Genomic DNA, 72,089 nt, shown 5'->3' with positions numbered 1-72,089 from the left:
AATGAGATGATTATCAAAAATTAGTAAAAGTAGCCAAGATATCTGGCTTAGAATCATACTCTGGTCTGGCTCCTCTTTCGATACCAAAAGCATGCTGCTCTTCAGTTACCTGTTGGGTCTGCTCCAAAGATGGCACGCGCTGCTGGAGACGCAGCTGCCATTGTTAATCCCGGAAATGAAGGTCAGAGATTGAGTTTGGTTAATAATAGGGCAATAAACTCTAGATTGTACATTATCTCAGGTAACTCACAGCCTCATCCCCCCTCTTCACAATACAAGAAAAAACACGAAGTTAATTTTTAAAGGACTCTGAGCTGCAAAAATAAATATTATATAAGAACCATGCATGGGAGTTGATGTGTTTTATACCTCATGTCTCAGAATTTATATACCCTTGCTTCACACTTTGTTCTAATAAGCCTATATATCTAATTTCCAAGTCACCATAAATTGAAAATAGACAAATATGGCCATACGTAAGTGCACTGTGACAGCTACTGGGGATGGAAAATACAGTAAAATGCAGAACCTCCCCCACTCCCACACACACCATAAGTAATATGAAACTATTTTATGTAGGGGCAAAAATCCATCCTTACATTTGTCTTCTAGCCCTGAAAGTATTATTGTATTACAACTCAATACTCCAATTAATATTATTAACAATAATGCTGTCATACAGAAAATGTGAAAACTTCTCCAGTAAACTGAAAAATAAAAAGACAGTTAAGCATAATGGTTTAACTGTAAAAACTGTGACCATAACATAAATGGAATTTAGACAAATCTCCACTAAAAATAGTTACAATAAAATTCTGTGGTGCTATTCAAGGATTCAGACTAGATAGAGCTTTATAGAACCTTATGTTTTGCATAATCCTTAAAGTTGTTCAAGAGGTTCTGATATACATTATTTTCTCTTATCCAAATGTGATTAACAAAAACTTGAGATGAGTTTGAGTAAACAACTGAAGAAAGATAAATGGATTTTACACGCAAGGCAGAAACCATCTCTATGGAGGCAAGATGATTTCTATGACTGAAATTACAGATAAAATGTTTTAGAGATACGGCAAAAGGAACAAATGTTTGTAGACTCATACTTTCCAGGCTAGGAGAAGCTTAGCGATTGCTTGGTCCAATTACCCATATAATACTCAAGACCCTCCTACATCTCTGATAAGTGATGCTTCAACCAGGATTTAAACATCTTAAGGAATGGAGAAATAATTACCTCTATTTCCACTTCTTTCATGTTTAAGTAACTCTGTTAGAACACTCCCTCTTGTACCAAGTCATAATCTACCGCCTTGCATCCTCTGCCAATAATCTCTAGCTGTATCTGTTTTGATCTTCTTTAGTTGGGAAATGATTCAGGAATAGAAATAAAGAGAGGTGAGAGTGCTTTTTTTTGAAAAACCTATTACGTGAAAGAGAAATTGAACTTGTATCCTAAGGTCATTGTGATCTGAGAGTAGAAATTATGGAAAGGCAAAAAGAATATTTAAGCAATTTTTCTGTCCACCAATGTAATAAACTGCTTTGAGAAACCCTGAGTTTCCCATTGATGGAAGCATTTTAATTGAGGCCTGATGACCCATTGTCAAGATATTACAGAAAATGCTTCTGTATTACTTGGGAGATTGTGTTTTACAAAACCTTAGTTTTATTCACTACACCATTGTGATTTCTGGGTTACAACTCAGTGCTCAACATTTAATCATCATCGTCACCATCATCACTAACAACATACTGTGCTCATATGTACCAGGCATAGTGCTAAGCATTGTATATATATTATCTTTAATTCTTTTAACAACCCCTGGAAATAGATTATTAATATTTCCACTGATGAATAAGAAAACCAAAGCTTACAAAGACTGAGAATTCTGTCTTTAAACTACAGGGACTGAGGGCTGGCCGGGTGGCTCAGGCAGTTGGAGCTCCATGCTCCTAACTCCGAAGGCTGCCGATTTGATTCCCACATGGGCCAGTGGGCTCTCAACCACAAGGTTACCAGTTCAATTCCTCAACTCCCGCAAGGGATGGTGGGCAGCGCCCCCTGCAACTAAGATTGAACACAGCACCTTGAGCTGAGCTGCCGCTGAGCTCCCAGTTGGCTCAGTTGGTTGGAGCGCATCCTCTCAACCATGACGTTGCCAGTTCAATTCCTCGACTCCTGCAAGGGATAGTGGGCTGTGCCCTCTGCAACTAGAAAACGGCAACTGGACCTGGAGCTGAGCTGCGCCCTCCACAACTAAGACTGAAAGGACAACAACTTGAAACTGAACGGCACCCTCCACAACTAAGATTGAAAGAACAACAACCTGACTTGGAAAAAAGGCCTGGAAGTACACACTGTTCCCCAATAAAGTCCTGTTCCCCTTCCCCAATAAAATCTTTAAAAAAAAAAAAAAAACTTAAAAAAAATAAACTATAGGGACTGAGAAAAGGTCAGCGGTTGCCAGGGACTAGCAGCTGGGGGAGGTGTTGATTATAAAAGGGCACATGGGACATTTTTGGGGCTGATGGAATTATTCTGTATTGTGATGGTGGTTACATAGCTGAATGCATTTGTCAAACCTCATAGAACTGTACACTAAAAAGGATAAATTGTACAGTGTAAATTGTATCTCATTAAATATGACTTTTAAAATCATGCCTTTGATCATGCAGCTAATTAGTGCTCTTCTATGAGCTGAGATATTTATAAGTTTGGATTCTGAGGTTATTTGCTCATTGCCTGAGGCCTATAATTTGGGTAAGATGCCACATTTACAACTGTGGTGCTTGGCCTAGGCCCAAAGTTTATGCAGATAGTATCTTATAGGGACATCTGTATCATAATAATTTCTATCACATTGTACTGTATTGATTATTGTGTTCACCTCTGTAATTCACTTTTCTATTCATGGCTTCCAAACATGCTACACTCTGATTAACTTGAAAGAGGAAACATTTTCTTTATCTCTAGAATTATAATTATGTCTATAATTCTAGTATTGGTCACAGTAGTTGATTCAGGCACACAGAGTCTTTTCCTCGATAAATAACACTAGGAAAGCTGAGATTTGGATTCAGTATAAGGAAACATTTCAGATTGTCACTGCTGCTCTGAGATGGGCCAGGTGCCCATTACAATAAGGGTGGCTTATATCAGAGGACAAAGTATGTCTAAAATCACTTTTAACTGAATTTATCCAAGTGCCCAAATAAAAAATGCTCAGTGATTTCTCCAAAGGCATGAACAAATTGACTTAAAGATTTATAAATACAGAGGGTGCCAAAAAAGTGTACATACGTTTTAAAAAAGGAAAAAAAACTGTATTAAAATTGTAATACTCTGTCATCCCCATAAACTTTAATTGGAAAAAAAATTGTAATACTTAACATATACCGATAACAAAAGATGAATACGAGTCATGTGTATACATTTTTTTGGCACCCGATACAGAGCGTTATGAGAGATAAGAGAGGCGAGCCTTGCTTTGCTTCTATTCCCACTCAGCTTTCCTTCTGTGCCCACTTTTCTTTTGTGAACATGGAGATTCCTGCTGAGGGCAACTTGAGGGCAGGATTTTGAGGCAACGAATGAATGAAGTCACTACGAGTAATTACTTTTATAGAGGAAGAATATTTTTGTAATTATCATGTCTAAAGATATTTCTCAGATCATTTGTTTTATGGTAACTGAAAATTGTTACCAGTCAAAATAATCTGAAGTGATGAGTGTTCTTTTAATAGTAATGATAAGAAAAAATGGGTAAGAGGTTAAATCGATCTAAATTGTAACTTTTAAAAAAAAGCAAATAGTATAATTCCTATTTTCTTCACATATATTTCAGATGTCCAAGTCAGATCTGCGCACACTGCAATAGTCTCTGAAATTGTCTTGATCCAACATGACAATAGACTGTATGTGGCCACGTATGCAGGACTGAAATTCCCACATCAAACCTCCTAAGAGGGAGCATGATTAGATACATATTCAAAGATGCAATCCAGCAGGAATTGAGGTTGTCAGCTCTCTGTAGCAAAAGGGGTGCAGAAGACTGCAAGGTAGGCAGTATGACGTAGGGAAAGTCAGACGAGCTCCCGAGCTCCCTTCCCATCTCAGTGCATGACTTTAAACAAGTCAGTATGTATTGGGCTTTTGTTTCTCACCTGCAACGCGAAAGGTACACAAATGCGTGCATAGGTTTCAGAAAGAAACGGATATTATCTCAATAACTAATGTATTCAACATTTTAAACAAAATTCTGACCCGATATTGGGAGTGTCTGGAAAATTCATGGTTTTCAATATCTGTACAAGTTTTGAAATGTCAAGTCATTGTGAAAATGTCTTTTACATGTTTTCCAATGTCCGGCCAATCAGGACAAACAGCAACCCATGTGAATTGAGTAAGATAAAGACTTATTTTTAAATAGAAAAACCTTGCCCCATAGAACTTGTGTCACTATGAAAACTGAGAAGTATTAAAGACCAATTTCTTATAGTTACTCAATAGTGTTAGAAAAGGTTAAATAAAAGGGACAAATTGCCTAATATGTACTCCTCCTCCAAAATGTAAAACAAAATTAGCAGTCACATGAAGCAACTGTATAAAACCAGGAAGTCCTTAAATAGGAAAGTAAAGAAGTAAATGTCTACTGCAGCAAAAATCTATAAAACATGAAAATATACAAATTAGTGTGTATAAGAGACAAGGAAATCGAGAATTGCCTAGCTCAGTGTGTAGCAAGACTTGATAGTACATACTTAATTCACAGCATAAAATCATAAGGATAAACTTACCTAACAATTTAGTTAGCATTATTAATAATATGTTATTTTCTGTAGTGTTCTACAATTTGAAAAAATGTTTACATACATTGTTTTATTTGAGATTCAGCAAAACTCTGAGGTAAATAGAGTGGCTTTATCCCATTTAGACACCTGTCCGTACCTCCCATCCCAGGTGTCAATGGAAATAGCCCACATAAATCAATGAGTAAATCCTAGAGGTCACATACCCTTGTGTGCATTATGAGGCCAGCTGGTAGCCACTCTTTCTACTTCCATTTCTGGACCTCAAAGAAGTGACACACAATCTCCAAATCAAAAGTTGTGTCACTTGCAGATAGCTAGAGGTAAATAGAAAAATTAGGTCTATGTCTTCAGAAAGCTGTACTTCTAAGCATGGGACATACCAGATCCTGACCATTTAAAGGCTGTTTGCACTTACGTGATGTATTGGTAAAGATTATACAGCCACCAAGGATTGTGGTAAGAACTGCATCTATTCATTCAATCAACATTTATCGAGGCCAAAGTGAAATCACCAAGAGGGCAGCAGGGAGACCTCTCAATGATCAACAATTAGGCAGCTATCCATAAACGAAAACAGCTCTGGGAGAGCTCAGGTACACGGTGGAATAAAAAAAAAAGCCTGAGAATAACTGCACAAGAAGAGAAGGAAGACAACTTTATTTTCCCTGCATCATCTTGTCCCCCAAACTGGCATTGCTCGTTGCCAAGAGGGAAGTCCCCAGCTATAAAGAACTCCCCTTACCAGGAAAGGAAGAGTGGGGTGAGTGACTGGCTTCCCTAGCCTGCCGGGTCATCACATGAAAGTCCCACTTCAGTTTCATCCTGCTCAGCTAGGCAAAACTGAGATGTATAGAGATGGCGAGAACAATGAAGAAAAACCAGGACTACCAATAGCAGCCATGCATGGAAGTGATTGAGATTCACCGTATCTGCTCTATAGGAAAAACCTAGCTGTTTTCAACAACAAGGAAGAAACAAATGGCCAGCTTAGTTGCTGCAAACTTCCTGCAGATTTTGCCAGCTTTCCCGATAGGTACATTCACTCACTTCAGCCACTTAAGTCACTTCCTGTACCCTTCCTCTATCCCGGGAGCCTGGGAAATTGCACCAGCAGCCAGCCCACGCCTCTGTGGTAGTTTGAATGTAAAATGCCAGTCTAGGCGCCCATGGATGACCCCCATAATTGTGCGTGTGCTTATGTCTAGCCCCTCTAGTTGTGCAACTGCACACCGCAAGCCTGACACTCGTCACCAACTTTCACTGTGTGTACATGCCCAGGAAAGACTATGTAGCCATGGGAGAGGACAGCTGGCAGCCATGGCTACCACAACTGCTCATGGGCCCAGATAAGGCCCTATCACCTGTCACTGGCTTGCATCACTGTGATCACCCGCAGCTGGCTTCCACACCTGCTTGCCACCAGTCCAAATCCCTCACCATGCTGTACCACCATGCACGCAGACCAAGACCCAACAGACAATGTAGTATGTGCCAACAGCCAAAGCCTCCTAACTACCTTGGCTCTAGCAGTTGTTTATCCTGACCCCAACAACTATGTGTGTGTCTGCAACTGGCCCCCACCACTACACAGGCATACAAAGCTGGCCCCCACAGCCAAATGTGTGCACACCACCAGCTTTGGCCACCACCACTGGATGTGGAGGCACAGCTAAGGAACCTGATCACTCTTATCATCACCATAGATGCTCAGTAGCACTTGCCAAGGACTACACAGTTCTCAATGCTATGGTTCCAGGGGCCTGAGTTGAAGAGATATCATGCCTCACACCCCAGCCCAATTACACCACAGATCTCTTACTTGGCACCCTGTAACGCTAGACCCAGGCACACACCACACTCCAATGTGCCCCCACCTGAAAGTGGATATCTTTCTTACCAAAGTCATTCCATAAAGTCTGGAAGAGATGACTGTTTCTTCAAAGGTGCAGCCACCTACACAAGTCTACAGGAATGAGAGAAAATTAGGGAAACATGACTCCACCAAAGGAATACTCTATCTTCCAGTTACTGGCCCCAAAGTGATAAAGAAATTGCTTGACAAATAACTCAACATAATTGTTCTCAGGATGCTCAGAGAGCTACAAGAGAACACAGATAAACAATGATATCAGGAAAGCAATATAAGTAAACTATGAGAAGTTTGACAAAAGGATAGAAAACAATAAAAAGAGCCAAAAAGAAATTTTGGACTCAAGTGTACAATGACTGAACTGAAGAATTCAATAGAGAACTTCAACAGTAGACTTGATCAAGCAGAAGAAAGACTCAGGAGGAATGAAGACAGATCGATTGACATTTTCCAATTGGAGAAACAAAAAGAAAAGAGAATGAAAAAGAGTGAAGACTACATGATCTATGGTATACCATCAAAACAACCAATTTGTGAATTATTGAAGTTTCAGAAGGAGAAGAGAGGGATAAAGGGCCAGAAAACTTATTTAAAGTAACAATGGTGAGAACTCCCCAGATCTGTGGAGATATTTGAATAGCTAAGTTCATGAAACTGACAGGTCACTAAACAAAATCAAAGAGATCTTTTCAAAGACACCTTAAAATAAAACTTCAAAAATCAAAGACAAGAGACAATCTTGGAAACAGCTTACTACAAGGTAACTACCATGAGACTATCAGTAGTTTTCTTAATAGAACCTTACAGGGTTGGAGAGAGTAGAATGATATATTCATAGTGCTGAGAGAAAAATATGCCAACCAAGACTATTTTATGGCAAAGATGTCCTTCAGAAATAAAGGGGAAATAAAGACTTTGCCAGACAAACAAAAACTGAGGAAATTTATCCTCACTAGATCCACCTAACAAGAAATGCTAAAAGGCGTGCTTCAGGCTGAAGAGAAAACACACTAATTAGGAGTATAAAAACATATTAAAATATACAACACACTGGTAAAGGTAAGTATATAGTCAGATTCAGAATACTCTAATACTCTTAATATGATGGTTATGTTAACCATTTAACTCTTGTATAAAGGTTAAAGGACAAGAATATTAAAAAATAACTATAGCTACAACAATTTGTTAATGTATACACAATATAAAAGGAGATACATCATGATATCAAACACATAGAAGAATAGAATTTTTATATGCAATGAAAGTTGAGTTGGTAACCCCAAAGCAAAAAGCTACAGTAGATTCACAACAGATAAAGAGAAGAGAATCAAAGCATATAACTACGAAAAATGATCAATTTGTCAAGGAAGGCAGCAAGAGAGGAGTAAAGAAACAAGGAAATTAAACATGTTAGAAAATGATTAATGAGAAGGCATTAGTAATTTCTTACCTATCAAAAATTACTCTAATAAAAATAGACTGAATTCTCCAACCAAAAGACATAAAGTAGATAAATGGATAAAATCAGATCCAAATATATGCTGCTTCCAAGAGATTCACTTCAGCTTTAAGGTCACACATAGGCTAAAAGTGAAGGGATGCAAGTGAAAACCAAAAGAGAGCAGGGATAGCTGTATTTATATCAGACAAAATGACTTTAAGCTAAAAATGATCAATAGAGACAAAGAAGGTCATTATATAATAATAAAAATGTCAATTTATCAAGAAGATGAACACTCATAAATATATATGCACTGAACTTGGGAACTTTGGTATTTGTCAAACCAAATACTACCAGATATGAAGGGAGTAATAGGCAGCAATGCAATAATAGTAGGGGACTTTAATACTCTACATTCAACAATGGAAAGATCACCCAGACAGCAAATCAACAAGAAAACATTGAATTTGAACCATACTTTAGCTCAAATTGACCTAACAGATATCCTTTCAACATTAGGAGGTGACACATTCTTCTCAAGCATACACAGAACATTCTCCAGGATAGACATATGATAGGTCACAATCAAGAATATTGAAATTATACCATATCTTTTCTGACCACAATAATATGAAACTAGAAATTAATGACAGAAGGAAAGCTGTAAAATTCACAAATATGCGGAAATTAAGCAACACATTTTGAAACAACCAATGGATCAAAGAAATCAAAGGGAAATAAAAATTTCTTGAAATAAATAAGAGTGGAAACACAACATACCAAAACCTATGGGATATTGCACAGGCAGTTTTAAGAGGTATGATGTTATTAATAAACACCTAAATTGAGAAAAATGAAAGTTCTCAAATAAACAAGCTATCATTATATTTCAAGGAACTAGTAAAAGAAGAACAATCGAAGTCCAAAGTTAGCAAAAAAAAAAAAAAAACCCTCAAAAAACAAAAAAAACCCAAAACAAAACAAAAAACAAAGATTAGAGCAAAATAAATAAAAGAGAGACCAGAAAAACATTAGAAAAGATTAACAAAACTCAGAGCTGTTTTTTGAAAAGATAAACAAAATTGACAAACTTTTAGATAAACAAAAAGAGAGAAGTCTTAAGTAAATAAAATCATAAATGAAAGAAAAGACATTATAACTGATACCACGATATATAAAGGTTCATAGAGACTACTATGAGCAATTAAAATGCTAACAAATTTGATAACCTAGAAAAAATGGATATATTTCTAGAAACACACAACTTACCAAGATTGAATCATGAAGAAATAGAAAATCTGAACAGACACATGAGTAAGGAAACTGAATCAGTACCCAAAACCTCTTAACAAAGAAAAGCCCAGGACCAGATTCACTGGTGAATTCTACCAAACATTTAAGTATTAATGTCAATCATTCTCAAGCTTTTCCAAATTGTTGAAGAGGAAGAAACACTTCCAAACTCATTTGATAAGGCCAGCATACCCTGATACCAGCGACAGATAAAGACACTACAAGAAAAAAAAAAAAAACACAACCCAAAACCTATAGACCAATATCCCTGATGAATATAAAGGCAAAAATTCCAACAAAATACTACAAAACCAAATTCAACAGCACGTTAAAAGGATCATGCACCATTATCAAGCAATATTTAACCCTGTAGAGCAAGGCTGATTTGACATATGAATATCAATAAATATTATACATCCCATTAATAGAATGAAGATAAAAATCATATGATCTCAGTAGATCCAGAAAAAGTATTTGATAAAATATAATACTCTTTCATGATAATAATAATAATAATAATAATAATAATAATAATAATAATAACAAACCGATCAACAAATTGGGTATAGATGGAACATACCTCAACACAATAAAGGTCGTATATGTCAAGTCCACAGCTGACATCATACGCAATGATGAAAAAAGGAAATCCTGCCATTTGGGACAATACAGGTTGATGTTGAGGGCATTATGCTATGTGAAATAAGTCAGACAAAGAAAGACATATATTGTATTCTATCATTCATATGGAATCTACAAAAGCCAAACTCTTTTAAAAAAAAGCGTAAAAAGTTGGTGATTAGGGCCTGGGAGGTGTGAGAAATAAGAACACGTTGATCAACATGTACAAACTTCCAGTTATGAGTAAGTTCTGGGGATCTAATAGCCCCAGATATAATCTCCTGGTGATTATAGTTAATAATACTCTATTATATACTTGAATGTTGCTAAGAGAGTAGATCTTAAATGTTCTTTCCAGAAAAAAGAAATTGTAATTATGTGACATGATGGGGGTGTTAGCTGGGGCTGTGGGAGGAATCATTTTGTAATCCTGGGGGCGCCAAACAAATGTATACACATGACTCGTGTATTCTTCTTTTGTTATCGGTATATATTGAGTATTATAATTTCAATACAGTTTTCTCCTTTCTTAAAATGTGTACACATTTTTTTTGGGCACCCTCTGTACATAAACGTATCAAACTGACACATTGCATGTGTTAAATTTACACAATATTATATGTCAATTATATCTCAATAAAGCTGAAAACTAATAAATGTTGTGCTTCAAAAAACAAAGAACATTTACTGAGCTCCTACTATGTGCAGGCATAGGCCCAGCAGTGAAGGTAAACAGAAGACTATGTTCCTTGGTCCTTACCCCAGGGCTTTGTAGTCTAGGAGAAGAGAAAGAAAAATAGGAAAGTTCTTTGCGAAAATAAGGGCAATTGCATGTATTTAAGGAGATGGAAAAGATGGACGTATTCCAAATGCCAAAAGAGAATAAAAAGGAAGTGGGACCCCAAAGGCTCCTATGTTGGGGCGCTGGCAAATCCTCCTGCATGTGGTGGCCCCTAGAGTCTTAACTAAGCCTCTTGACTGTAAAATGCTACAGAAATGGACGAATGGTTATATACATGTTATATAAGGAAGACTTTTATATTAGTGCAGCCAGAGTATTTTTACATTTCAGTCAGGTGAACTCTGGGGCAAGGCCCTCTGTGGTACACAAGGAATGAAGAAAGGCCAATTACTCACATCCATAACACCATCCTCTCAGCTTTCTACATAGGGTTTAGTTGAGATGAAAATATGGGAATTAAAAAACTTGCTGAAAATTGGGGCATGCTGAAATGAACACAAACCTGGTCTTTATTTTCCTTGAACATGTCAAGTTCTCACAACATTCACCACACACAATCAGACCTTTACAAATGTGTGGAGTGGAAATGGGCAAAGGGGAAAGAAGAATCGAAGGGGAAGGTGGTGGGGGTACGGTGTAAAGGTGGAAGCAGTAAAAAATAGAAGCGAACCCATTTAAAAGGCTGGAATGCTGGCTTCCTTCTGTCACAGAGGTAAATGCCACACGTCTGGATTCCAGGCCTGACCTCGAATGAGCAAATGCTGTTTTACTTGGCTCGTCGCGGCATCAGGTAGCTGTACAGTTTCTCCACAACCCGCTATGATAGAGTGAAAAGAGTAATAGGATGAGAATCAGGAGACCTGATTTTTAGCACAACACACTCATCACTTAGGCAAGTATGTGTCGAATTTGGGCTTCATTTCCAGATCTGTAAAATACAGGGATGGGGAACAAGCAATATTCAAAAGCCCCTTTGGCCATATAAGTTATGATTGTATCAGGATGGCATAATTCAATTACCATAGACTGTTGTAATGAATAAACACCACCATTTCCCAGTTGTGTGAACTTGGACAAGTTACTGAACTTTTCGGAGTGCTAGTTTCTTCAGAGGTAAAATATGGATAATGGTTCCTGTCAGGGTGTTGAAAAGATGAAATGAAACAATGCATATAACGCACCAGCGCAGCACTTGTAGCTTAATGGAGGATAGCTGCCGTCCCCTCATTGGAGTCCCTTGGTGGATGCCCCCTATGAGAGTCTTGATTCAAGTTCTATCAGAACTTGCACAGGGGGACTTGCACAGAGAAGCCACAGTGAGAGAAAGTCCAGGGGCCCAGCATGAACTCAAGCAAGCCCTAAGCGTCAGTGAGCTTCCCTTTTTTCTCCTGTAAGATGAAGGTGTGATTTCTTGTCTTGTCTACCTCTTAAGGCTACTGTGAAAGCAACGAGGATGAATGTGGAATGTTTTATGATCTTGGACGCACTCTCCAAATGTCAGTGTGAGAGGAGCGCAGGGTATCTGCACCACCACATGGCCTCTTGCTCCCTCCTGGACAGTGGCTATGGCTACTCAGTTCTCCTAGGTTATCATTCACTCCCAGGTGGCATTGAAGCAAACTCAGGGCTCAAGTGTCCTCTAATCCGTTTAAGAATTTGGATACTGAGCTTTACTCTTTAATGCTCAGCACATGAGAATTCTAAGAGGGGACATTCTCTCACAGCATTAACTATGGGGGGAATTTACATCAAAGCTGTCTTACTTCGGTCCAAGCAAGTAGGATAGTTAAGTATAATGTATTACCTTAATAGCGTGTCTTTAGCAGACCATGTCCCTCTGTACAGAAATTTTCAATAGTTGTTATAGAAAGTAGGGGTACATATTTATAACTGTAGTGCCAAAGGCTAAAGAAGATAATTTTACATAATTTTGTTTCTCTGCTCCCTTGGTTTTCTGAAACACGAATTGACTGTGCTTCTAACATGAAAAGTGTGTTCTAAGAAAACACACAGGAAGAGTCCCAAGTCTGTCCCATCATAATCTCCAGACCTTAATTCTACCCATTGTTAATTTTCCTCACCAGTCTCAACTCCATGCCTTCCTGGTAATGTACCAATGTGTTTTCCAAGCATGACCCTTGGAAAAAGTTACTCACTACTTCTAAATGACAGATCACAAAGAAAGTGCAAAGAAAGCCACTACATGTACTTTCTATCATTAGTTCGAACTTTTAAAAATTTCTTTTAGGTACCCAAAACAAGGAGGTTTTCAGTTAAGCAGTGGGAATATAAACAGATGGTCAAAAGGCTTTTGAACCTTCAAAAAGGGTGACTGTCTCCTCATATATGTCTTTGAGTAATACATTGTAGGAAGGCACCTGGTAAAGTAATTGGATCTCTGGGATGGCATAAAGAGGACTACTGATAAAAATGAATCTAGAGCTCAGAATTGATTCATTTACTTGATTGTCTACTGGCTATTTTGAAACTTCCTCCAGATTTCTATTTATTTGTCATCTATCTATCTATCTATCTATCTATCTATCTATCTATCTATCTATCTATCTATCTATTATCTATCTGTCTATCTATCTATCTATCTATCTATCTATCTATCTATCTATCTATCTACCTAATCTATCATCCCTAAGTGGCAATTACAACATGATGTAAATAGTGGCAACGTATATAAAGAAAACATAATATCCAGAATTGCAGTCATGCGAAATTTAAGATGTATAAAGACATGTCTGTGTTATGCACTGACTCGCCATCACACAGCAGCACTCCTATACTGGGTTCATACACAGTACTACATGTCTAGACTAAAAACTGGAAAAAAATTACCAAGCTATTGGTAGGTTTTCAAGTGCCCATACATTTGATGGTATGTAGACAACTCACCTGAATAACTTCTTTATACTCTTGGTGTAAAGAAGACAAACTGAAAATTATGAGGTGCTATGCAACTGTAGAATTCTTTTAACTCCCAACCACAAAACCAAACCAATGCCACAAAAATAACGTCTCTGCTTACTAATACCTGGGCAGTAAAATATATTATATACAAGAGCAGGTACTGTTTTCTTCTTTCTATAGCATATCTTCCCAAAACATGGGCTGGTATTCACTGAGATATAGCAAATTATAGAGACTTTACAAGATAATTTATCCAACCCCATCTTAAGTCAAAACATGACAGATTGTTAGCAGATTTTTAGACAAAAAGATTTCAACCATTAAAAGAAATCAATCCAAATTTGTAGCCTTTGGGGAAAGAAAACCCTATTTGATTACCTCTCGAAGGGCAAGTATTTTCACAATGAAATATTTCAAAACACAGAATGATTCCATAGGCATGGCAAAAACAGCGGCCAAATGTGAATGCTCTTTGGAAAGTTCAAAGAACAGAATATCAAAACCAAACCCCCAAATAGCAACCAAGAAAATCTTACTGCCTCTCTAAACAAATCTATAAATCTACATTCAATGCAAACTCTGCTTTATAAAAACAAGAAAACCTGAGAATACATTGTTTCCATCTAATACAGATATTGTTCCCCTTTTAAAAATGATGTGACATGAAATGAAGACAAACATTAAAAGAGAAAAAAAATAATTTTTTCTTCTCCAACCATGTTCTCTCTCTTGTTTGAAATGGAGATATTTATTGTGGAAGGTATAGAAGCACCCAGCAAAAATCTATGAGATAGAGAAATAAAAGATTCGATTTGGGAATAGAGTGTAGTCCTGCTCTCTAGGAAAAACCTCGCAGCTGTGCTCTCCTGGTTGAGTTCATTCTAGGAATTCAGGGTTTGGATTATTTGTTTTTACTAGTTAGTTTGCAAGGTAAAGCCAAGGGGGGAGGAGGAGCAATGTTGGGACATGTCCAGCTACAGCCTTAATGCCCAGTGTCCGGGTACAAGGTTTAATCCAGGGAATGCCACCTCTCACCTAGATCCAGACCATTGGCCATTAGAAGTTGAGCTGCCAAAAAATGAAGAGGCAAGGGTTAGTGGTCACCAAATGGCTACCAATCCTTCTGACGTCTTCACGTGGTCAAATACCATCCAAGCAGATGCCTTCAGAACATCTTAAAGAAAATATAAACAGGAAGCTAAGGCATGGATCAGTCTTGTCTCCTGAGTGACTCTTCTAAGATGACACAAAAGTATCAGAGCACGAGAGACAGCTCTCCTATAAAACTTCAGCCTCCAGGAAATGCACAAGCACAGAAATCACTCCATTTAAGGGCCCTGGGGTGGTTGACGCTAAACACACACAATGCATTGTCTCCCTTGCTTTCACTGGTAAATTCCCACACAGAGAAGTGGCCCTGGGCTCTGGATTCCAAAGCCATTTCCTGGTGCACTTCTTAGAACTGTGACTTTTTGAAGGGTGAAATTCTGAGCATTAGGAAAAGCTTTTAGTTGCCATAGTACAAACTGAGCCAGAACAATTCTAAGTGGAATTCACTTTCCACTCAGACGTCAGTACAGTTTCAGAAACACCATCAACTTGAGCAAGTATGATGTGCAATCTAGTTCTTGTTATTGTTTTCCATCATTAGCCTTGAAAGTTTACTTCTGGGGAGCAACATAACATTTCAAAATACTACTGGGTCAAACCTTAGAAGGAAGCAACATCAAGAAGTTACAAGTAATCCCTAAACCCCAACGCGTGTATAGATGGCTCTCTTCACTTCACAAAGTCCTTTAAAACTCGGCCCCATCTGATTTCATAGCACCCTTATAAGGGAGGCCGAGCGGGTATTATTATCTCATTTTTACAGGTGAAGAAATTGAAAAGTTCAGCCTGGGTAAGTAAATTACCAACACCCAGCCCACATTATAAATAGAAAAACAAAGACTTGGACCTTACACTCTCAGCAGCATGGAATAGTGATGGTTCACTGCATCTCATTTTCCTTAACAAAATAAAAATTAAAAAAAAATCTTTATGCTTGATATCTAGTAACTCTCTTAGTTCTCATAAACCACAACTAATTTCAGAGTACACCTACATATGGGCAAATTTTTTCTTTAATTCCCATTCAAATATTGCACAGAAATATTATAATCAACAAATATTTATTGAAGGCTTGTAATGTGGTCATTGATGGGATAGCAAGTGTTTAAGACAATAAGCTGAAAATGCACATTTTACTTATATAGCACTGACTATTCATATATATCAAACTACATAGAATATACATTTATATACATCAAATATGTAGGTAAAATATATTGGCAACTGCATTTTTTACTTTTCATCTAGATAGTTTGGCATCCTATCAGAGAAAGATCAAAGACCAAGGGGGTGGGGAGGAAGGTGCTATTCTGAATCCTCTGTTTTTCCACTGGGAACACTATGCTAATTGAAGCTCTGAGCTTCCAGGCAGGAGATGCAGATGATAGTGTTGGATTCACCCCAAGAAATGTTTTTAGGAGATTAATTTAGTTTCTCAACCTCTGAAGCAGGTAAATGATAATATGGACTCTTATCTAGAGACAAGTAAGCTCAACAATCTTAAAAAAAAAAAAGAAACTAAAATGAGAAAAGTTGTTAATGGTGAGAAATCATTTGGGAAATGGAGGGGCTTTGCGAGTAAAAAATGTAAAAATAATATTAAGTGGGTCTTGAAAATGCCCCCACCTAAAACAATGTGACAGAGAATGTACCCTCTTCCTCTCCAAGTGAAAGCTCAGGGTCTTACCTGGTTGCTGTGATCAGCTCCAAGGCTGGCTTTTGGGGATGACAGGCATTTTTCTTTGTTATGTACACATAAGTTCTCAACTGGTGACTAAAGAATGAATTTAATCATCCCCACTCACCCTGCCTCCTCCCCAAAACACACACACACACACACACACACACACACACACACACACACACACACCATGATATACCTAATCTGTGTAACGAAGAGGAAAAACAGGAAAACTGCATTGACAATTTACATTTGGAAAAGGGTATAACAGGAAATATGGTGGTGTTCCCCTGGGCATAACATCACTGTGTGGTATTTGACAGGAACAGCAAGGACCCCCTGCCTGGCTGATAGAAGGAGTTTCTTGGTCAGCCAGTCTGACTGCCCACTGTTCTGCTCTCGTGGAAGAGCTCTCTTTCTTGTTCCTTAACAGCTTTACTGAGATATAACCCACATACCAATAAGTCACATATTAAAAATACACATTTCCATGATTTTGAGTATATTCACGGATCAGTGTAACCATTACCCCAGTCTATTTTAGAACACAGTCATTACCTCAAAAAGAAACCCTGTGTCCTTTAGCTGTCACCTCCCTTAGTTCCCCTTTCCGATCCAGATGCCTTATGATGGATCTCTCTTATTCAGTGTTCTTCTTAGACACATCTAAGGTAGATATTGGAAATGATTCTCTTCTGGGAGTCTGCCACCAACTTAACAGTTCACTTCCCATTATTGTCAGTGCCAGGGACTTAAGGATTACCTTAGATTCTGAGTAGATTGTTGGCAATAAAATCCCCTTCCTCGTCTTTAACTCTATGTGCATTTGGAAGCAGTTACGCATTTTGAGATCTTTTCAAGACCAATTTATTTCAAGTTTTTAATTAAAAAATTTTAAAATTTATTTCTGGGTGCTATAATGCACTTCATTGGTCTATGTGACTGTTTCTATGCCAATATCATTGTAATGCAGGGACTCAGCTCCCGCTCCTTGCACAAGAACGCAGGATATGTCAAGGCCAAAAAGGAACACCAACGGAGCCATAGATAGGGGAGTCATACCACTATATTCTCGATGGCGGCTGGGTTGGAGACACAGGAAGCAGGAGCCACACAATCCGAAATTTGCCATCCGCTTCTCTACCAACCAACCCACTAACCAACCCCCTAGCATAGCCATGGCAGTTATATTAGTGGCTAATGGCTAACCACTAACAGCTGATGGCCACCCAGCCACAGCAGATGGCCATCTGATTACAGATGATGGCCATCTAATCACCGAGCCAGCACCTTTCCACGTGAGGCCAAAAGCCTGGGAACTGCTCTCTGGGACTCTGTCCCCAAAATCATATTGTTTGATTATTATAGTTTGTAAGGTAATTTGAAATCAGGAAGCATGGAGGAGTTCTGGTCAAGATGGCAGAATAGATAAGTGCTGTGCTCGTCTTCTCTCATGACCACATCAAAATTACGACTAAACTACAGAACAACCATCATTGAAAATTGCCTGAGGTCCAACTGAACAGAAGTCTTATAACTAAGGATATATAGAAAAAGCCACTTTGAGATTGGTAGGAGAGGTGGAGATGCAGAACTGGCTAATCCTACACCCATGTGTGGCAGGAGATACATCAGGAGGTATGTCTCCACTGTGGAGGTCCCCCTTAAGGAGCAAGGGATACCAGCCCCACACGGGGCTCCCCAGCCCAGGGTTCCAGTGTTGGGAAGTGAAGTCTCCACAACTTCTGGCTGCGAAAACTACTGGAGATTGTGGTTGAGTGAGACGGAGTGCTATCAGAGGCCTAGGTGTTCCTCTTAAAGGGCCCATGCATGAATTTACTCTGAGCTCCAACTCTGGGGCAGCAGCATGAAAAGAACCAGAGACATTGGAAGGGGAACTGAATTGTCTAGCTTCAGGGTGAGGGCAGGAGAGCCAGACAGAAGTGCTCTCCCAGACAGAAGTGCTCTCAGAAGCCATTGTTCCTTTGTTGAGCCCTCCCCTGCAACCAGCATGCAGACACAGAAAGGAATCATATCTGAGTCTCCATCAACCTTACACCATTCATCCCACCCTGGTGATTTCCTGAGACCCCAACCCACCAAACTTGTGGGCTGACCCAGGCCCCTTACAGTGTCTTTTCTATCCAAATGGCCTATCTTGGCTCATGCTGAGGACTTTCCTAAAATCTCTCAAAGGTTCACAAACCCCAAACAAGTAGCATCTGGCCTTGGAGTGCTCTGTACCTCTTGCTAAGCAGCCACAAGCCGGGTGCTATGGCAGCCGGCCTCAGTTTGCTGCTTAGCTTCTCATAGGCACCTCCAAACCCAGTACAAGTGGCAACCATCTGCAGATCACTTTGTAGCTCATACCAAATGGCCCCAGGCAGAGCACAAACAGAAACAGAACTTTGTCTGCCCCAGAGCCCCTCCCAGGATGCCCCAGAACCAACGAACCTGGTGGCCAGTCAGACCACACCAGAACACCACACAGTTACCCCCACAAAGGGATACATCCAAAGGGTAGAATGGTCAAACATGTCCCAAATGAAATATCAGAACAAAGATCTAGAAAAACAAACAAACAAACAAAAACTAAATAAAACAGAGACAAGCAATCTACCAGATGCAGAGTTCAAAACAATGGTTATAAGGATGCTCAATGACCTCAGTGAGAACTTCAACAAAGAGCTAGAAAACATGAAAATGGAGATAAAAAACATGAAAAAGAACCAATCAGAAATGAAGAATACAATAACTGAAATGAAGAATACATTAGAGGGAATCAACAGTAGATAAGATGGAGTAGGGGTGTGGGGACAGAGCCCCAGAGAGCATTTTCCAGGCTCTCAGCCTCACATGGAAAGGTGCTGGCTCGGGTAGTAGGAGGCCATCAGCTGTGTCTAGTTGGCCATCAACTGTTGCCGGTTAGCCATTAGCCACTGATATAACTGCCGTGGCTACGCTAGCAAGCTCAGAGTGTGGAGGAGTGTGGATTGCAGTTTCTGTGGCTCCTGCTTCCTGTGTCTCCAACCCAGCCGCCAGCGAGACTATAGTGGTGTGACTCCCCCATCTATGGCTCCCTTGGTGTTCCTTTTTGGCCTCACCATGTCCTGCGTTCTTATGTGGGGAGCGGAACCGAGACCCCGCATGACTCCCTGCATGACACATGGCACAGCGAGCAGGGTACAGTGTCAGCCAGAATCCCCAAATGGGTAGTGGAGCAGTTTATATGTTATGAAAGCTCAGTTTCGCGATCAGGGAACGGTGTCAGCCAAAGCTCTCCAAAGGGTGGTGGAGCAGTTTGTGCGTGTGGATACTCAGTCTCAGAAAGACCAGGAGGAGCAGCTGCTGGAGAGCTGGACCCCCGTGGAGGGGTGGAAAGACGTGGACGGTTCTCTGACCAGCAGAGGCCGAAGAAATCGAAGGTTATTGTGGCCCTGTGGGCTGGGAAGTTCTTGCTGAGGCAGCCCGGATGCAGGACTTGTAGTCCCAGGAGGAAACGCTTGCTGAGTCCTCCATGGGAGATGAGGGTGAGGTCAAGGTCGTCCCTCACCCCCAGGACAGCCCTGACGAATGATTATGGGCTATGGGGAATTGCCTTCTATCCCTAATTTAATGGACTGCTGGACTGTTTGCTTGGGAACACATCACCATGTAGTAGAACTGGTAGATGTTGGCTTTTGTGTCTTGACCAGCTGCCATTGAGAATATATAAGCACCTTGACTGTGAGTCGCTGTTGTTCCAGCACAGTATTCTGAGAGGCCCAGAGAGAGTGGCAGTGCCCTGAGAGGAATTGGCGGTGCCTGGGGAGACTGGTGGTACCCTAAGAAGCCCAGGAAGTCTGGCTGTGCTCAGAAGAACTGTTGGTGCCCTGAGAAACCCTGGCTGTGTCCGGGATACTGCATTCACCTCCAGGCTCCTCGCACAGGGACCCTCGTGGAAGATGCTGTCTGTAGATTATGAGGCGAGACCCTATAGGGGTGGAATGTGGGGACAGAGCCCCAGAGAGCATTTTCTAGGCTCTCAGCCTCACATGGAAAGGTGCTGGCTCAGGTAGTAGGTGGCCATCAGCTGTGACTAGTTGGCCATCGGCTGTTGCTGGTTAGCCATTAGCCGCTGATATAACTGCCGTGGCTAAGCTAGCAAGCGCAGAGTGTAGCAGAGTGTGGATTGCGGATTCTGTGGCTCCTGCTTCCTATTTCTCCAACCCAACCACCAGCGAGAGTATAGTGGTATGGCTCTTTTACCTATGGCTCCATAGTTGTTCCTTTTTGGCCTCACCATGTCCTGCATTCTTATGTGGGGAGCGGGACCAGAGACCCCACGTGACTCCCTGCATGACAAGGGGATTGAATCAATGATTTAGAAGTTAAGGTAGTAAAAAACACCTAATTAGAACAGCAGAAATAACTCAAAAGAATGATCATAGCTTAAGGGGCCTCTGGGACAACATTAAGTATAACAGCATTTGTATCATTGGGGTACCAGAAAGAGAAGAGAGAGAGCAAAAAATGGAAAAACTATTTGAAGAAATAATGACAGAAAACTTCCCAAACCTGGTGAAGAAAATTGACATACAAGCCCAGGAAGCACAGACCGTCAGGTGATTTCTCAACAGAAACTTTGCAGGCCAGAAGTAATTGGCACAAAATATTCAAAGTGATGAAAAGCAAGGACCTACAACCAAGATTACTCTACCCAGCAAAGCTATCATTTAGAATTGAATGACGGATAAAGAGCCCTCAGACAAGAAAAACCTAAAGGAATTCATCATCACCAAATCAGTATTACAAGAAATGTTAAAGAGACTTTTTTAAGAAGAAGAAAACGATAAAGAATATGAATAATAAAATGGCAATAACTATATATCTATCAGCAATTACTTTAAATGTAAATGGATTAAATACACAAATCAAAAGACATAAGCTTCTTGAATGGATAAGAAAACAAAACCCTTACGTATGCTACCTACAAGAGTCTCACTTCAGATCAAAAGACACACAGACTGAAAGTAAAGGGATAGAAAAAGTTATTTCATGAAAATGGAAATGGAAAAAAAAAAGCTGGAGAACCAATACTTATATCAGACAAAATAGACTTTAAAACAAAAGCTGTAACAAGAGACAAAGAAGGACCTAGTAATCCCACTTCTGGGTATTTATTCAAAGAAACCCAAAACACTACATCAAAGAAGACATGTGCATCCATATATTCATTGCAGCATTATTTACAACAGCCAAGATAAAGAGACAACCTGGGTGCCCATCCAGTGGATGAATGGATAAAGAAGAGGTGGTACATATATACAATGGAATATTACTTAGCCATAAAAAAGAAAGAAATCTTGCCATCTGCAACAACATGTACCTAGAGGGTATTGTGCTGAATGGAGTAAATCAGACAAAGACAAATGTCATCGGATTTCACTTATATGTGGAATCTAGAGAGCTAAACAAACAGAAACAAGCTCATAGATACAGAAAGCATTTGATGGTTGCTGGGTGGTAGAGGTTGAGGTATGTGTGAAGGGAGGAGAGGATTAAGAGGTACAAATTGGTAATTACAAAATAGTCATGGGGATGTATAACATGGGGAATATAGTCAGTAGTATTACAATAACTATGTATGATGTCAGATGTGTATTGAATTTATTGGGGGTAAACACTTCATAAGTTGCATTAATGTTTAATCATGTATTGTATACTTGAAACTAATATAACATTGTTTGTCAACTGTAATTGAAAAATAAAAAATAAAGAAACCAGGAAGTGTGCTGCTTCTAACTTTGTTCTTTCTCAGGATTGCTTTGGCTATTTGTATTCTTTTGTTGTTTCATATGAATTTTAAGATTGTTTTTCTATATCGGTGAAAATGCCATTGGAATTTTGCATTAAATCTGTATATTGCTTTGAATTGTATGGCCATTTTAACAATATTAATTCTTCCAATCCATGAACACAAAGTATCTTTTCATTTACTTGTGTCTTCTTCTATTTCTTTCATCAGTGTTTTATTGTTATCAGTGTCCAGACTTTTAATCTCCATGGTTAAATTTATTCCTAAGTATTTTATTGTTTTTGACACTATTGTAAATGGGGCCGTTTTCTTGATTTTCTTTTCAGACAGATTGTTGTTGATGTAAAGAAATGCAACTGATTTTTGTATGTTGATTTTGTATTTTGCTAGTTTACTGAAAGTTGGGTCACAAAATGTGTGGTCCAAACTCTTTATTCCTCAGGGAGATGGAGTTGGAGGTTCCCTCCTGATTGTAATGTACTGTGGCAGGAGTAGGGTTTGCAGCCAGAGTGAATCTCAGTCTTTCCTACCCAACACTACTACTGATATGATATATATAATCTATAAATAATAATTCGGTCTGATGATATACCCAAGGAAGTACAGACCTAACTACTTATACTGTTCTCAGAGGTGGATGCTACTTAGTATTGCTGCTGAGTATACCTAGTATACCGTAGGTATCAGGCATTCTCATTTCTAACTTCTTACCTCAGCTTGTTTCACTGACATAAAACAGATCCTTTTGGATAGCTATTTCATACTGAACTTCTACTAATTAAGTTTATATATGAAAGCTAGACTAAAAAGAACAAAATCATGTGAATTTTCTCATCTTGTGCCCCTCTGTTATTCTTTTACTGCTTCTGCTACACAGTTTTTTTAAACAACAAAAGATTCAGGGTAGATCATCACCTTACTTAAACATCCATTTTCTGACCCTCATTACTCCTCATTACAAACTTCTTGTAAAGATTCTTTACTTCTGTTGGATCTGTACCTAAACTGGAGGAAACTTATTGTTCCTGGTTATCATCCAACAGTGGAGTTGCCCTCTTAGGGATTCAGGATATAAAATACGGTTCTAAATACAGCTATTGAGGGGTTAGATTCTTCATCTCATATAAAATGCAGAGGACTTCCCTCATGAGACAACAAATAAATATAATAATTTATCACAAACAATGCTTTTTAATAATCCTCTGCATCATTAAAAGAAGTAGGCCAGAAAGGTGATTCAAGTCTCAAAAATTTTGTATTATTTCTGCTAATAGTTGATATTTAGGAAGTAGGAAACCTAGAACATACAATTTTCTTGGTTCATCCTTTACTAAATGAATATGAAACTGCTAACCTCTGTAGCTATGGAGACAGATTTATAAATTAATTCCCTGATGATTTAGCTTGGGTTCCCTATAAGACAATGCTTGAGACAAAGGCTTCTGTGCTATTTCTTTACTGGGAGGTGGCAGGGAAGAAGGAAAAGCAAATACGAGGGGTACATTATAGAAATGGCCAAATCAGTTTGTTGGTCTTGTAGGATATCTCCTGATAATGATATAAAACTACTGCATCCAGGAAGAGCCAGTCCGTGGGAGGAAAAATTAACAATTTATCAGCAGGTTTCTTCCCATTTTCCTCTTCCATTGGTCAAAGTCTTCCCAACAGCACACTAGGTCCTCCACACTTCTGGGTTGTGTTACCTGGTCCCTTCAGGCATCTACTGGGATTTCCAACCACCCAGAACACAAGTATGTGAACTCTTCTTGTCAGTAGTTTTATCACAACAACAGCTTGAGCCATTTCAAGGACTGCTCTGGCCAGAAAAAAAGGGCAAACGAGTGAAGCTGGGGACACAGAGGTGGGAAGATATAGGTGAAAACATATGAATCTGGAGTGGCAGATAAGCTGGGTCCTGTACATTTAACCAATATTTCCACACTTAAAATGTAAGTCCCACCCCTCTGTCTAAGGGTCAAACAGCACTTACCTTTGTCTTTTCATCCATTCATTTATTTCTGCCATCTTTCTTTCTTGCTTCACTTCTTGCTTTCTTTTTGTTATTTAGTCAGACAAGTTGCTTGATAAGCAATCATAGTGGTTCCTACTCCAAGCCGCTTTCAACTTGACACACGGCTAAGCATAAAAGATTTATTCAAAGTTGAAGTACATTCTGGTTACTTGTAGATGGTTGATAAATACTATTTTTCAAAGTCACGTACTGAGTACAATGTGAGTATTGGCTGCCTTTGTATTCATTCTGTGTACAAGCTCAATGGGGGAAAAAAAGACAAAACTATCTAATTGGGTGAACACAACTGTCACATCCTTTATTTGAAAGAAACAACTGTTTTAACTATTATCTAGAATAAATAGTAATGAACTCTATTAAGTTCATTATGATCAAAAAAAGTTCAGAGTAAAACAGAAATAAAAGGATTCTAAGAAATTAAATAGAAACATAATGGAGTGCTATTACCTTCCAGAAACCTATTAGTCAAGCAGATATAAGGTAAGAATTAAAAGAGAGGAAATTAAAAACACCAGGATTAAATGGAGTTTAACATGTTATCTAAAACTTGAGCAATTTTTGTTGTTTGAAGCTCCTTTTTGTATGATTTAATTGTCTTTTCCTTCATAGCAAGTACCTGAAGTGGAGAATTTAATTCAAAGTCAGCAAATTCATTTTGAAAGGGTCGATAATAAATATTTCAGATGTTGGCAGGTCACACACAGTCTCTATCATATGTTCTTGTTTGCTTCCTTGAAACCATTTAAAAATCTAAAACCATCCTCAACTCACTGATTTGTACAATAACAGGTTGTAGATAATCATTTCACAATGTATATCAAACTATCACATGTACACCTTAAGACTATACAATTTTATTTATTAATTATACCTCAATAAAACCAGATATAATAATAATAGTTTGCCATTATTCTTCTTTTAAATGTAAAAGCCATACTTGGCTCACCAGGCTATACAAACACATATATTTTATAATCTGATCTGTTATTTTTTTCTCTCTGTGCTTCAGTGTTGGTATTTTCTATTGTTCTGTGTCAAAATTCACTAATTCTGTTATCTGCTATATCTGAGCTGCTGTTAAATTTGTCCAATGAGTTCTTTTTTTCAATACTGTTTTTTATTATTTTTAAAACTTTTACTTATTTTAAATGTGTTTTTCTAGGACCCATCAGCTCCTGGTCAAGTAGTTGTTTCAATCTAGTTGTGGAGGGCGCAGCTCTCAGTGGCCCATGTGGGGATCGAACCGGCAACCTTGTTAAGAGCACCGTGCTCTAACCAACTGAGCTAACCGGCCACCCCCAAATGAGTTTTTGATTTTATATGTTTTATTTTAAGTTCTAAAATGTACATTTGATTACTTGTTTATAGTTTGCAGTCCTCAGTTAAAATTCTTCATCTTTCATCATTTTCATACATCTTGCCCATTGTTCTCTTCAACCTAGTTATGATAGGTGCTTTAAAGTCCTTATCTGCTAACGTCAATGTCTGGATCATCTTTGGGTCTGTACTTTTATTACATGTTTTTATTTATTGATTGTTGGTCACATTTTACTGCCTATTTGGGTTCTCACAAGTTGTTATTATATACAGGGCATTTTTACCGGAGAGCCCTAGAAACTGAAGATAATGTCAAATATCCTTACCTTTCCTCTGTTAAATGGATGCTAATAAAGAACTGAGTTGAGTTGGGGTAGGGTACATTGTTAGGTAGGCCCAGTCTCCCTTGGTTTGTGCATGTTCCTTAGACATTACTCTTTCAAGTTCTTCATTGAGAATCTGGCAGATTTCTATCTCTTCAGGTCTTTAACCACTGAGGAGATTCTGTTCTGTCCTTTGGAGGTTTAGCTTAGCTCTTTAGACTCTTACCCAGGCAGCCTCACTATCTAGCAGATGCCTTGATGGGGAGGCTAGCCACATGTGTAATGCAAGACCCCCCTCTCTCTAGTACTGAAACAAGACAAGAAATTGTCTCCTAAGTAGCAGTAGAACCTGGAGATTTTACTCTGCTTTTCCAGCTCAGTCTTCTCTTGGAGCATGGAACACCCCTCCACATTTGACTGAGAGCCTGACAGATCTCTCGTGTCCTCAGTCACATAATTTTGGTCCATCAGAGGTGTTTTGTTTACTTTTCTTGCTTGCAGCTCAAAAGATTCAAAATCTGGAAAATATCTTGAGGTGAAGACCTCTCATGTGTCTGTAGGGAAGATTTGTCTCCTAAGCACCGTTAAACAAAACAGTTAACTTCCATGACTGAAAGACTTTTAAAAGAAGGGCATGAAGTCTAATCCACCAGCAGCAGTGCTAGGTGGAGAAGGCAACATGTCTCCATCCTGGAGTGGAGGAGTGTTTTTAAACATTATGTTTTGAGGAAGAAAGATGTAAGTTGTTTTGAAAGAATTTACATTGGCTACAAATAAGGAGGAAGGGATAAGGTGAGATGGGGGCAGTTCTGTGATAAGTGCACAGTCTGTAAGGAAGAAATGATTGGGTAGAAGCAACAGTCCTGAATGTTCATGTGGATCCAAGATCCCAATGGCCCATCTAGTCGTTGGCTGGTAGATGCCTAGTGGTTGATTCAAAGCTCCAACACACATTCATGCATGTGAGCAGTCTTTTGTCAGCTGGTGCATTCACAGCAATTCACAGGTTATTCACAGGCTAACTGTTCTATGTTCTTTCTCTCACTGTTGGGGCCCATTGTAATTTAATTTAGAACTTTGTAGAATTTTTTTCTTGTCAGTACCACGGGATTTCAGAAGACAGTGCTTGCTTCCCAAGCTCCTCAACCTCCTGTGCCACCCTATTACTTATTAAACGTCCCATTTGGAGAAGAGGCCATGAGTTTCTAGTTTGTCACACCAGCCCACACAGCCATCAAAATTTCTGTTGGCAACTATTTCCTCCAGAAAGAACCCTGACAAAGATTCTCTCCACCAAACTCTAATCAGGTTCCTCTGAGCTCTGTTTCAACTAGGTCCCATCCATCCTTGGGCATGATTTCTAGAGCACAATTTTAGCAAAATCTTGCTAAGTCAGTATAGCCAGAATCCGCCACGCTCAATATCTGATCACCCCAGATACATGATCAGGTTTCTCATCCTTCACCATTCCTCAGGTAATGTCTGATCACCCTGGCCAACCTTCAGCAAGAATCTTATTCGGTCACTTTATGTTGCCTCTTAGTAATTTTCCATTCACAGACCCTCACTCAGCTCTTTGACTATAAATTCCCACATTTCCTTGTCATATTCTGACATATTCCCCTGTTGTAAAATCCCATTGCAGGGGCGGCTTGTTGGCTCAGTTGGTTAGAGCACGGTGCTCATAACATTCAAGTTGCCGGTTCGATTCCTACATGGGCCAGTGAGCTGTACCCTCCACAACTAGACTGAAAACAACGACTTGACTTGGAGCTGAGCTGCGCCCCCCACAATTAGATTGAAAACAATGACTTGACTTGGAGCTGAGCTGCGCCCCCCACAATTAGATTGAAAACAAGGACTTGACTTGGAGCTGATGGGTCCTGGAAAAACACACTGTTCCCCAATATAAATAAAACAAAAAACAAAAAACAAAAAATACCCCATTGCAATAGTTCTTATACTTATCTTGATAGCTCCCCTGAATAAAGTCTGCCTCACCATTCTTTAGCAAGTGTCTGAATAATTTTAACAGCTATTTGCCTACAATAACCCCAGTTTTCAGCCCCTAGCAAAGAAACTGTCTCCCAATAATCAGTGCACCTAACATAGGCTTTTTCCTTTCTGGAATTTCAGTTCATCTAGTCCTCTTTGCTATCACAGCTGTCTAATGCCTTTGAAAATATGATTTATTCGTTCTTTTTACTAATATTGCAGTAGGACATATGACTCACTGTTACTTGTTCCGCCTTATCTGGAAGCAGAAGCCGTAATAATAATTTAAAATTATTTTTGCAATTTAATAAACTGTAAAACTCCAGGAGGTCAAGGTCAATGACTCTCTTGCATAAAGGTACATCTCTAGCATTTAGCAGTTTCTGAAGACTCTCAATGACATCTTATTTCTAGTCAAGGAATACATATGAGAGCCAGCCAAACACCCCACAGACTGTGTGGTGGCTTAAACTCAGGACCATGCATTCTCAAGGGGAGTAATATCACTCCTCTTAGGGGGCAAAATATGCTTTTAGGGGGTGAAAAAATCTCAGCTATTAGTATGGTGTGTGAGCCTCTAAAGGACCAAAGTACATAAACAGAGAGACAGCACACTTGTGCTATTGAAATGTCAAGGGTAGGGAGTGTTAGGAAAAGAAATGTTTGTAAGGAATCCTAAAAAAAAAAAAAAAGGGAGAAAATTAAAAAAGAGTTGAGAAATGCTGCTCTAGACCACATTCCTAAACTTCTAGGTGACTTTGAGAATACCACATACTTACTGAAAGTTCAGCATATTGGTTTATTTGTTTGTTTGTGTCGATGAAAAAAATATCCAGCCTAAGAGAAAACTTATTAAGAGTTTATTTGAGCCAAACTGATGACAATTGCCAGGAACCAAAATCTCAACGGACTGAGAAAATGCTCCGGAAAATGGCGGTTTTGCAACTTATTTTATACATTAGAATCAAAGGAGGAAGGTTACATGAAATCCACTGGTGGTAGATTAAGTGGGTGGGAGAAAGCAAAGTGGAAAATCTCTGGGATTGGATAAAAAGCAAATTGGAGAGACAGATACTTCTTTTGCATTGGTGGGTACGGGATAGTTATTAGTTAGCATTTTACTGCACATAGAAATGGTAATCAAGGGACAAGAACAACAATGAGGGATTCTGTGGTCTCCTGCTCTGGTGTGGTGGGTTGTGCCCTGAGGGTTCTGGAAAAAGGGATTACTCTGACATTCCAAGGTTGTGTTATCTAAGATGCAAAAAGATAATAGACAGGCTCACTTAAGGTAAAGATTGACCTTTGTCAAGGAAGCTACAGGCCAAGGATGTGACTACCAGCCAAGACCTGATTTTAGTTAGGAATTTTTATGTTCAGACCATCCTATGCGGTTAATTTTGGTCTCTGCGTTTGTAGGGCCTGTTATGCAGGCCTCCCCTGAGCTTGTCAGATTTAGTATGTAGCCCCTTTTTCATCCACATTTGTTTGGAGGGAGGGGTGGAGATAAGGAGGGTGATTTTCCAGTTAACATATTACTATTCAGAAACAGAGGAGTCTCAAGACAGGGGCCATGAATTATATTCATTCATCTTCGCATGACTCACACATTTTAAATAAATGTATAATGAATAAAGAAATGAATGAAAAATAAATAAGGAAGTGATTAATGAAGGAACATGCATTTGTTTTTTTTTCAGTATAGTTTGTCAGAACTGACACTATATTCAAATAGTTTAAATTATTACAGAAAAGTTGGGATAGAGTGCTGGCTGGTCATTTATACTAGGCATCTATAGTTTTACATGGACTCTTCTATCTTTAAAAAAATAATATAAAATCAATCAGGATAATTAGATAATTTCTGTATCTATTATTATATATTTCATTCTCTTATTTATTTACAAGTATATTCACAATACTCAGGTATACTATTAATAAGAATGCAAAGCAGTTGATTGTAATGATTGTTATGGAAGTAGTATTAGTTCCATTCAGGAGCTAAATGTTCTTTCCCTTCTCTCTCCTCAATTTTGAGACTGAAATTGAGGCATTGTGTAATTCCTAAGACGGAGTTTCTTGGAAATTTAGTGCAAATCATAATCAAGTGAGAATGAGAAAATTCTTGTGAGACAAGAAATCCAATTTATGCTGATCAAAAGCAAGAAACACAATTTGAAAGGGCAACATAGCACATGTGTTATATGTTATTAAAAAACGAATTAAATGTTCATCTATGAGGTAGATGAGCAGTATATAGAACTACAACAGAATTGCTGTCCTCAGAAAGGGGAAATCTGATTTGAGCCACATGCTTAATACACATAAATGAAACAGTATAAAAGAGTATGTAATCCTTATATCATGTGAAATAGTTTATCATGCTTGAAGAGTTCTGCTGAGGGCTGGAAGTGTGAAGGACGTTTTCATAAAGAAGATAGGAATGATCTAAGTAGGTCTATAGTCCAATAGAAACTGTCAATTGTTTGATATGCTGAAGATAAAAAAAAATTATCACACTAGGGGTTTAGTCAGTGCCTTGAGGGCTAGCTGGGACATATAGTGCTAATAATAGCTAGCATTTATTGAGTACTTTGCCCTGAGGCATAAAATCCTTAGGGATACTAAACGATGGGACAATTCAAAATATTGGTATCTGGTGTTGAGAAAATATATGACTCTACTTTGGGTAAAATATCTTTCAAGTTCTTTGTTTTCTTTAAAAAAAACAACAAAAAAAGTAGAAGGACCTAATCCAGTTATAAGCAAATGTTTCTTAATAGTCATTTTTAATGAGAGATCAGTATGTGATTTTTACATGTAATAACAAAGGAATTCTAAGAACAGAATGACATTAGTATTATTAAATTTTCTCCGTTTCTACCTATTTACTTACATGAAAAAAGATTCCTAATGCTTATACATATAAAATTTATGTATGTAGCCCCTAAGAATAAAATTGAAAATGTACCCTGAATCATTCTAGCAATAACTAACGTTTAACCCATACATATGTAAATTAAAATTTAAAACACCCATTTATTCATTAAAAACTGTTTTTCCAATAAAGTTGTATTTTTATAGTCTTCTATTTAACATTTGTAATATATTTGATTAACTGTGTAATTATAATTGTATTTCAATTCAAAATAAAATTTTAACTCTTAGAATCTTATTCTTACCAAAAATTAACTTAATTTCAAAATATATATTTTGTTACAGAGTAATATAAAAGGCAATCAATCAACTCTCCATATAAATCCCTTTTAAGTTCTTTGCTGACTTCTGAACTACACTTGCATGGGCCAAGATTCTAAACAACCCAGAGGAGAGATGATAGCTGGTAGGCATGAAAAAGCTGTGCAAAACAGATCCACAGATGACTCAAATATTGAAATCAACAGACAAAAATTTTAAAATAACTATGAAAAACATGTTTAAAAAATCTACAGAAAAAAATGGATGTATGCGGAAAGAGTAAGGAGTATCAGGGAGATAGGATAACTGTAATAAAAGTTGTAGATATGTGTGCTCCGATGTTCATTGCAGCTTTATTTACGGTGGCCAAGACACGGAAACAACCAAAGTGTCCTTCGATAGATGATTGGATAAAGAAGTTGTGGTATACATACACAATGGAATATTATTCTGCCATGAGAAAAGATGAAATAGTGCCATTTGTGACAACATGGATGGATGTTGAGATTATAATGCTAAGCGAAACAAGTCAGACAGAAAAAGTAGAGAACCATATAATTTCACTGATATGTGGTATATAAAACTGAAAACAAAAAAAAGAACAGGAAAAACAAACGAAGAAACAAAACATAGGCACAGACAATAGTTTAGTGGTTACCAGAGGGTAAGGGGGGAGGGGGGTGGTAGATGAAGGTAAAGAGCATCAAATATATATTGATGGAAATAGAACTGACTCTGGGTGGTGAACACACAATGTGATATATAGATGATGTATTACAGAATTGTACACCTTAAATCTATGTAACTTTGTTAACAATTGTCATCCCAATAAGCTTTAATTAAAAAAAAAAGAGTTGTAGTCTCAGATTCACAATCTCAGATTAAAAGTACACTCTCAATTAAAAAGAATGATTGAATGGGATTAATAAAAGATATTACATAAAGAAGAAAGGATAAGTGAACTTGAAAATAGAAAACCAGAAAGGTTTTTTAAGGTGTTAAAATATCATAATATACAGAAAGTTAAAAATATATGTGACACAGATATCTACTGAACATTTCATTCAACAATAGCACAATATTCATTCTCAAGTGTACATGGAATATTCTATAAGCTAGACCATATGTAAGACCATAAAACAAGCCTCAGCAAATTTAAAAGGATTTACATTATACAAAGTAGGTTCCCTGACCACAATGGGATAAAATTAGAAATCAATACCATATGTAAATCAAAGGGACTCAGAATAACCAAACCAACGTTAAAAGAAAGAACAAAGTTAGAAAACTCATATTTTCTGATTTTAAACTTACCACACACCATAGCAATCATAGTGTGGTATAGGCAAAAGGATAGAGATATACCCAATGGGATAAAATCAAGAACACAGAAATCTTTACATTTATGGTCAACTGATTTTTGACAAGGTTGGAGAAAAAATAGTTATTTTATTGATGCTGGGACACTGGATATCCATGCGTAAAAGAATAATTGTGGACCTCTATATCACAGCACACATAAAAGTTTACCTAAAATAGATTGTAAATCTAAATGTAAGAGTTAAGACTAGAAGAAAATATGAGTAAATCATTGTGACCTTGGATTAGACAATGTAACATCGTTAGATATGACACCAAAAACACACACTATAAAAGAAAAAAATTCATAAATTAGACTTCATCAAAATTTAAAAACTTTTGTCCTTCAAAGGGTGCAATCAAGAATGTGAGGAGATAATTCACAGAATGGGAAAAAAATTTGTAAATCATATATCTGATAAGGGAATTGTATCTGAGATGCATGAAAAACACTTAAACTCAATAATAAAACACAGATAACCCAATTAAAAAACAAGCAATAGATCTGAATATACATTTCTCCAAAGAAGATATACAAATGGCCAACACACACACAAAAAGATGCTCAATATCATTAGCTATTACATAAATGTAAATCAAAATCACGAGATACCACTTCATACCAACTAGGATGTCTATAATCAAAGACATAATAACAAGTGTTGGTGAGGAGATGGAGAAATTGGAACCCTCATATACAGCTGGTAGAAATGCAACACTGGTGCAGCTACCTTAGAAAATAGTCTGGAAGTTCCTCAAATGATTAAACATAGGGTTACCATTAAACTCAGCAATTCTACTCCTAAGAGAAAACATATGTCGATACAGAAACTTGTATCCAGGAATGTTTATTCAAAATAGCTAAAAGTGGGAACAACCCAAATGTCCATCAACTGATAAATGGATAAATAAAATGTGGTATATCCATACAATAGAATATTACTGTTTATAAAAAGAAATGAGGTACTGACACATGATTCGACATGATCACAAAAAACCACATATTATGTGATTCCACTCATAGAGATATTGAAACTAGGCAAATCTATAAAAACAGAAGGTAGATTAATAGTTGCCTAGGGCTGGGGACCTTGGGGGAAATTGGGATTAACTGGTTATAGGGTTGGGGTTTATTTTTATTTTTTATTTTTATTTTTTAAAGATTTTATTGGGGAAGGGGAACAGGACTTTATTGGGGAACAGTGTGTACTTCCAGGATTTTTTTCCAAGTCAAGTTGTTGTCCTTTCAATCTTAGTTGTGGAGGGTGCTGTTCAGCTTCAAGTTGTTGTCCTTTCAGTCTTAGTTATGGAGGGCGCAGCTCAGCTCCAGGTCCAGTTGCCATTGCTAGTTGCAGGGGGTGCAGCCCACCATCCCTTGCGGGAGTCGAACCGGCAACCTTGTGGTTGAGAGGACATACTCCAACCAACTGAGCCATCCGGGAGCTCAGCGGCAGCTCAGCTCAAGGTGCCATGTTCAATTTTAGTTGCAGGGGGCGCTGCCCACCATCCCTTGCGGGACTCGAGGAGTTGAACGGGCAACCTTGTGGTTGAGAGCCCACTGGCCCATGTGGGAATCGAACCGCTAGCCTTCGGAGTTAGGGGCATGGAGCTCCAACACCCTGAGCCACCAGCCGGCCAGGAGTTTATTTTTGAGGTGATGAAAGTGCTGTAAAATTTATTGTGGTGATGGTTGCAGAACTCTGTGAATATGCTAAAAGCCATTGAATTGTATACTTTAAATGGGTGAATTGTATGATATGTGAGTTATATCTCAATAAATCTGTTTTGTTTTGTTTTTAAGATAGGGGTTGGTTGCAGGTAGCAGAATGTCACCAAAATAGGATGAAAGAGGCGTGAGATACAGGTCATTGGGGGGTGGGCAGGACTGCACTCTGAGTAGATATGACTAATGCAGAAGAGGTAGCAAGAGTTCATGTGTGAAGTTCCTGCAAAGTTAATTTTTAATACATGAGCATTAGCAATGGTTGTAGGTGATCACATGAAACCTTTTAATGGACAAGGAGAGACTGATTACAGGAATAGCCTAGTCAGTTCCATTACTGGGAATCTATTTTGGTCTAAATGAGCACATCCCAGTAGGAAGCTCTACTTTCTCAAGGTTCACACCAACGAGTCTCAATCTCAGCACTGTTGACATCTGGCGCTGGAGAATTCTTTGTTACGTGGGTTTGTAGTACGATGTTTAGCAGCATCGCTGGCTTCTACCTAATAGATGGCACTAGCAACTCCCCCCTCCTCCCACTTAGGACAAACAAATGTCTCCAGACATTTCCCGCAGGCCCAAATCATTTTTAGTTGAGAACCGTTGATTTATATGTACGCGTTTATAGGGTAGGAACAAGTGGTTTGCTAGTAAATGTTTGACAGCCAGCTCTCTTGGTACTGTTTGCCAATTTCCATGGTGTAAACAGTCCCTCGGTGGCTCATTTCAAGCTACAAGTGCCATCAACTTGCTTGCAAAACTCCTACAGATTTAACAGTCAGCTTTAGCAAGCTGATATAAACCAGCTTCAGCACATTACAGAGAGGGATTTGCAGGGCTTGAGTGAACAAAACATTCCATCTCGGGGTATGTGAGACAGCGATGTCAAAATGATCCCTGGGGCCAGAATCCTAGCAAACAGGAATAGGTACAGAGCTACATCTTTTGTGGTCTCCTTCCCTTTCATTGTGGACCTTGCTGCCTATTCTCTACCGAGTTCTAAGGAGATTTGCTTTCCTTGGAACTCCTCAGTAAAGTTGCTAGAACTGAAGTCTGAGATGGAAACGCCTTTCTCATTCAGGCAGGACTGAACCGATGGATTGTCTGTTTTCTCCCGGGCAGCCAAGCAGACAAATTAGGTTCAAGGCCTCCAGAGAAAGCCCTTGATAATATAGAGTCAAGGTCCTGGCAGATTTGTGTCCCTCTTACATTGCTATTAGGTAATAAGTCAGCTGGATTGAACTTTTGTAGCTTGAAATGGTCCAAATAGTGCATCTAGGGTAGGGTACGTGCAGTAGGCTTCACATGGCCATGTAGAATTTGGACAAGGGTCAATCAAATCCCTGTGTAGTGAGAGGAAACATGGTAATTGACACGTGAAGTCAGAGAGTAGAGCTGTTAGAAATAATTTTGAAGATCAGTTGGTGTGCTGATTTTCCTGTAGGGTTCTTTGAGAATCAGTCCAGGTCGAGGCAAATTCTCAATTCTGAGTATGATGGCTTAGCCTTTACAACTGTGAAATCTGCTCCTATGTGATACATTGTATTGTTATTAGACTGTTTCAATATCTTGAATGAAAGGTATTGGAATTGGCACTGGACAACATGTATGTAAGTTTTTGCTAAAATAGTACTGTAACTTTACCACTGATGACAAAAAAATTATAAAAATGGCAATTAGTTTTACACTAAAATATCAATTCAAGTAGGAGAAAAAAATCACCTATAAAATTTATCAGTTGCTATACCATATCGAAGTCATGTAATAAAAGTAAAAACACTGCCATATAATCACAATTGTTTAGGACAATACAACTCAGATCTGGATCCTTCTCATTTGGTTCTGACTTCTGGCATTTATCTTCACTTCCTTTGTGAATAGAGCCACAGTGTTATGTTCATTCATACATACACTTTAAGACTTCAAATATTTCAGTTTATCCTTTTAATTCTGGCTCTTTTATTTAACAATTTTGCCAAGGAAAGTAGAAAATAAGTTTTGAGATAAATGTAAATACCTTACAGTACATACTGATTTTCACCTTTTAAACACTTCCTTCCTTCCTTTTTTCCTTCCTTCCACCTTCCTTCCTTCCACTAGTCAATCATTTGTTCGCATAGATATTTGAGTACCTACTTTGGTACTCAGCTCTGTGTTTGGTGCTAAGGAGACAGAGGCTATGAATGGATTTCACCCTCAACTTTGTGAGGCCACAATCTCATGCAATAGACAGACAGCAAATAATATCATGTTATAACAATCAAGAAATGAACACTAATTTGCAACAGAAGGAGATGGTGACAAACTCTCAGAGGGAAATCTGGGAAACTATGAAGAAAGAGGTACTTAAAACCTGGTAGTTTCTCAAAGACTTAAACATAATTACTACATGATCCAGCAATTCTATTCCTCCATATATACCCAAGAGAATTAAAAATGTATTGTCCACACAAAAACTTGTACACAAATGTTCACAGCAGCATTATTCATAGTAGCCAAAAAGTGATAACAACCCAGATATACATCTACTGATAAATGGATAGATAAAATGTGTTATATCCATACAATGGAATATTATTTGACAATAAGAAGGAATGTACTGACTCATGCTTCAACTCATGGATGAACCTTGAAAACATTATGCTAAGTGCAAAAAACCAGTCAGAAAAACCACATATTATATGATTCCATGTACACGAAATGTCTAGAATAGGTAAATCTATAGAAACAGAAAGTAGCTCAGGGCTGGGGTTGGGGGAGGGAGGTGATGGGGTGACAGCTAAAAGGTACAGAGCTTTTTTGGGTGTAATTAAAGTGTTCTAAAATTGGTCATGTTTACACAGCTTTGTGAACATACTAAAAGCAATTTAATTGTAACTTAAATGGATGTTTTGTGTGATATGTAAGTTGTATCTTAATAAAGGTGTTTTTATATTACATCAGTCATATATGTCAAGTTCTAAGAATAATGAATGCCTGGCACATAGCAAGTGCTACATGAGAGTTAGCTACTATTATTTAAAATGAAAATTAAAATGAGATCATTTTTCACTTTCCAGGTTGGTAGACACTAAATAGTTTAGAACGTCCACAATCAATGAACTCTTCTACACTGTAGGTAGAAATGTAAATTTGTGCAGTTTCATTAGAGGACCCAGTGGATTTACTATTAAAATGATAAATGATAGATATTTATACTTTTTGACTGAATAACTTCAAAGAATTTGTCTTTGTTTATTATAACGTGGTTCATATTATCAAAAGAACTAAACAACTATTAATAGGTGTCTAGTTTAATAAATGATGGTATAACCATAGACGTAAATCTTACATGACCATAAAAAGAAAGAAACAAAGGGGCCCTACTGCATGATCTCATTTCTAAGGCACATTATTAGGTGAAAAAAGAAATTTCAGAACAGTGCTTACAATATGCTGACATTATTGTAAAAAATAAGCTGTGACTATGAGGATGAATATACACACATGCGCACATTTACAAACACATTTGTGCTTGTAAATGCATATAGACTTTTCTAGAAAGATACACAAGAAAGGGAACTAGTTGCTTCTGGAGAGAGATTAGAGCATGGGAAGTCTGTAGTCAGAGAAAGACTTACGTTTGCACACAATTTTGTACTGCTTGAAATTTTGTCTTTTGTGGTTTTATTTTGGTCAAGAGTATATTGTTTTTATAATGACAAATTCAATTAAAAGGAATAAGAGAAGTATATGAGGCCAGCAGAAAGCTCCAGTCAAATGACGTTATCCTCCATTTCCCTAACTGGATAGATTTGGTCCAACTAGACTGGATCATGGCAAGGAGGGTGTGTGTGTGTGTGTGTGTGTGTGTGTGTGTGTGGTGTGTCTCCAAGTTTCATAATTACTAAATCTAGTGAAAATTTAAAATAAAATAATATCTTGCTTTCTCTCCCACTTAGCACTGGATCATCTTTTACTCAGGGTTATTAATTCACCTAACAACGATTGACTAAGAACCACCTAACTTCTCAGTCTGATGCTGTGGGAAGTACCACAGCGGTGAGAAGAGCAATACCTTCCTTCATTGTTATAAATAATTTGACAAAAGAAACAAGAAAATTTCCAATAACAATACAAGAGCTTAATGATTACTCAAGTCAATTGTTTCAAGCCCCTTAAAATACTTTTTTTTTTTTTAGATGTTACAGTGTCCCTAGGAAGACAGCAGGGGGCACTTCAAACATGTCTGTGCTGAGTCAGGTCTGCTTCTGTCAGTCTAGGACTTTGATGATTTGTCTGAAGTTATCTCAGAACATAAAGCCCTCAGCAAAAGACATTTGTGGTCTTGCATAAAAAAGTCATTAACTAGGTCTCATAGAAAGTCTCCTTTGATTTTCTACCTGAACTTAAGTTTTTAAGTTTTTTTGGTGGGGGAAGGAGAAAAAAGCTACTTATAAATAAACATGGATTATAAATCCAGGTTATCTGTGGGACATTCTTTTTAGTTTGTATTAGCTGTCTTCTAGGAAAGGCCGGAATCCTTCTCCCCCTTGGCCCGTTGTAGCTCCTCTGTGACAGCATCTGTCTCTCTGGTATGTTCTGACGTGTCCCCCTTACCATAATGTCTTATTCCAGGACAGGCCATTGCAATACACTTTTCTTTTTTTAATTCACTTTAAAAAAATTTGTATATCTTTTATTGCTCTTCACTTTATTTAGACAGATCTTTTAATTCTGATATTAAAATATGATTTCCTTCTTTCTCTTTGTTTTTCGTTTCTTTTGTGTTTGGAAGAGGGGAGGGAATGAATATCCCCAAATCAAGAAAACCAAAATCCTTAAAATATGTCTGGATTATTTAACAACACACTATTATTATTTGAAGCAGTTCTCTCCACACCCCACAATTCCTTCACCCCCAAAACAAACCGGGTGAAGGAAGGAGACAGTAACAAATTGGCTAAATACAATACTTATTTGTACTTTAACTTTTCCAGAATATGACACCCAACTTTACGAACGGAGAACTATATTCCATCTGAGTTTAATTGTCCCTTGAACTGCTACTTGGAATTTTTTCAATTTAGCTTTGTTGGGTAAAGAATCAAAGAAGAGGCTTGCAAGATCAATAGCTCCACTTAACTACCCAGTAGGGCAGCTCCTATAGCTATGACCTCATGCTCATCCCCACCCTGTCACATCCCATCTCCATCCAGACACAGCTGGCGCTCCTCCTTGTTTACAGTTTTAGGCCGGGATATGAGTGGGTAGCAGTGGAAAAGTCTTCTATGGGAATTTTTAGTAAACATCTTGGTTTTGTTTTTTCTTATTAAAAGTCAAAATATTTTAAAAACCTTTTTATATTTATGATTTTGTATTTGTAAATTTCATTTGTACCAGTCATGCTTTTTTTCTACATTAAACATAATATTTGAGATAGACACCAAATCCATTTCAGTACTGATGCTCTTTTAGGGCCCAGGCATTTCATCATAGCTCTGCATGTACAAAACACATCTGCTTCCCAGGCTTTTCCGGTTTGCAATTACAGCAACATTGTAACATAACACATCAAATACATTTTCCTTCTTTTTTGGGATCACTAAAGAAAAAAACACACCGTATGATTTGTGGTTACTGTTATTTGATCTTCCTTGAATTTTATCTTTCCTCATCTGTACAATGGGAATATTATTAAGCTCACTGTGTTTTTGTAATGATTACATACAGAAAGGATTGCAAAGTGCCCAGTGTGTGAAAATAGCAGGCCCTCAATCTAAATAATAGATAGATACTTAGATAGATGATAGAGGATAGATAGATGATAGAAAGAGATGATAGATAGGAAGGAAGAGAAACAGAGAGTTTCCCTACATGTGGAGCTCTGGAGTTTCTGGCTGTTTCCTTAGGTATACACAATTAACTTTCTGCTTACGTCATTTTAAACTCATAGGAGAAGCAGGTGCCCTGTCAAGAGTACTAGTTTGTTGAACATCTATAAAAAGCTGAGCTTCTTTTAAACTGAAACTTTTTAAGTCTGTTACAAAAGAAGTGTCAATTACGGAAAACGTCATACCTCACGTTGTGGGTGATCAAATAACATTGCTGAAGCTTGGATGAGGCACCTCGCTAACGCACATGCAGTCTGGACTTGGAGGTCATGTGAGCCTCTGCACGAGAACGCAGGCATCTGATCGCTCTGAGAAAAGCCAATCAGGAGAGAGCGCTGCCGCCACACCCACCGCCCACCACCTGCCCTCGCATTGGAGCCAATCTGTCTGCTTTTTCAAACAGGCTGATCTGCTGTGAGTTAATTCTTCCTGGAAATCGCTGCAATTCGAATGCACATGCAGTGTAACACTAGACGCCATGCCAAACCGGTTTCATGTGTATATTTCATATTCATATATATGAAGAATTACTCTAACTTTTGATTCCTTTGAATTTGTTATCTTAACCTGAGAAATCATTTTAAACATATAGCAGACTTCCCTTTAGCAATCTTCTTGCAGTTCTCTGAAAGGCACAGAAGTGCTGATAGTTTGGTTGTCTTAGCAAATGATTTTTAAAAAACTTTAATGTGTGAAAATAGACTGCATGAGTATTTTATATAAGACAGTAGGCATTTTGCACTTTTGTTTATATGTCATTTATCCCTTGACCACACGCGATTGTACTCACCTCGTGTCGTTTTTTTTAAATTAGACTTTACTATATAATTTTTTGGAGGACTGTCACATCATAGTTACTCATCACCTGCATGGTCTGTTTTGCCACTTCTAAAGTTCTTTTCAGGGGATTAATTCTTGGCAGATTTCAAAATACCTCCACATGCTCTGTGGGATGAATGTGCACCACATATTGTTCAATAATTGCAAGACAATAATACAGGACAATATATTGTGTTGTGCCATTTAATGCATCAACTTAAACATAAAACTCTATTCTATAGACTAACACACTTTGAATTATATGGGTATTATCAGGTGTATTTCATTTTTGAGACAAACTTTAAATGTGAGCCTACTTTAAATCATATGGATTTTCATCCTTTTAACATACAAATGAAGATTATGTGTGTGTGTGTGTGTGTGTGTGTGTGAGAGAGAGAGAGAGAGAGAGAGAGAGATATGGAGGGAGGGATGAGTAAAAGGAAGCAGTAAAGATGTTCAGAGAAATAATCCAATATGGACAGTGAATTGAAGGTTTTGATTTTTGAATCTATTTCTCAGATATAAAGTGAAGGGTATAGAGTTAACTGTCCTTTCTGACTAATGCAAATCCTTTATACTTAAAAAGACATTTGATAGTATTCTGAGCATTTTGGCAAAAACACACACAAAACAAAACAAAACAAAACAAAACCAACAAAACAACAACAAAAAAAACCAATTTCCCACGTGATTTCATTATTCTTATTATTTTACTTACATACCTCAATGCATCTGTGTCAATAGCTTTATTAAGATATAATTTACACACCATAAAGTTCACTGACTTAAAATGTACAAGTTAATGTTTTTTTAGTATGTTTACCCAGTGGTACCACCATTGCCATAATGTAATTTAAAACATTTTCATCACCATTCCCCCAAACTTCTCCATTCTCTACCCCCAACCTTATTCTCCAGCTCCAGGCAACCACCAATCTACTTTCTGTCTATAAGATTTGCCTCTTTGTGGATATTTTATACAAATGGAATCAAACCATACAATACGTGTCTTTTGTGACTGGCTTCTTTCACTTTGCATGACAATACAGTTTTAAATTATTTGACCTCAATATTCTGCTTCTGAGAATAAAATGTTATACTTGCTTTCTTTGATGGGTTTGAGTATAATTTGCATGAGGCAAAACTTAGTAACCAGTTAGAGCAAGAAGGCTTTTCTCCACCACATCATCTAATCCATTTTGCCAATGTTAACATACCAGATTGTTCAAGCACAAGCTGCAGAAAACCGTGTGTTTGTGGATCCCTAAATTGATATTGTCCAGGAGAATTTTGGGGAAAAAACCCTGCAAGTTACAAACAGGGTCCATCAAAAGAGGAGTGGGTTTAAGCATCCCAAATGTAGTTTAACAGCTTTACTTGTCCTCCGTGGAAAACTGGTGATTGCAGAGTATTTAACATAAATCCATATAAACCTGTGTTTGGTGCTTGTACAGAGGGCCCTGGAGAGCTGACCCCTTAGGAAAAGCAAGTAGGAAACACAGTGAAAGCAAAATTTCTCTCTGCCCTTTCCCCCTCTTCTCGCTGGCAGGGTTGATCCTCACTACAGTTTGCTCAAATATTTGGAAGTGAATTTAGGGCCCTCCCCCCAACTTATGATTTTATAGCCAATAGGTGATGAGGTTTATTTGCATATTTCCAGTCACATAAGTAGCCGTGGAGTGGAAACAGTGTCAGACTCGATTCCTTCTCCTCCGAGGAAACCTGCCACTTCTAGCTGCCCTGCTCTCCCCTTTAAAGGGCGACTTGCTGGGAGCCGGACCTCGGCTCCAGCCTACTCCTGCCTCGGGCTCCGAGGTCCATCAATCTGTCCGCGCTTCTTCCCGTGACCTGTAGCTCCTACAGAGAGGGACGCGCTTCGAGATGCGGAGCAAAGCGCTGCTCCTGGTGGCTCTGGGCGTGTGCCTCCAGAGTCTGACCGCCTCCCGCGGAGGGCTGGCCGCCGCCGACAGTAAGTTTTGCGTGCGGACTCCGCTCCTCCTGTAAACTCGGCTCAGTGGCCACTTCCACGCGTGGTGAGGATTCGAATGAGAAAGTCTGAAGCGGGTGCAGATGCGCTCCGGGGACTCTTCTAGCCCGAGTGCGGCTCCGGAAAGTCATCGGGGCGGGATCCGCTGAGAGACGGGGAGGGAATTGTCCCTCCGATCTCGCTGGGGTAGCTCCTAGTTCCCGCTCTCTCGCTCTTTCCCGGGTTCCCGCGCTGTCCCCTCTGGCTGAGGCCCTGTTCCCCGGCGCCCGGGCTCGGCCGGGAAGGGACGGGGAGAGTGTGAGGGGCGGGACGAGGGAGGCGGGAGGAAAGGCCCAGATGGCGGTGACCGACTGGAATGAAAGGCACGCAGGCCAAGGTGACCCTGGCTTGGCAGCAGCTGCGGCTCGGCCCCCGCCTGTGGGAGCGCAGGCAGAAAGTGGCCCCTTCTCCGGGAGAAGCAGGAATCGGGCGGGAGGAAGGGTTGTCCGCATCCTAGAGGCACCGGATACTCTCACTCTCCGCGTGCAGATGGGAGTGGGGGACGCGCGACGCGTGGAGCGGAGGTCTGGGGACTCGGCATCCTGCACGCGTTCCGGCGCCGGAAGTTCACCACCTTCCACTCTTGCACGCTCCGCTCTTCTTAGCGCGCAGAAAATCTAGCGAAGGGGTGACCCTTTTGAAAACGTGGCCTCTGATTTAGGGGTTGCAAGGTTTGCACTCGGGTATCCTTACTGTCCTCTCAGCCGAGTCCCGTTCCGGGCACCGCCGGGAGGCTGCGGCTGAAGTCCAGTCATCGCCGGGGAGTCGGGGGCGTTGGAAGCCAGATGCAAATTTCTTTAATCGCGGTGTGGGGTGCGGGGCAGGCAGACAGGTGGAGGGTGGTGGTGGTGGGAGAACCAGCGCCCTGTCCGAGACCTGCCCGCAATAGAGACAGCCTGCTTCACTTGAGCCTTGGTTCAGCTAATGTACAACGGCAACTTTATAAAAAGGCAACTGAACCAAGTCATCAAAGGAGGCAGCGATTTCTTTTCTCTTCCCTTCGTGGAATTGCAGCGAGGGCGGTGTCGCTTGGATGCGCTTTCAGGCAGCAAGTTCGCAGTGGTTCAAATTATAGTCGAGTTTGTCCGTGACTTTTACTGTAGCTGAAAGTTTACCGCTGTACCGAGTTGTGGGAAAGAACATTTTTGTTAGGTAAAAAAAATGGATTCCATGAAAGCTGAATTGGATAAAAAAGACAAGTATCTTTTCTGTCAGATCAGTTTCTGTCAGGGCTTCAATTAGAAAGTCTTAAACTTGTGTGGAGGCATGTTCCCCTTGGATAGTATTTACCGCTGTCCAAGAAGATGGTAGGAACAAACTCCAGATTCTTATTTTTAAAAGTGCACCATAGTGTAGTAAAACACGCACAAATATGTGCCATCCACAGTGTAAGTTTTTCCTAGGCTCCCTTAGAGGTTCAGGAACCTAAATTCCTGGGCTAGTCAGTGTCACCTTTCCGAGTTTGGCTTCCTCAACTCTAAAATGAAGAGTTTGGACCAGACTCAGAGTTCTCATAGGCCCCTCTAATTCTTACTCTGATTTAAATGGACACTTACGTGATTCATGAATTAAATTGGATTAAATTGTATAAAAGGAGGAATCATTTTTTTAAGTAGACTTGAAATTAATCCCTTATCTTTCCCTCCTACCCTCACTCCACCCAACCTGTCTTTATAGTGTGCGTCTCCGATCACAGCAACTTTCGGCTTCGTTTCTCCTCCAAATAAGTTTAAGATATAAGAAATTCATAGCAGAAAGCTACAGGTGTGTGGGCCCCTCCTGTGGGCTCTGACTTTACTTATTCTCAGTTCATTGTAAGAAGAATATGAGGATAGGAGGCAATGCCCTCAGGTTCCTTGTTCTTGGAGCTGCCACAATCTCTGCATGGCCTTATCAGGAAACTTGAAGAACTAGGAGATGGAATGTATGGGTCAGTACTCAGTAGTTGCGGTTCTAGTTGACTGGACTTAGTGAATTTCCAGATTAACATCTGAATTAAACATGATGGATGATGACAGCAAAATAGCAGATACTACTTGGAATGGAGCAGAGCTCAGTGAGGGAGTGATTGATAGATAGCTGTATTGGAAGAGTTAGGTGGAAACTTTCACTTTCTTTCAGGCAGTGTATTTTTAGCTCAGCCCTCCTTTCTTGCTTTATTCTGGGAGGAAGAATTGGGCTATACAGTTTACTGCTTCTATTTTTACAAACATTTTTTCCCCCCTATAAAAATGAAGAGCAAATCTGCTTGTTAGGTAAGTCAGGAACACTGCCTGCATTGGAATACCTGAAAAGACTAATCGGTTCAGTCAGATAACAATACTGATTTTTTTTTCCCCTCCCCAAACTTTTTTGTTTTCATCTATTCAACTTGTTTCTTGGCATTCTACAGAAGCTGTTTGAGTCAATAACTGTGACCATCCATCTCAGAGATGATGTGAGTTAGGATAGAGTCCTTTAGGAGTGTGTGTGTGTGTGTGTGTGTGTGTGTGTGTGTGTGAGAGAGAGAGAGAGAGAGAGAGAGAGAGAGAGAGAGAGAGAATAGAAACTTCAAAGAGAATTGAATTATAATTGAGCACTTGTACCTCATGTCTTATAAATGTCAATCTTATACATCTGATAACTGAGCTGCCTTTAGAGGTCTTTTCTGGGATGCTTTATGCTCCTTCTTTTCGAGCATCAATAATATACACCCTATAAATTTATCCTTAATGTGCTTTTGACTTCTCAGCCTAATTTCATCCTTGTGAGTTATTCTCCACATTAAGATAAATTCCTTGTCTTTATGTACACACTTAGATTTTTAGCTACCTATTTAGAAATAAAGATTACATAATCAAAAATACATTAACTAGTAATTTGCCTGGTACCCCAAAATCTCCCCTTAGTGCTTAATAAAGACATATTAGGTGGGGCCAGATTGGTGTGATGGTGCTGATAAGATAAGCTGAATTCAGGATGGAGGCCCTTAGGAAGGAATACACCTTAGGTAACCCCCTACATTTTTTTTTTTTTTTTACTATGCTAAGATGGCTTTAATTTTTAAGGGGACCTGGGAAGAGGTCCTTATCCCCTCAAAAGGATAAATGCAGAGTCACTAATATAATTTCCATGTGTGGAAACAATAATTTCCTTAGTAACAATGAAGTCAAATCAGTTCATTTGCCAGCCAGGAGCAATCGTAGAGTATATTGGGACAACTTAACATACCGACTCACATTCAGGGTCCATCTATCTTCCTATCTCTATGCAGCCTACATCAGTTGCTTGAGGGCTGTAGAGGCTTGTAAAGCACATTTGTCTTTAGGATGCTGAGACATCCTTGAGGGTTACAAACACCTGTAGTGTGAAAATTCCTATCAGAACACCAGAGGGAAGGTAAGACTGTCGTTTCTGATTTCATATATTGAACTGACATAGAATTGAAAATATCACATACTATATAGAGTAGGTACTGTTTTCCTGTCAAAGGCTTCATTAGGCTTTCTATAACTTAAAATGAAAAATAACTTCCTTGGAAAGTGAAATAAAAGTCTCCAAATACAAATTTGCTTGAGAATGTATGAATTTCCCATTATTTTTCTGTACAAGCTATGTACCCAACATTCAATGTTGATTGCAGGAAACTGGAGCTCTCAATGAGCCATATAGATAATCTGATACAGGATCTATGGATTGAAGAGAGAGAGAGAGAGAGAGAGAGAGAGAGAGAGAGAGAGAGAGAGAGAGAGAGAGAGAGAGAGAGAATGTTCAAAGCTAGCCTTAACAATTACAAATAATATTCTTAGTCATTTCAAAACCGTCAGCACCACCTTGTTGCATAATTCTAGGGAAAAATAGACTAAAAGCGAGTGGAGTTGTGCAAGGCAAGAGTCTTAGTATCCGTTTGGCAAGTAGGTGGTGGGTGAGATCTGTCTGCCAGGTTTGCTCAGATTATTCCTGCTTTAAAAAGACTGCTAATCGAACATGTTAAAATAAGACCATTCGCGAGGAGGCATGAGTTATTTGATGGGGAGAGATGTAGGCGAGGGTGAAACTAATTTAGTTTTAAAATTTTTGAAGCATTTTCTAACAATAAAGGAACTTCTTGGGTATTTAAAGCAGAAGCAGATTAAAAATCTACAATAGTATTTTCCACTGTCAGATAAATAATAAGGCCACCAGTGTGCTTTCCAGTTAGGAAGAAAAAGGAAGACCTACATCTTCAAATAGTATGAAAGGCAGAGTGTATTCTTGATGGATGAGTGGACTTCAAGTTCAATTTTACTATATGGAAAAAATGAAAAAAAGCTTTAAATATCAATAGTTTACTACAGTCTTTTATTTGAACAAATTATCTTAAGAATGTTTAAGTGTTAGAGATGTGTGTGTATGTGTCTGTGATCAACTTGCTGCATATAATAAATCACTTAGCAAGTAACCACAATATTATTTAAGGAATTTTGAAAAATAAAAAGGAAAAATTGGCCAGTTCTCAGGTAATTATATGATAAGGTTGGTTCAGATGCCTGTCTTTCCTTATATCATTCTTATATTTATTTTCGGCCTCCCTTTTGCAATGTTATTTGAAATTACAGGTTTTCAACCTTTGAGCTGTGAAAAGTGAATACGTTTAGATAAGAAATTAGACGTATTGCTAAGCAACCTCAGTTATTTATCTTCTGAAAGTTTTAAATAATGAAATCTAAAATCTACAAGTTATTACCTTCTTATAATGAATAGATAGGTTTTTTTGACTTTTTTTTTACTTGACAAAAAGTTCAATAATTTTCCTTAATATAACTTCCCTTTGACTGTGCTTGCTTTGTACAACAGTCCGATTTCATCTGCAATACAGTTTCAGTGTTCACTCTGATTTTATATGTACTGTCTACAAATACCTTGTGAAGATTTATCAACATTTAGATTTAGTGTCCAGAGAGAGATAAACTAAAGTTCTCTTTCGCTTCCTACTCATTTTGGGATTAACTATGAAGAACCAAACCAAAGTGAATTTTTCCCCAAACCAGCTTTGCAGTAGTTTTTAAAGCTCTGACTGTGTGTGGAAGACTGTAAAGATGTAAGTGGGAAAAGAAATATTTGGGGAAAGAGTTAACCATGGCTCATATATAGCACAGGTATTTCTGAACAACTCACTAAGTGACTTTTTTTTTGAACATTTTGAACTGATGTGTCTGGCCATGGGGGTAGGAACCATTCCATACAAAAGCTGCTTCATGCTACTAGCTTTTCTTATTGCTAATATTTTTAAAAATTATGCTGGCGAAAAGGAAACAATCTTTCCTCAAATAAGACTTATTGTATCGTATTATGGGAAAACATTCCTTTGATGTAATCAAGATTTAAAGAGGGTGAAGTGATATATGAAATACATGGAACTATATAATGTGATCGCCATAAGAATGAGCTTTGAATTGGAACCGAGAGACCTGGGTTCTGGTCCCTACTCTCTCTCCCACTATTAGCAGCATGACCTTGACCAATTCATATCTTGAGATAAGATTGAATTAACTGAGGAATTTCAAATGAGTTACACGTACACACACACATACATATACACACACACACTGACTGAAGGAGAGGATGGAAGATGTAGGAGAGATCAATATTGCTTAACTCAGAGCTATTTTAAGGCTGTCTCTGTCAACTTTGGTTACCCCTGGAGGATCAATCATTCTCTTGCAATCCACATTCTGTTTTTTTTTTTTTTTAATTTTAGAAATAAAAATAGTATTGGTGGTGGCTACTTATGAACCTAAAACATAATATTCCAGCAAAACAAAAACAAAAACAAAAACAACAAAAACAAAAACAAAAACAAAACCACCAAAAAAACCAACCCTCCAGCTAACTTCCTATGCAATTTTTCCTTCTCAGAAATTACAGGAGGAAATGATTTTATGGACATTGAAAGTAAATTTGCTCTAAGGACGCCTGAAGACACAGCTGAGGACACTTGCCACCTCATTCCTGGAGTGACAGAATCTGTGGCTAACTGCCACTTCAACCACAGCAGCAAAACATTTGTGGTGATCCATGGCTGGACGGTAAGAGACGCTCTTTAGGAAGGAGTGGATTGGGGTGGACCCGGCATCCTGCCCAGCTTGCCCTCCATGTTGGGAACCCAATGACGGGTCTCCACATCCCATACTTACGCGAACTTTCTGATGGCTTTGCTTCAAAATTGAGTGAAGGCAATTCTAGCTCGGTCTGAGATTGTGGAACCTGAAATCCCAGGTTCATGAGTACTTCCTCCAGACAGTGCTGACTTTCAGACCTCGTTTTACCACGGTCCCTAGTTAGTGCCCTTGAACCAGCTATGCCTATGAGGTGGAAAACCAGGCTTTACTCAGCTACAGAGCGGAATGTAGATTATCATTCTGGGGAACTGGTGGAAACCTGACACGATGTTGATTCATCCAGCACATCACCAATTGTCCTTTTGTAAGGAAGACAACATGTGAGGGTGAGGAGAGGGCTGGAGTGGAGTGAGGAATTGTTGGTTCCAGTCCTGGCTTTGCTGTCCTCCAGTTCGGTGATAGGGATCAAGCCACTTCTCAGCCCTGTGCCTCAGTTTACTGACCTGTAAAACAAAGAGGTCAGACTAGCTGTCCCTCTTCTTCCAACATTCTCTAATAGTAAACCTTAGGGAAATTTTCTAGAGCTGAAAGAGGGCTAGACAGGTAACTGTCATGAAGATGAAACGGTTGTTAATTTTATTTTAAAGTATATGAATAAAATAGTTCTCTCTAGATATGCCAGATGGTCACTCTATGTGATGCAATTCCTATTTAACTGCTATAGTTGTATTTTAATATTTTAAATTTCTAGTGAGCAGATTTTATTGTTTATTAAAAAGGACATATATAAAATGGATGGTTAAAAAGATATTACCTTTCCTTTATGTCAGAGCTTGTGAATATGGTAATAGATACTAAATCCTAATGAGATTAATTAGCTAATGGCTGATATACTTCTAGTCCTGTTACTGACCATAAAGGAAAATTATTATAACTTTTATGGAGATGAAGGCAACTTCAACAGAATTTACATGCTTGTTTATTTTAATAAAATACACCTATTTACTCGTGTTAATATAGTAAATTACATGTTTTATGATAAAGCACAAATTCCTAACATAAATCTTTTCGATATTTTAAGAGATTTAAATAGGAAAAATTAATCTTTAGTGGTTTCAGAGACATTTTGGTTGTATCTAGAACTTGGCTTTTAATACTTTTCAAAAAAGTTTAAGCTTAATCAACACTTATATGATGGGGATAAATTGAATATCTCAGTCTTATCCCTGAGAGAATTTTGTACTTGAGGGATTTGTTTTTAGAAACATGTTTCTTTCTCACACTAAGATGACACAACTAAGCCAGTTTCAGTAGATGATGCTCGCTCCTATCATTGGTCCTACTGGCCACTAAGCCCACTTACATTCTTCACATCGTGGCCCTGGCATGTGGAGTGCCTGGGCTCAGAGGCTTGGCCGCTGGCTGGGGGACTGAGTTTCACTGCACAGAACTGGTGGGTCTGTTCAATAATTAATCCAGGATGCTGGATAACTGACCTCAGCTTATCTCAGTGAACGTCCTGGCTGGTTCAGTTGGTCTGTCTGGTGCAGGTGGCAAAGAGGTCTTCAGTTCAGCGACATGTCTGAGAATCAAAGATTTTAAGAATGGGTACTAATTTCAGGAATCTCAGAAGAAAAATCTAGAAAACAATATCTTTTCAGAGTTGAAGAAGGTGGGTACTTGGACTCCCCACCCCTCTGGGCTACTTACAGCATTATATGTGTTGAATTAAAAAAAAAAAGGAAGGGTTAGGTTTGTTGTTAGGCAGTTAATACAAGTATCAGTCACAGTAGGAGTAAGTTGGGTTACTTGCTCTTTGACAGGTTGCCTAACTCGGAGACACTGCTAGTGCAGAAAAACTCCTAATAGGGCCTTAGAGCAAGCAAGATTGTCTTGCCTTATCTGAGGTAAACTGAGTGGCACAAGGGCTGAAGACTAAGGGGAGGGACGAACTTCTGCAGCTTTGTCATGAGCAACCCAAAAGAACGCTTAGTGTGCAGTATGCATAGGGCACAACTCAAAAGAATGCTTAGCATGCAGTGTGCATAGGACATCTCACAGAAGGCAGTGTAGACACAGCTGTGCTGGAGCTGTGCCACCTGCTTGGGTTTCACAGACCCATGCTTTCAGCACGGGGCTGTCATTGTGATGTAGGAGGTCCTCACCCCTGACTGAAAGGAGGAGGGCTTAACATTGCTTTCTGAAGAAATCACCCTCTCTTGAGAGGCAGCTGCACAGAGTGGCTAGACCCCAACCTTGAATACAGGAGAAGGAGGGCAGGACCAATTTCTCAGGGTCTTGTGCGAGGTGGGCGTTCCACCGGTTCCCTCCAAGGCCCAGGCTGCACCCAGACGTGAAGCAGCCTCACTGAGACATGTTGAAAGAAGATTTAATTAAGTTCCTAATGGGCTAACATCACGTTTGTGCCTTTTGTTTTTTGTTTTCTCTTCGTGCTTGAAATAGCTGTAGAGCTGGTGTCTTATCACTGCAAGTAGATTGGGAACCAGAATGGTCACACGAATAAATTTATGAGGTGGAGGGTAACTCTGAGATCACCAGAGTCTGGCCCCTGTGTTCTGTAGGTGGTGGGTAAGGAGAAAGTGGTGTCTGCGTTCACAGAAGTAGTTAGTAGAAGAGCTGGGACTGGAACCAAGATCCTTCTGATTCTCAGGCCTGCTTGTTCCTACCACAGAGCACAGCAACGTGGTGAAAAACTGCAGTTTGTTAGTGTCAGGAGTGAAGGGAGAGCTCATTTTTTGATAGTTCTCATCTAGAAAATAGACAAAGCAAAATGGAAGCATAAATCTGAAAGAACCCACTACATAAGCTCAGAGTTCCAAATTAAGTCCCTTGGTGAGGAAATTCAAGACTCCTATTTTTTTTTTTTCTATTGAAAGAATATAGGTTTTATAGGTCTCTCCTGAAAAGGTGCCTTAAACTTGGGTTTCAGAATCTTCTTTGTTGACTACATAGTTGACTGAACTTCACTGTGGCTTTGATATGATCTGCTCTCAGCTTATATCAGGGGTGGGTAGACTTGGGGATTCAAATCAGGGTGTTGCTGTGTCCAAACTTAAGGCAGGATGGTGTGGAATTCTATAACCTGCAGTTTTCTCATGTATTTCCAAAGTGTGCATCTTTGCACAGGTGTCCAATTTCTCCTCTCTGAAAACATAAATTAAAATTCTACATAGGGCGGCCAGTTGGCTCAGTGGTTGGAGCGCAACGCTCATAACACCAAGGTCGCTGGTTTGATTCCTGCATGGGCCAGTGAGCTGTGCCCCCCACAACTAGATTGAAAACAACGACTTGTCATGGCGCTAATAGGTCCTGGAAAAACACACTATTAGGAAAACCAATATTTCCTAATAAAAATAAAAAAAATAACTTAAAAAAATTCTACATGAATAGAGTTAATTTGAGGACCCCCCAGTTCTTTTGACTTTGAATTTTGGGGCCTTTATTAACAAGAAGCAAACAATTACCATTGGTAGTCTGCCGATCTCAAACAGGACCAATATAATAATTTAGGAATTGTGACTATTAAACCTCATTAATTTCTAGTCTGATAATGAAGAATTTGAGAGAACTGTGAAAAAGTCTGAGCCAAAGCTGGTCATTTCCTAAGAGACTGATAAAGCAAACTTACCTTCTGATAGGAAAGATTAGTATGTTTAAAACTATTTTTTTTCATTAGCACATCAAATGTTGCATCAAAGTGACTCTTTAAAGAAAAGAGTGCCTTTACATCCTCCAAAATAATTCTGTTGGGAAACACTTATGAGTCTAATTGAAAGTATTGAAACTGAATTTCTTTTAAAGTAATTTGTAGCTCTGTTGCCAAATTTTAACTTGTTCAGATTGATCTTTCCTTTTAATACTATAAAATATTGATGTTTTACTGAATTCATAAAATGTGCTTTTAAAATTGAAAGTGTGGTAAACCGCAGCCCTTCATCCTTGAGCTCAGCACATCCCGTCTTCTGGCATACTCAAATTTGCCTCAGGAAGGGTAGGCACAAGTCTCTAACAGTGTTCTGTGTGGTTTGATTCTCCTGTCTGGGCCTATGGGCTTCCTTGTGGGTTTTTTTTTTTTTTTTCATTTAATGTCGGTGTATTGGGCTGACGTATCTGTGATAAGTTGTGGGTGGGTATTTTAAGAAAGCTTGTATCATCCTCTTTAGGTGACAGGAATGTATGAAAGTTGGGTGCCAAAACTTGTGGCTGCCTTGTACAAGAGGGAACCCGACTCCAACGTCATTGTGGTGGATTGGCTGTCGCGAGCCCAGCAGCACTATCCAGTGTCTGCCGGCTACACCAAGCTGGTGGGAAAAGATGTGGCCAGGTTTATCAACTGGATGGAGGTGAGACTGGGGGAAGAAGCCTTGTGGGTCTGAAGGCCTTATGGCTAGAGGTGGACAAATGGCTGGTCTTTGTTCCTTTTCCCTTAGATACACATATTTTCTGGGTCCGTTCAAATCTGCAGAATGAGCGTGGGCACTATTTTTTTTTTTATCCAAAAGCTGTGTTATGATAAGAATGATCAAACCATAAAGCCAAGGCATAGTCCTACTCTGCCCTGTCCTTTGATATTTTCATAGTGAATAGACCTGCTGAGACTAGGAACTCAGTGGGCAGAACACAGAAAAGCTTGTTATTTCAGGGCAGAGGAAAGGCGTCATGTTCAGGCCAATCTTTCCCTACCAGTTGGCTGGCACATGAAATTTTATCCTGGCTTTGTCTCCTTAGGATACCAATCTCTCTGATGAAAATATTAATAGTTTGTATTTCTTAGTGTGGATTAAGGATCCAGATTTCTGTTGAGGGTTAGGGGAGTGATGGAGTCTAGCTGGGAAGAAAACGGCTGGGAATATCTATCTGTAGGATGTGAGGTGGCTGAGGGTTGGGAGTTCTGACTTAGCTGCTGCTGTGTTTCCCTGAAAATAAGACCAGGTCTTATATTAAGTTTTGTTCCAAAAGACGCATTAGGGCTTATGTTCAGGGGATGCCATCCTGAAAAATCATGCTAGGGCTTATTTTCCGGTTAGGTCTTATTTTTGGGGAAACATGATAGTTTTACCTACAGCACTCTCTGAGGCCATCCTCTGAAAATTGCCTTTGAAAAGTTTCTTGGGGTTGCAAGAAAGCTAATACTCTGACATGGCCAAATTATTTAAACTAGATACTTGTTGGTAAACAATAAGCTATGTTTATTGAACTGACCATTAAATGATAAAAATTCTTATCTTGGCTCTTTTGCTAACCAGGAGAGTGAACTTGGCAAATCAGATCACCTCTCTGGACCTCAGGCTTCGCATTTGTTGAATGTGGAGGCTGGACCATATGTGTCTGTGGTCCCTTCCTCCTGTAATATTGTCTGATTTTCAGTCATTGTTTGGCTAACCTTAAAGAATAAATTTATATAGGGTAGTTAGAGTAGGGAATAATACATTAAAGTTAAATATGTGTGTGTGTGTATCTATATGTATACATATGTCTGTATCTATACCCTATATAAATATACACATACATATATTTTCAGATGTATGCAAATTCAGATTTCCATACATTTCAATTTCAGATATATTTAAAAACTTTCTAATTAAGAGAAAATCTCAACACTAGAGTATATGCTTTTCTTCTCTGTAACACAAAATTAACATAAGTAGTATTTAGTATTGTCTGTATTTTGAAAATAATATTTATATTCATTTTATTTTGCTTAGCTTTGATCTTTTGCAAAGAACTGTAAGAACCCCTTTTTCCTTTTTCTCTTCCAAAGGAGGAATTTAACTACCCTCTGGACAATGTCCACCTCTTGGGATACAGCCTTGGAGCCCATGCTGCTGGCGTTGCAGGAAGTCTGACCAAGAAGAAGGTCAACAGAATTACTGGTAAGAAAGCACTGCCACTTGTCTTATCACAAGGGCTGAGATGCCTGTCATTCTGAAAAAGAATGAGAATATTTGTCAAATATCCATGTGTGTGTGTATGTGTGTGTTTGTGTTCTTCTGGGTTTGCCCAGCCACTTGATTATTTCATGGGAGGGCTCTTTATCTGCAGTGAGATAGAATATGGGTCTTTGCTGTCTTGGGCCAACCATCTACTGGCAGGAAAAGAGAAATAGAGCAGAGTTAAGCACAGAGAGCCCAGCGGTGTCCCTCTCCTGTCTACCCCGGGCGTTGGTAGTGTGTTGCACGTATGTCACTCTTCACATCAGTACTGGGAAAAATGAAAAAGGACCAACACAAGAGACCATTTGGAAAAAGGAAGACATTCATTTCGGCCAGTGGTAATAGATGGTTTATCATGTATATAGAGAAAGGAAGAACCTACCACTGTTTAAAGGCCTCTCACCAGGTTCAGAAATAACTTACGAAAGGAAATCAAGTCACCCTGAGTGAAAATTGCTATTTAATGGCTAGTTTAAGAGACTCAAGTTACATTTTAGAAAGAGCTTAAATCTGTTTGGTGATGTTCAGTAATTTAAAGAGCCAATCATTATCGATAAGAATCTGTGTGGCTGTCACTTATACTCCAATGATGAGCAAGAGAATGCTAAGGTGATAGTGATGGAGACTAAAACTAATAGGAATTTTAAAGTCTCTGGTCCTTTCCCCCCCCATTAAGGCCTAGATCCAGCTGGACCTAACTTTGAGTATGCAGAAGCTCCCAGTCGCCTTTCTCCTGATGATGCGGATTTTGTAGACGTCTTACACACATTCACCAGAGGGTCACCTGGTCGAAGTATTGGAATCCAGAAACCAGTAGGGCATGTTGACATCTATCCTAATGGAGGCACTTTTCAGCCGGGATGTAACATTGGGGAAGCTATTCGTGTGATTGCAGAGAAAGGCCTTGGAGGTAAATATGATTTAGAAGTTAATTAAACGTAAGTTGTGTTCTTAACTCTTATTGACCCAATGTCCTACCCATTCTCCACAAGTATGTAGTTTTAATATAGACATTTAGCCAAGATATGTTTCTGAAGAAGTCTGTCATATTCAGCATGACCACCTTAGAGGTTAGTATTTCCTGTGGTCAGTCAGACATTTTCCCTTTTATGTCTTATGATTTAGACTACACTGAGTACTGCAGTTGGTAGTGACAAAAGACAAGAAAGGTGAGACACAGACAAGAAAACTCCATTGCTTTTGATAATGGAAGCATCAAATGTTATCTGGACACATGTTTTTATACTTTGAATACAATTGCAAAGCCAATAGAGCTTTTTTGAATTTTACTGAAAACAAAGGACGTATTCATTAGTCCACATTTCTTTTATCAGCCTTTTAAAGAGATGCACATATCAGAAACATATCACCATTTTCTAACAATAACTATTCCAAAAATTTAAGAAGAAAATATAATTTAATATAGTTTAATATTTACTTTAATAATCATGCGAGCTTGTGTTAGATTTATTATTCGCTTTAAAGGAACTTTGCATACTTTGTGGACAATGGGACATACCTGTAGATAATATGCTCAAGACTTTTGTACATGTTATAAAACTACAGTATAATGTTATAATACTATTTTCAATAATTATAAAAGTTTATGATAAGAGATACACTCTTATGACAATGGTGATTTCTATGATTCATTTAATATAAAAATTATTAGTTGTGACAAAACGCTTGAATTATCCATAGTATCTATGATAAGATACTTTTCATTTAATAATTATGCTCTTTATGATGTTGTTTCTAGAAGTATGTTTCTAAAAGCATCTGGAAGTATTTTATGCTTTCAATATAAGAGAAGGATGTGATAAACTGTGGGAAATCAACTTCTAGCTTATATGTCTCTTATTATAACTTCCTAAATATACTCACAAATATAAAGCCAAAGTCCCCTATAAATTTGCATCTTGTACATTCTTGGAGGTAGGAGAGAAGCTGCTGCCAAGAGTACCTCCTTAAATAGGACATACAATCAAGGACTAGATCCTGAGGTCATTTTATTCTAACACCTATTCTGAGAGTTTAGAGGTCTAAACTCTTTTAGACCTGCAAAATGAGACACTCATTGTGGATTTTCACAGAGTTGAAATTTTCTTTGTGTCTCTTTTCCCCCAGATGTGGACCAGCTCGTGAAGTGCTCCCACGAGCGCTCCATTCATCTCTTCATTGACTCCCTGTTGAATGAAGAAAATCCCAGTAAAGCCTACCGGTGCGGTTCAAAAGAAGCCTTTGAGAAAGGGCTCTGCCTGAGTTGCAGAAAGAACCGTTGCAACAACTTGGGCTACGAGATCAATAAGGTCAGAGCCAAAAGAAGCAGCAAAATGTACCTGAAGACCCGTTCTCAGATGCCCTATAAAGGTAAGCTGGAGACTACTGTAAAGAGGAAAATCAGTGTGACCCAATGTTTTATCGTGTTCATTGCATCACATGTACTGATTCTGTCTATTGCAACAGAGATAATGAAATGTTACTGAATCGTGAGCACTTATTTATGTTTGTTGGTAGAGAGGGGTTGCACAGATCCACTTTACCGAAGCTCCAAATGCCTGTTGCCAGAAAGGCACAACCTGCACTAACTACCCAGTGCAGCCGCCCTGCTGGCCACTGTCCTCTGTAATTGTGACCACTGGCACGGGCCAGCCATTAACACCAGGCTCAGAGCTAATTTGAAATCATCCATCCAGAGTCAGCAAACTATGGCCCACAGGCCACATCCAGCCCAACACCTGCTTTGTAAATAAAGTTTTATTAGAATAAAGTCACATGCATTCCTTTCTGTACTGACTAAGGTTGCCTTCCTGCTACCACAGCAGAGTTGAGGAGCTGGGACAGAGACTGTATGTATGGCCCACAAAGCCTTAAATATTTACTATCTGGCCCTTTACAGAAAAAGTTTGCCAACCCCTAAAGTTTGCTTTAAGTGAAGGCAAGAACCACCTGTATTTTAAAATACAACTTTTCCTGGAAGGGTAGACTATACCAAACCTCCTAAGATATTTCCATTTTGTCATGAGTTTGTTCACAGTTGAATTTCAAATGTGGCAGCTTGTTCAGAGCAAGACCTCTGAACAAGCAGGAGACAGGAGGGGAGATAATCAGATAAACCTGGCGAGAGGTGGGAGTCTGAGGGAAGGGATGATATTGAAGAAGAGTTCCCCAAGGAAAATGCATCTGATAGAGGCACCCATTTGTAATGTGATTTGTGAGACTCTGTAGAGGTGCATTTGGTGGCCCAGAGATTTGGAGCACCTGTAATTCGAGGAAACCTTTTAAGCAATGGGGAAATCCTTAGTTTCCTTGACTCTTCAGATTGCAGAAGTGTGTGTGAGGTAGAGAGGAGAATGTAATCTTCTGAAGATGCGGACAGGTCTCGTTCAGCTCCAGGCGTTCTGTGTAGTGCCCCTCGGCCACTCGACACTGCACCAGTGTCTCCGGGGCACTTCTGCTCTGGTCTGTGGTGATGCCTGCAAGGGTTCCATTTAACCCCAAACTCTATTTCTCTTTACCCTTTCGTAACTGTGTCTTAAGTCTGCTGTCTTTCCTATCCCCTTATCTTCTCCCCCATCTCATCTACTCAGAGTTTTTTTTTGTAGAGATGGGAGAGCAGGGAGGAGATGTTTAAGTTCAAGTACCTGATTCCAGAAGCTGTTCCTAATACAGAAGTTTAGGAACTGTCAGTCTTTCCGGCCTCACTGGTGATTCAATGAAATAAGTTTTATTGTGAGCCTGTTATACACCTACTCTGTGCTAGATGATGGGGGAACAGAGGATGACCCTAAACCCAGGGTCCTCTGACCTGAAGAAGCTCACACACAGGATAGGGAAGTCAGACATACCCATGAAACATGAAGAAACGTAGTCACATACAGTGACACAGTAACAAATGCCGAATATGCTTGGTACAGATGCTAAGGGACAAGATGGCCAAGGACGGGCCGGAATTAATAGAGGAAGCATCATGGGTTTTTTGGCTTCGTGATTTGATCTCCCTAGTACCTCATCAAAGATGACTATTTTCTAAGACTGTTTGGCAATGCAGGTATACCCGGATTCTTCCTCTCCACTTCAACCAAACTTTTCTGAAAGGAAATAGCATTCAAGATCTGAATTTTCTAGTAGCAAACACTGTAGTGACATGAAGAAATCTTTTTAAGCCACCCTGATAGTCGTGTGTGTGAGCACATCCTGCTTGATCGCTAGTGAGATACCGTCTGTGGTTCTGAATTGCCTGCTTTTGTGGGGCTGTGATGTTTCCATACAAACTCATCAGTGCTTGTTCTGATTTTCTCCCTGTAGTCTTCCATTACCAAGTAAAGATGCATTTTTCTGGGGCTGACAGTGAGACACAGACCAACCAGGCCTTCGAGATCTCACTGTACGGCACTGTGGCGGAGAGTGAAAACATCCCTTTCACCTTGTGAGTAGCCACGGGACACGACCTGCAGCATTTGGGTTTGTGATGGCACTGTGACCTGCCATCACCATTGGCCTGTGGGACAGAAGAGGAGTAGGACACCTAGAAAAGAAATATGTAATAGAGTTTTTAAAAAAGCTATTTGGCAAAAGATGTTCATAACATTGGGACATAGAATGGCATAAATTAGAAACAAAGTTTAAGTGTCCAGCATTGAGGCCATGGTTAAGGGAATTGTGCTTTAACAAATCAATAAAATCAATCTAGCTTGTAAAAACTGTAGTTATACAAAGCGAGGTAAAACGTGACCAGAAGTAGAAGGTAAAATCTGAAGTGAACAAAGAATAGAGAACTGTATGTACACTATGATTGTTACACAGTACATATATGTTCACATATCAGTGTCAACTGAAAGGGAATATATGAAAATAATGTCTCTGAAAATTGGCTAATTTTTTTCTCTTCAGAATTGTACTAAATAGTTCATATTGTTAGGATAAAAGTTGGAATCGATGAAAGGGTTGGTGATATCTTTTGAAATACACTAAATGCCATGGATAATTTTCTTGAGTATTTTGTTGGACATTTTGTGCATTTTTAAAATATTCCCCAAACAATGAAGCTATTTACTTCTCGGGAGGAAGAAAGGGGGGTAACATCCCAATTTCCAGAACTAACCAAATATGTTGATTTTTGTATTCAGGCCTGAAGTTTCCACAAATAAGACATACTCCTTCCTAATTTACACGGAAGTAGACATTGGAGAACTGCTGATGTTGAAACTCAAATGGAATAGCGACTCATACTTCAGCTGGTCCGACTGGTGGAGCAGCCCCGGCTTTGCTCTGGGGAAGATCAGAGTAAAAGCGGGAGAGACTCAAAAGAAGTAATTACGTTTATTTTTCTCCATTCCCTTCAGACTCACTCTAATGTCATTACTAGAGATAGTATTTCTGGAGCCATCAACGTTCAGGTGAAACCTTACTAAGCTTTGTCTTTAAAACTGTATCAGCTAGATGATTACACCTATAATTTTTTTGATGGGGAGGATGTGCTTTAATTATCACACTAAGGAAATAATAGTGTTTCTGCATTTCCTGGAAAGACAACATACGCCCTGCATCAGACACAGTTATGAGTGAGAACCCAGATTAGAATCTCAGCTTCTTATTTCACACAGTTTCTTGCAGGCACAAAACAGTGATAGAAAGAATCTTGGAGCTGTTGCTTTGACATTCAAAGAGTAAAACCAACCCCTTCAAGAAGGATGAGGTTCGAAAGAGAATCTGATCCTGTCTTCCGGGTCCCACCCCACATATATCTATAAAATGAAGTGCATAGAGAGGATTGAAAACTTTCATACTAAATAAATTTAAAAAAAAAAATGAAGAGGTTGTGGAGAAGCAGAGCATTTGTTTCTCTAGCAGGTCCAGTGGGAGGCTGGTTTGCGAATTCCCTAACGCAGATACTAAGAGGTGGTGACCTGAGTCTTGCATCATCTTTTGGTGAAAGCCTTGCGATTTTAAGGCTGTTTGTATGCCTGTCTACACTGATTAACCAGCTTTATTACTGCACAGTGGGTTAGGCCCTCAAAGAACCCTCTGATTCAGGTCTTCAAAGATCCCACTGACCAGAGTGGCCTGAGTGTACACAGTTAATTACTGGGAATATCAAAACAATTAATCAGACTGATCATGTAGGATTTACACAGCCCTGAGCGAACCATACATTTTTGAATAGTCCTCTTTATTGTCCCACATGGTGTGTTAACATCCATTTTCTTCTACAGGGTGATCTTCTGTTCCAGGGAGAAAGTGTCTCGTCTGCAGAAAGGAAAGGCAGCTGTGGTATTTGTGAAATGCCATGACAAGTCTCTGAATAAAAAGTCTGGCTGGTGAGCATCATGGGTGAAGCGCTGCGGGTGCCCGAGCTTGCCGCTGTGGGGCGCTGCTGCTCGCGGCGCTCTCCAGCCCAGACCCGCAGGCCTGCGCTGGTTCTCGTGGTCAGAACCTTCCGGGGGACTTGCTTAGCCCTTCCGTATACACCTCAGACTGGTCCATTCGCTTTGGACAGCATTTTCTCTTGTTTTCTCTCTCTTTCTGTTTTTCTTGCCTTCTCTTACTTTCATCCCAGGTATACTTTTTAGATTTTACTTCACTTCCTGAGCGATCACAAATTTTTCACTTGGGCGTTTTCCTGGACTGTGTCCCTGCCGCCTTTACGATCCTCTGTACAGAGCATACGGTGCAAGTTAATAGTCACGTGACTGTGGTTGCGGCTCCTCCCGGGATGTAACCAGGGGAGCAAAACATGAGCTGCAGCCACGTAGGCCTTCTCGATTCTCCAAAGGGGCAGCCACAGAGCAGCCATCTTAAAACCCCAAAGGTGGGGCGCTAATGGAGTTCGAGTATAGGGGAAGGTTCTTTTTTCCATCTCAAAACAACTTCCTGGCTCTTTCCTACCTGACCTTTAAGGCTAATCCACATGGCAGCTGGCAGCTGAATCTTTCCAGAACGTCAGTAAGAAGGGGAGACTAAGCATGTGACCTCCCCATCCTTTCCTGAGTTCTTGAGCTGCGCCACGTGCATTCCTCCACTGCTTCCCGTGCCAGATACCAAGTGCTAGTGGGAGTCACTCATAAAGAGGGCAAAGCTTAGATCACGTCCTACAAGCCAGTGACACAAGGAACAATGGGAAAGGCCCGTTACAATGTCGTCTGGAAATAGAGAAAGCAATTGCTTTTGGTTTGTCTTCTCCGAATTACATTTGTAGACAAAACAACAGAATAAGAATTGCCTGATCAGAAAAAGTATATTAAAATCCCTACGTAGAATATCTTATTATTTTTAATTTCTGTTTTATAATATAATTTATCCATGGATAATTATGGATTATGGATAGATAAGGAAAAAGGCAAAAAGAAAGTAAAATCACTGTGACTCTTACCACCCAGGGACAAATTAACGTTTTAATGTACAGGCATACCTCGTTTTATTGTGCTTTGCTTTATCGCACTTCGCAGATATTGTGTTTTACAAATTGAAGATTTGTGGCCACCTGCATTGAGCAAATCTATTGGAGCCATTTTTCCAACAGACTCAGATGATGGTTAATATTTTTAGCAATAAAGTATTTTTAAATTAAGGGTTTTTTTGTTTGTTTTAGACATAATGGTATTGCACATTTAATAGTCCACAGTATACTGTAAACTTTTATATGCCCTGGGAAACCAAAAAATTCATGTGACTCACTTTAATGCTGTACTGACTTCATTGCAGTGGTCTGGAACTGAAACTGCATTATTTCTGAGCTATGCCTGTACAGGTAGCCCTCGTATAGCACGGCACTTCTATAACACGGTTTTGCTCTAACATGGTTTCGCTCTAACATGGTTCGAGATGGGGAAAACCCTCGTACAACATGGCACCCTAGGACATGATTTCACTCTAACACGGTCTGAGAATTAGAGAAATCCCTGAACAATATGGAGCGTAATAAGAGCTTTTAAGAGCAAAATATATCTCATTCGAAATTAGGGAAATCCCCGAACAACACGGAACGTAATAGAAGCTTAGTAGTGATGACTAAGAAAACACTATTTAATACATATTAATGTTATACTTTTGGTGAAAATTGCTTTAATAAAGATATTTCTCTTAATTATAAAAATATAATAGTATGTCTTAAAAGTTTTTGGAACCTAACCCCCTTTTTTGTACTAGTTCTTTGTTTCGTATGACATGGATTCACATCACACGACATTTTTAGAAAGTTAACAACCGTGTTATATGGGGGTGACCTGTGTATCCTTTCAGACTTTATGCAGATATAATATTTATATATTTTTACAATTTTTTACAATAATGGAATTATGGCACATATACTTTGGCAAGATGAAGCCATTTGGATTAAAAACATTAATGTAAGACATTCAAGATAAACTTGAAATGGAGAATAGTTACTGGTATTGAGCCAGGCAGAATAACTGAATTCTTATCTAAGTGGAAACTGTTCTAGTAAGGGTTCATTGCTTTGTTTTTTCTCGTTACAAATTTGAGGCAGTTTCACATTTGCTTTAACTCTTAGAAAGGGACTCCTATATGAAGATTTGTACATGAATTTATGTCACATACAAACATACACAAACACACATGTACGCATGTATTCTCCCCAAACCATACACAACTTTAAATCTGTATGTGAATGTAAAAACAAAACCCCTCAAAATTAGGAAATACCTCAAGCTGTTTATGCGGTATTTCTGGCCATATTATTTACACAAATTACAAGAATTTATCTGTGAAAGTCTAATGATACATCCTTGTCTGATTATAAGATTACTGAGACAACAGAAACTTAGACAGTTTTTTTTTAATGCACCTGAACTTTACCTAGGAGGTAATTATGAATCAGACTAACAACCTTCTGCAGTTTCTCTCCTCTGTGACTAAATTGACAAGTTTGTGTTTCTCTCATCGTGGAAGTCTCATATGGGGCGGGGGGGGGGGGGAAGGAAAAAAAACTAAGCATTTCATTTGGCAAGTTTTAGAAGGAAGAACTCTACCTGAATTTTGAAACCATTTAGTTCAGTCCTCTAAAATGACACTCCTTCTGGGGACATGGTTAAGTAGATGTTAGACTGTCTTTCATTTCTGTGAGCATGCTGCTTTCTCTGATTCATTATCCACATCTCCCCTGGGTTTATTCTCACAACCTTTGTTCTGAACTTCCAGTTGAATTCTTTTTCATCCTAAAGGAGTGTGTGGGGAGGGAAGGGAGTTGTAAAACATTAAGCAGATGATAAATCGCTCTTATTCCTCTTTTTTGTTTTTCCCCTCAGAAACTGGGCAAATCTACAGAAAGAAGAAAAGCAAATGAATTCTGTGAAGAATGAAGTAACTTTTACAAAAGCTGCCCCGTGCTTTGGGTGGTTAAAAGTGAATTTTCCTGAGTATTAATCCCAGCTATATCTTTGTTAGTTATTTTAAGAGACAGTCTCAAATACTAAAAAGCGGCTAACTTAATTTGAGGAGCACACTGGCCAAAGAGCACACCTTCCAACATTAAAAGACAGCAGATTTGAAAAGCACTGCATTTTGTCCATTGAGAAAGAAATAAGAATTGTCTGAGCTCGTGATAAAACAATAAAGCTTCTTTATGTAGTGAGTTTAGACAGCCTAAATTGATTAGCACCTCACATTTTAATTGGAATTCTGCATTTCCTGGATGGACACTTTCTCAGTTTCCTCCAAGTCTGAATATAAAAAATGTTTTTTTGTGTGGCATAAGTCTGACCCATTTCCTTATGAGTTAAAACACCTGCCTTTTTGGGAACGGTTTTCCTTTTGCCATTGGATGTAGCCCAAGAGTTAACTAGGAGCTAGTGACTTGGAGAGAACGATGGAGAATGGAGTTGAACTGAACCGTTACACACTCCCTTGGTTGGTTGCATCATAACTAGGTTACAAATTAAAGAAGATATAAAATTTAAATCGATTATGTCTTAATAGGCTTTACAATTTATTGCTTAATCTCTTCCTTCCTTTTCTTGCTTTGTCTCAAGGTTATATTTTAACAACATTCCCTGGGTAGATGTTTAAAACGAGCCTATTATCCTCAGCTGACACATAATTTTAACTACAGAGAAAGAAAAATGATATTATAATTTTATCAGGTTTTCAAAACTGTATTCATCTATTTGAAGTCATTTAATACCCAATGGTTATTCAATTTTAGGCTCATCTCAGTTGTGCTTCCGTCATACTTCAAGCATGTCTCTTTCTTCCCTGGTTTTGATAAGAAAATATGTGTTTAAAGTGAAATTTTGCGTCATGCGAACTCCTACAAATTTTAGACAAGGACTGTTTTTACTAAGTAAAGATATGGAAAAGTTACTGGGATACATTCATAAACAGTGCTTAAAACCATTGTGGTTGATTAAAACAATCCTCAGTTGCCATGGCCACAGGAAATGTCATGAGATTTGTTGTTTTAACAACTAGTCAGGAGTAAGTGAGCAATTATTTATAAACTAGATCTCGTATTTTCAGAATGCTTTTCTATATATTAATATAAAATGATAAAGAAGTCAAATATCTCAGAGGCTATTGCTGGGAACCCAAACTGTGAACACGTGTGGGTATCTGAATACGTACTCACAGATGAAGCCCCGCATGTACGTTTATTATTCAGTGTGGCTTGGAAGGAGCGCTCAAGAGATTGGAATGTGGAATAGGAATTGTTCCCGTGATGCGAGAACTTCAGCCCTTCATCTGAGAAATAAGGTTGTTCCTATACTGAGTAGGTAGGACACATGTGGCTGATGTCAGCCGGCTTGGCATGAATTCTCTCTAAAAATAAAATGCTGTGTGGTTAGTGGTTGGCATCCCCTGTTCTTGCTAATTCATTAACTTTCTGGATTTGGGTGTGGAACAAAGGTGCGTACTTAAGAAAATATGAATCAAATCAGTGTATGGCCCTGGGAACTCTGGCTTCTACAGACTTCACTATATATATCAACAATGCTGTGGCTTTAAGTGTTATTTATTAGCTGTAAATATATGTGTGTATGCATAAAGGTGGGGTTGTACATATTGGAAGGGTCATTGTGGCTATCTGCATTTATAGATGTGTGGTGCTTACTTTGTACATGTCTCTATCAGTGACAGTCTCACTGAGCCAACTTACTCTGATGAAGTAATACAATAAAATGGGCTTAAAAAATGAACTTACTTAACTATGTGAAGTTTTAATAAAATTGACAAAATTTTATTACAACACTAAGTCATTTTGTATCATTTCAGTCCCGTAAAATTGAAATTTATTCTTAGAGCAGATTCATTCAGGAAATTTTTACTGAGTGACCATTATACTTAGTAAAAAAACAAACCGAACAAACAAACAAAACCACCACAATATATCACATATACATACCTATATATATCTATATCTGTATAGTTTTTTTGTGTTTATATAGTTATTTGTATTTGTACATGGCCTTACTTAGTGGTCCTTTAAACTAACTAGAGGAAAATGATAGAATTTTTCGTAAACGAAATACACAAGACTTTCCTTGCCTGCAGGATACTTATTCACAAGTAAAAACTTAGATGAATTTAAAAATATCTTTGAGCATTTTCTGAAATACATTGTCTCTTTTTCTGAGGTCTAAATGTCAGCTACAAAGAGAGTGGCATTTGTGCAATAAAATGAACTATCTGGGATGCGAGGGTGCATTTTTCAGAACTTTGCTTTGGGTTGTCTTGATAGTGAAAAATAACATACAGATGATCCATGCAACTCACTAGGGAGTGCTTCTTAGTACAATCAGGAAAAATATAATCCAGAAAACAACTGTTTCAGTGACCACTGACCCAACACTTCATTGTCAGTTAGGCATAAGTTCTCCTAAAGCTGCAGTCCCCCTGATAGGAAGAGACCCGCCAATTCACACTTTGCTCACTGCCCATCAATGCTTGTTGATATCATAAAAAAGACAGACAATAGCAGGAGTTGGCAAGGATGTGGAGAAACGAGAACCTGCATACATTGCTGATGACATTATTCATCACAGCTCCAAGGTGGAAGCAACCTAAATGTCCATACACTGGGGAAGAGATAAACACAATGTCCGCACAAAGGAATATTATTTGGCAGCTAAAAGAACACACTGATGATAGATGCTACATGGATGTACTTTGAAAACCTTTTGCTATATGAAAGGACCAGATGCAAAGGACTACATAATGTATGAGTCCATTTGTATGAAATTCCCAGAAAAGGCAAATTTATAATGACAAGAAGTAGATTTAGTGATTGCCTGGAGATGGGAATTGGAAGAACAATGAACTACAAAAGGATATAGGGATCTTTTAGGGCTGGTCGAAATTAGTGGTTATGATCGTACAACTCTGCAATTTACTAAAAAGCATTGAACTTACAATAGGTGAATTTTATGGCATATAAATTTTGCCTCAATAAAGGTCTTAAAAATTTGTACACCTAGAACTGTGGGGATAGACATGACCACATGCTGCATATATGAACTATGAAAACTATACTTTGGGGATACCCCTCTCTGGCTCCTACAGGAGGAACCTCTGCAGTGTTCACCCACCATCCTCTAACACTAGCCTTGAATATCCCAGGGGCCCAGCATTTGGCAGTTTGTCATAAGTGAATGCTGTCAGTAATCTTGTTCTATTAAAAATGTTTTGTTTTAGCCTGGATTCAGTTAGACTACAGGCCCATTTGTGATACACTTCTCTTACTATAGAAATGCTATTGTCTAAACAATTGTCCTCTGTAATGAACCTGATTGGGAATTTTCTATAATTAGAATGTCATTGATAATCATTTTTAGAAGTAGCAGTATTATTAGAAATCACCTAATACAGCACCTTCATTTTTTAGCTGGTATGTTAAGCTCAGAGAGGTTAAGTGACTTGACTGGCATTATACTGCTAGTTGGTAACACATGAAACTAGAACTGACTCTTACTGATTAATAACTCAGCATATCTACCTTCATTTACATCATCTTATCTCCAAAATACATTATACACTATGGGCTTAATTATGAGCTTGCTTTACACCCAAACATAGCACAACAAATGTATCATTAGAAGGTGCATTGCGTGCCTTAGGATTCTAATAGGATAAGTGAATTTGCATTAAAACCATCACACATCTGTGTGACTAGTGACACAGTATGTGTGTGGTGGTAAGCCTAGCTACTGAGGGCACTCTGTACCATGGACACCAACTAGTTCACCACACCTCAAATTTTTTGTTTGTTATTGCAGTGTTCCAGACAGAGGAACTATGTGTCTACAGACCAAACATACATGTAGAAAAATTTGAATAGTGTAGGAACCAACCACTAAGTTGGTCCTGAAGCTCCTCACTTCCTGGTATTTACATCCGTGGGCAGTTCCCTCCACACTGATCCCTGTGACCAGTACCATACAGCAGAATTGATGGCATGGCACTTCCAAAATTAGGTTATAACAGGACCGTGACTTCCATTTTGGTTATTCTCTTGTTCTCTGTCTCTCTGTCTCTCTGTCTCTCTGTCTTTCTCTCTTTCTCTCTCTCTTTCTCTTTCTCCACTCACTCTGGGGGAAGCCATACTGTGAGTGATGCTATGGAGAGGCCCATGTAGTGATGTACTTACACCTCCCATCAACAGCCACAAGGGTACACTCGGAAGTGGTTCCACCAGACCCAGGCAAGCTTCACGGACAAAAGCCCCAGCCAATAGCTTGAATGCAATTTCATGAGAGACCCAGCAAAACACTCCCAAATCCTACCAACAAAAACTGTGAAATAATAAATGCTTATTGTTTTAAGCTGCTAAACTTTAGAGTAATTTGTTATACAACAATAAATGACTAATACACTTTTTTACCTGATAGATGAGCCTCTAATAGTTTTGTTTTTTTTTGTACAAATTAAACATTTAGGCGACCATATTTTCAAAGAACCAGGGAAGGTTACATTTTGAAGGAGCCCTCTTTTTCCCCCCCTCTTGCCTTTCTTTGGTAAGGCAAAAGGTAGTGTATAATGAGCTCTTTGGTTTTTGTTTTTCTTGTTTTTCTTTCCTTTTTTTTGTTTTTGTTTACATAGTAATATACTTCTCCCATACAATAGGATCATATATAAAGAGAAATATCCAATGAGATTTTGGGCCTAAGAATAGCCAACTAACTTACCAACTAAATTCCTTCCTTCTTTCCCACAGCATTGCTATCCAGAAAACTGGGTTTCACACACAAAATCTTGAGATTCCTGTGGCTTAGAAATTCTTTGTGTTTGAGTTAGCTGTATTCCCCTGACATTACCAGTCTTTACTAACTTTATTATTATCAGTAGCATCACTACAAGTCAGTATGTGGTCTCCCTTTTATTATTACTCTCTGATTTAGGGATTGGGAGCTTTCTGAAAGGAACCAGTCCTTGTTGCGATCTCTCCAAGCAAATCAAGGTGAAGGGACAAAACAGCCAGTCAGCATTTGCCTCACAGTCGCTGACCATGCTTATTGAATATCTTCTCATGCTCCAGGCTCTACGCTGCATGTGGTGAATATTCTGTCTCACTGAGGGCCTGGTTGCCCCAAAGATAGGGGACAACCTAGAGGAAACTTGAGTGGGCCTCAGGCTCTCAGCTATCTAGAAAGCTGGAAGTTGTGGGACATAAAAGGAAGAAGTGAGAAGAGATGAACTTAAAAATTGGTGAGCTGGCCCAGTGGGTTTTCCCCCTTTCTATCATGTGCTTGTTCATGACTCTCCATCGCTTTGGCTGCCGTACAGCTAAACAAATCACAGCCTAGTTCCTGTTGCTAAGCCTGGGAGAGGTTACTGACTCTTGCCCCAATTTCTAGACCAAGGATTTCCTCTTGGGACTCAGATTAGTTTACTGTTGGTTTGATTCCCCAGCCCACATTTTCTTCATTTCAAGTGTTATGGGCTATGTATTTTGTTTTACTAACCTAAAATAAGTATGGTTTTATAAAATCTGTAATGACCTCTTAAGATATTTAGAGATGGTTAGTTATTAATGTTATAGAAATAGCCTCTCTTCTGTTCATTAGGGAAAGGCTTTTGGAAAACAGAATTATTATAACTGAATGACACCATCCAATAAGGTATACTTATCAGCTACTTCTGGGATAACCCAAGCCTTCAACCCACCCGATTAACATTCAAACCATGCCCACTGAATTTCAGAAATGCAATATCTGTGCCAGATTGTTCTCATTTCCACTCTACAAACCACTGCAGCTGCGTTGGGATCTAAACTCATTCTGGTCTAGGATACTGGAATTCAGTCAAACCTTGTAATACATCTCCAAATCAGTATTTCAACAGAAAAAAACAGCATTTCTCAATCTTTTCACCAGAGGATGTGTAGTAATAAGCTTTTAAGTAGAAAACTGCCCACCATGGGTGTACTTAGAGATAAAAGTTATCTTCACAAAGAGTTGTCTTTGGAAAGTCTTCACACACAGGAAGACCTGGGCTTCAAACTACTCAATTCAACTATGTTTCCTGAAGCAAGTTCCTCAGTGTTTTCCCACAAATTCAGGCCTTCAGATTCCAAATTCTATCTGATCCCCCTCATTGCCGTTGAGGAAGTATAAGCGCTGGTCATGATTTCCAGTGGTGGTGATGTCAGTGTTGGAGCAGGGGAAGGGATTTTAGGCATTCAGGTGCTATGTGTGGAGCTGGCTAGGGCTCCTGGAAGTGGCCCCCAGGTGCATCAAAGTCATCTTTCTAAAAGTTAGGGCACATCCAGGGGGTTAAGGTGAAAAATAGGAGCTAAGGTTTGAAGATAAACTAGAACGATGTGCTGGATTTAGGAACATCGAAAAAAATCAATACAAGATAGATATATTCTAAGCACTTCTCCCTACACTATGCTGCTTCCCTTCCATAAATGTATATAAAGGAAATAAAATAGATGAAATTGTGTTTATTTCTTCTTCTTTCCATTTCAGTTAGAGGCAATCATTTATGACCCCAAATGTCTGACTATTGACACACCCAAACTCTGAATGCATGAAGTTTGTTTCCTTGTAGCATTCCTTTGGGCCCTGTCATGCAGGGTAGCATGTGGGGTCTCTGGTCCCTCTCCCCACATAAGAACACAGGATGTGGTGAGGCCAAAAAGGAACACCCACGGAGACATAGATAGGGGAGTCATACCACTATATTCTCTCTGGTGGCTGGGTTGGAGACACAGGAAGCAGGAGCCACACGATCTACAACCTGCTGTCTACTTCTCTGCCAACCAAACATCCCCACTTGCTAGCTGCAATCCGCCGTGCTAACTGCAGTCTGCTCTTCCTAGCTCAGCCACCATTTTCTTGCTAGAACCCATTTTTTGCTGCTAGCGTAGCCACGGCAGTTATATTAGTGGCCAGTGGCTCACTGGTTACATCTGACAGCCAACTAGCCACAGCTGTTGGCCATCCAATCACCGTTGATGGCCATTTACTACCTGAGCCAGCACCTTTCCACATGAGGCCGAGAGCCTGGAAACTGCACTCCTGGCTCTGTCCCCACAGGCCCTTTTTCAAATTAGGTGAGATCTAATGCCAAGACCTCTAGATTGAAGTGGTCAACAGTCAGACAATTCCTAAGCTTCTTTCCATGAGAAAATAAAGCTGCTTAAAAACATTAGATAATAAACAAACATCATTTCTGAGAAACATATCCTGATGTCTGTTTACGAAGAGTAATTTTCGAGCTCCCATGTTGCCAATGTTTCAGTGGTCAATTTGATTTCTTTTTTTTAAATCTGGCTTTGGCTGGCAGTATGACTCTACCACCTTTCTGATGAGAGGATTTTAATCTCAATCAAGCGTCAGATGGTTAATATGATAAATCCAGTAGAAGTACATGGTAGAAGAAAAGAAACGGAGGAAAGGAGGAAGGTAAGAAGTTAGTTTGTAGATGTCAGTTCTATTCTCAGTTGAGAACCTCCTTGCCACTTGACCTTTGGATTTCACATTGTTGGTATTTTTGTTCTACTACATCACTTACTTAGTCTTTGATATCAAATGTGGCCTAAGTAACTCACTTTCATGTGTTAGAAACATAATGGAGTAAAGAATGTGGACTTTGGCAAGAGACACACCTGAATTTGAATTGAGTGCCTGTCATTTACTACTTG

At 39.0% G+C, this 72,089-nt stretch overlaps 1 protein-coding gene and 1 long non-coding RNA gene across 3 annotated transcripts; one reads left to right on the top strand and one right to left on the bottom strand.

The window, feature by feature from the left end:
- Positions 1-21,779: 21,779 nt before the first annotated feature.
- On the bottom strand, positions 21,780-41,106 carry LOC109449958 (uncharacterized). Its single transcript, XR_002137775.3, has 3 exons — positions 40,292-41,106; positions 24,277-24,422; positions 21,780-24,102 (listed from the first exon to the last, which is right to left on the bottom strand). It is a non-coding gene; the product is annotated as an uncharacterized LOC109449958 (long non-coding RNA).
- A 1,515-nt stretch (positions 41,107-42,621) lies between these two features.
- LPL (lipoprotein lipase) lies at positions 42,622-66,191 on the top strand. Of its 2 annotated transcripts, none has more exons than XM_019736959.3 (10): positions 42,622-42,897; positions 48,832-49,001; positions 53,219-53,398; positions 54,817-54,928; positions 55,665-55,898; positions 57,116-57,358; positions 59,297-59,417; positions 60,118-60,300; positions 61,204-61,308; positions 64,255-66,191. In XM_019736959.3, coding segments are annotated over exons 1-10 (1,437 nt in total). In that variant the 5' UTR covers positions 42,622-42,809; the 3' UTR covers positions 64,256-66,191. The 2 variants fall into 2 exon arrangements, with proteins under 2 accessions (XP_019592518.1, XP_019592519.1); XM_019736960.3 differs by lacking the exon at positions 42,622-42,897 and adding an exon at positions 43,317-43,625.
- The last annotated feature ends 5,898 nt before the right edge of the window (positions 66,192-72,089 follow it).

The sequence above is a fragment of the Rhinolophus sinicus genome, chromosome 15 (assembly GCF_057876585.1).
Source record: "Rhinolophus sinicus isolate RSI-liver-muscle chromosome 15, RSI-T2T, whole genome shotgun sequence".
Classification (NCBI taxonomy): domain Eukaryota; kingdom Metazoa; phylum Chordata; class Mammalia; order Chiroptera; family Rhinolophidae; genus Rhinolophus; species Rhinolophus sinicus.
This window is presented reverse-complemented; position numbering and strand designations above follow the sequence as displayed.

Excerpts from the sequence above, each read along its gene's own strand:
- LPL (XM_019736959.3), top strand. The coding sequence starts at position 42,810 with ATGCGGAGCAAAGCGCTGCTCCTGGTGGCTCTGGGCGTGTGCCTCCAG. Across the intron at positions 54,929-55,664 it reads GAAGGTCAACAGAATTACTG|GCCTAGATCCAGCTGGACCT; the intron begins GTAAGAAAGCAC and ends CCCCCCATTAAG. Across the intron at positions 59,418-60,117 it reads GAAAACATCCCTTTCACCTT|GCCTGAAGTTTCCACAAATA; the intron begins GTGAGTAGCCAC and ends TTTTGTATTCAG.